Genomic DNA, 72,089 nt, shown 5'->3' on the forward strand with positions numbered 1-72,089 from the left:
AGCTGGATTCCTGAGAGCCTCCCCTATTCCCATGATGTCCTCATCTATCATGGTATCTTCCTGCCTGCCCTCCCACTCTATCCCTGTTCAAGTTTGACCTTCCCATTTCCCTATGTTCTCATCCCCCACTCCTCGCCCTCTGCCACTCCCCTACACCCAGTCCACTCATGTAGATCTCATCCACTTCTCCTTTGCAGGGTCCTACATGTGTCCCTCCTAGGGTCTTTCCCTGTTAGCTAGCCTCTCTGGAGTTGTGGATTGCAGTCTGGCCATGCCTTCCCTCATATCTAGTATCCACTTATGAGTGAGTACATACTATGTTTGTCCTTCTGAGTCTGGGTTACCTCACTCAAGATGATATTTTCTAGTTCCATCCATTTGCCTGCAAATTTCATGATATCATTGTTTTTTATTAATAGTACTCTATTGTGTATATATGCCACATTTTCTTTATCCATTCTTCAGCTGAGGTGCATCTAGGTTGTTTCCAGGTTCTTGCTATTACAAATAATGCTTATGAACATAGTTGAGCACGTGTCCTTGTGGTAAGATTGAGTATCCCTTGGGTATGCCCAAGAGTGGTATAGCTGGGTCTTGAGGAAGACAAGGATGACCCCACCTTGGTCTGCTGGCAGTGGTCCAGAGGGTGTCTGGACTGGTCTACTTTGGTGACTGGTCTAGTGAGTAACTTAAATGTCATCATAGAGCCTTAGTCCAGTGACTGATGGAGGTAGATGCAGAGATCCATGGCCAGGCACCAGGCTGAGCTCCGGGAATCCAATTGAATGAGAGAGAGGAGGGATTCCGCAGGTGGGGGATATTGAGATCATGGTGGGAGGATATGCTGAGATGACCAGCCACACTGGTGGGAGCCCATGAATTGTGGGTTGGTGGCTGTGGAGCCCCCATGGGACTGGACTAGGCCTTTTGGATATGGAAGATGGTTGTTTGGATCAAACTGTTTGAGGGGCACACAGGCAGGGAGATTGGGATCTGTCCCTGGTGTATGGGCAGGCTTCTGAGAATCTGGTGCCTGTGGTGTGATGCCTTGCAAGCCTTGGTGCAGTGGGAAGGGGCTTGGACTTACCTAGGCTCAGTGTGCCAGGCTCTGCTGACTCCCCATGGGAGACCTTGATTTGGGGGATGTGGAGATGCCGGGTGGCTTGGGAGAGAGGGCTTGGGGTGGGAGGAGGGAGGAGGGGGGATCTGTGGGTGGTATATGGAGTGAGTATAAAATTTCTTAATAAAGAAAAATGAAAAAAAGAAATGAAGCCAGGTGGTGGTGGTGTATGCCTTTAATCCTAGCACTCGGGAGGCAGAGCTAGGTGGATCTCTGTGAGTTCGAGGCCAGCCTGGTCTACAGAGTGAGATCCAGGAAAGGTGCAAAGCTACACAGAGAAACCCTGTCTCGAAAAACCAAAAAAAAAAAAAAAAAAAAAGAAAAAAGAAATGAGCTGGAGGTGATTGCTTATGTATTGTGTCAAAAAAATATAAACAAATAAAATATGTCCACAGTTTGCCCATGCCCTGAGACTTTGTGTGGGGGGTGGGGCTTAATTTAAGGGTGACAGATAAATCTGTTGAAGAAAACTTAGGAATCCTGGTGTTAAGGCTATTGAATAGGAATTGATGGTTGCTTTGATCTATATAGACAGGATCTTAGAGGAGGAACAATGAAAATGTTGGAGTTTGGTCAAAAAGAAGCATGTTCAATATTAGGAACATGGAAGATGTTGCTGAAGATATTAGTGCCACTAAAGGAAGCCACAAAAAAAATATACCCCTTGTGGAATATTATTTTAACTAGACAAAGATGTGTTACATTTCTGCTGCCTTTTTTAATGATGTAAAGATGTGTTACATTTATTTATGCTGCATTTGTTTAATTATATAAAGATGTGTTGTGTTTGTTTCACCTTGCCTGTCTAAGGCACCTGATTGTTCTAATAAAAAGTGGAATGGCCAATAGCTAGATAAGAGAGGGATAGGCAGAGTTGGTGGGCAGAGAGAAAAAGTAGGAGGAGAAATCTAGAAAAGAGAGAAGAATGAAGAAAATTGTGGGAGAAAGAGAAGAAAATACCCAGAAGCCAGGCATACACCAGCCAGAATACAAGAAACAGTGAAAGAAAGAAAGAAAGAAAGAAAAAAAGAAAGAAAGAAAGAAAGAAAGAAAGAAAGAAAGAAAGAAAAGGACAGAAGGATGGAAGGAAGGTGAAAAACTCCAAAGCAAAATGTAGATGAAGAGAAACAGATTAAAATAAGTGCTGAGCTAAGGCTGAGCATTCGAAGCTAATAATAAGTCTCTGTGTCATGATTTGTGAGCTACTTCATGGCCCAAAAGAAAAAGACTGGTACATACACTCTGAGAACATCTCAGGAACTAGTTGAACGCCAAGACCATAAAGATGTAAACTTATTTGAAACATTTTTCTTTTAAGCAGAGAGTATCATAGACCTTGCACAGAAACACCTGGGGAAAGTATTTTTTTGTACTCAGCCATTCAGGCACTCAAAGACAACTACCATGTTTTTCCAAATGACCTTGGCTACTACTCAAGATGGTCACATGTAACCTAAATGATCCTGGTTTTCAAGATATGCAGAATTCAATAGCATTGTAGAAATGAAAGCCTATGCCCAGATTCTAAGGGAAAGGCTTACAGATGAGGCAGTTTGGCAGTGTTGGGCTCCTTTTAAGCAACTCCTAAGAGGGTGACTGAGCTATGAATATGATGCTTAAACTGCAATAGAGATTCAAAAGCAAGGTGGAGTTACCAGAAGCATGAAATATCTGCCCAGAAATCCACAGGAAGAGAACAGAACCATTCCAATAGAAAAGCCTTTTTACGCTACGGACTATATGGGTATTGCTGCCCAAGTTCTTAATATTTCACATTGTATCACTATATGCCGTGGATGCCAGGAACAATGCTACAGAATTTACTGTTTTCCCTACTGAGCTCCAGTCTTGTCTTAGTTCCAGATCTCATTTTTTGTGCCTTCATTCCCCATTTTTGAAATGAGATTGTATAAAATGTTCTAGAATTGTATATTTCTAGCATCTATTTTTATTTATTTATTTTTATTTATTTTTATTTTAGTATTATTTTCTTTGTGTGCATTAGCAACTATATTCATTACTTTTCCAGATAAACTATTTAAATAGTCCAATAACCCCTAAGAAATAGAATCAGTCATTAAAATCTCCCGACCAAAAAAAGCCCAGGACCAGATGGTTTCAGTTCAGAATTCTAGCAGACCTTCATAGAAGAGTTAATACCAATACTCTTTAAATTGTTCCACACAATAGAAACAGAAGTAACATTACCAAACTCCTTCTATGAGGCTACTATTACCCTGATTCCCAAGCCAAACAAAGATGCAACAGGGCTTGGGGATTTACCTCAGTGGTAGAGCACTTGCCTAGCAAGCACAAGGCCCTGGGTTCATTCCTCAGCTCCAGAAAAAACAAACAAACAAAACAAAAAACCCAAAAACCAAAGATGCAACAAAAAAAGAGAAGTACAGACCAATCTCTGTCATGAACATTAATGCAAAAATACTCAATAAAATACTGGCAAACAGACTCCAAGAACATATCAAAACAACTATCTACCATGATCAAGTAGACTTCATCCCAGGGATGCAAGAGTGGTTCAACATACCAAAGTCTGTCAATGTAATACACCATATAAACAAACTTAAAGAAAAAAAAAAACCACATGATCATCTCACTAGATGCTGAAAAGGCATTTGACAAAATCCAACACCCCTTCATGATAAAGGTCTTGGAAAGATCAGGAATATAGGGAACATACCTAAACATAATAAAGGCAATTTACAGCAAGCCAACAGCCAACATCAAAGTAAATGGAGAGAAACTCATAGCAATTCCACTAAAATCAGGAACAAGGCAAGGCTGTCCACTCTCCCCATTTTTATTCAATATAGTACTTGAAGTTCTAGCCAGAACAATAAGACAACATAAGGAGATCAAGGGGATACAAACTGGAAAGGAAGAAGTCAAGCTTTCACTATTTGCAGATGACATGATAGTATACATAAGTGACCCCAAAAATTTGACCAAGGAATTCATACTGCTTATAAACACCTTCAACAATGTAGCTGGATACAAGATTAACTAAAAAAAAAACAAAAACCAGTAGCCCTCCTATATACAATAGACAAACAGGCTGAGAAGGAAATCAGAGATACATCACCCTTTACAATAGCCACAAATGATATCAAATACCTTGGAGTAACTCTGACTGAGCAAGCAAAGGACCTGTATGACAAGAACTTTAAGTCGCTGAAAAAAGAAATTGAAGGGATTGGGGATTTAGCTCAGTGGCAGAGCACTTGCTTAGCAAGCACAAGGCCCTGGGTTCGGTCCTCAGCTCTGGCAGAAAAAAAAAAAGAAAAGAAAAGAAAAAAGAGAAAGAAATTGAAGAAGATATCAGAAAATGGAAAGATCTCCCATGCTCATGGATAGGCAGGATTCACATAGTAAAAATGTCAATCTTACCAAAAGCAATCTACAGATTCAATGCAATCCCCATCAAAATTCCAACGCAATTCTTCACAGACCTGGAAAGAACAATACTCAACTTCATATGGAAAAACAAAAAACCCAGGATAGCCAAAAGAACCCTGTATAATAAAACAACCTCTAGAGGAATCATGATCCCTGACTTCAAGCTCTACTATAGAGCTACAGTAATAAAAACAGCTTGGTACTGGCATAAAAACCAACATGTGGACAAATGGAATCAAAGTGAAGATCCTGACATTAATCCGCACACCTATGAATATATAATTTTTGACAAAGAAGCCAAACCCTGACCTGAGTATGCAGCCACTCCTCCCAACAAGTTGTATGGGATTTTGACCTAACTGCAAGTGTCCTAAGGGCCTCAGCGAGGGGCCAGAGTATATAGGCTGGGAAGACTAGGAAAAGGGGGTCCCTTCTGCATAGTCACATGGGGAATCTATCATCTGTGCTGAATGCAGACCTTCCAGTGCAACTGCTATAAGATGACACAAGTTCCTGCTCATTACCCCTCTCCAATGCTCTGTAAGTAAGCCTAATAAACTCATTGGATCCTCAGGGAAAACCTTGTGGAATTGAACCTTGATTTCTCGTTGGGACCTTATAAAGATGGGATAGATCCCCATTTCCTCCCTTCCTCTCCCACCACCTTGTGCTAGGGAGAAAATTCTCAGAGCGTAACAAGTTACCAGAATGTGATTAGAAATGTATTTTCCCCATATATGCTCAAATCATGGATGTTTAGAAGGCCATTTCATTCTTCATACATAAGCAATGCAGTAGTGTAGGACGAAGTGTTAAATGGTCTTATTTACAAAAACCCAGAGCTAGACCTTGAGGTAAAAAGCTGAGAGATCAGAAAAGCAGAAAGAAGCCCGCCACATCCTTACCAGTTGGAGATCCTCTGCCAAAGAGAGCTACTTCCTGTATACCCATGCCTATATGCCTTTCTGTTCTGCATCTTACTTCCTCTCTCTGCCCAACTACATTACTTCCTGTCTGTCTGTACAGACCTCCAGACCTCTATGGTTAGTGCTGGGATTAAAGGCCTGTGTCTCCATGCCTGGCTGTGAACCCCAATGTGGCCTTGAATTTACAGAGGTCCAGATGGATCTTGGCCTCCTGAATGCTAGGATTAAAGATGTGTGCTATCATTGCCTGAATTCTGTGTTTAATATAGTGACTGGCTTTTTCCTCTGATCCTCGGATAAGCTTTGTTAGGGTGCACAATATTTTGGGGGACACAACATATCACCACACAGTAGTAGTTGTCTCGTTGAGAGGGTCAGACTCACTGCCTTCAGTGTGCATTGGGAGGATTATTAACTGCTAGTTCACGCAGTTTCAAATTTCATTTTAAATGTCAATTCTAGCCTTATGCAAGTCATACAAGCTCACTGAACCTCAGCTTCCTCACAAATAGAAGTGTTAACAGTTACCTCAAAGCTTGTGGAAGATTAATATAATGTAAGCATGGTGCCTAGCACATGGTCTATACTCAGTGAAATACAAATAATGGTATGAACTAACATGCTCAGAAAAAAAAAAGTGACACCTGTGCTCTGGATTCTATAAGGCTGATTGATTAGAACTCTCATAAATATTAAAAGATGGAATTTCAGATTAGAGCCATCTTTGACTTCATTCATAGCGACTCATTGCTCAACTCTGTCTTTGTGACTATTACGTAAATCCTTTTGGAATGTACAAACAAACTCCTAAGTTTCACTGAACTAAAAGAATGTCATAAGACAGGATATGAAGCATAAAATAGGAATTTCCCCCTTTGCTATAATTTGCCTAACTGATTGATGTGTCTACCAATGTACTTTTTTGTTTGTTTGTTTGTTTTTTGGTTTTTTGAGACAGGGTTTCTCTGTGTAGCTTTGTACCTTTCCTGGAACTCACTCTGTAGCCCAGGCTGGCCTCGAACTCACAGAGATCCACCTGGCTCTGCCTCCCGAGTGCTGGGATTAAAGGCATGTGCCACCACCGCCTGGCTCTACCAATGTACTTTAAAGGTGATTTGATTTATGTCTATTTTTGTTCTGCTATTATAAAACCTCATAGAACAAGATATTTTTAGGTAATCTGAATCTGTGTTCCTGGGTGATGGTCACTCATATTTGGCTCCAAAATAAACGATGTCTTTTCCCTTTGAGGTAAGATTTGAGTTTTTGCATTAACAGCTTTTGCCAGCAATGTTTTAGGCTCCAAAGTTGATTCATTTTCACTAGAAGAGTTATTCAAATAAGCACCAGGTACCAACCTTGTCTCCTCATATTTGTTAGCATTCAGACCCACCCCTTGGGGACCTGGCCAATATGTAGGCAGTACCTTGGCCCACTCAAGATCCTGACCACATCATGTGCTCATTGCTATGGTAGTCCCCTCATAAAAGGGCAGGACATCCCCCCACTCCCATCCTGCACTCTGCTTTCCCATCTCTTTTTCTTTTCTTCTCCCTCTTCTCTCCGCTACACTCTTCTCTCCCTTTCCCCCAACAAAATCCTCTACAGGAGCTCTGTCCGCATGGTGTGAGTGACTTTCTGCTCTGCCCGTTGGTTCCACCCAGCTGCCACTGCGCCATAGCAAAGCTGAAAGAAACATATACCCCATTCATGTATTGGAAAGAACTGTGTTGGCTCAGCCAGAAAATACAAATAAGAGTTGATCACTTAGAATTTTGAGCTCCATCATGTTCCCATAGACATGTCGGGCAAGCCTGAGATACAGTGGGTCTGACTTTGGAGTGAGGGCTGAGGGAACTAACCTGGGCTATATGTAACCTTATCTCAAAAGACAAATGAACAAAACCCCCACAAAACAAAATAATAAAACCACTCCCACCCCCACACACTGCGTACGTTTCTTTCCTGCTTGCCTGTCCTGTTGTATTTGCTCAGACTCCAATAAAAACTCTCCTGTCCATGAAACTTAGAACCTACAAAGGAGTCCCAATGGGATCACATAAAAGAGAAAACTAAGGAAGTGTGGGGAAGGGAGAAGAGTGCCACAGCAAAGTCTGGGTGGAGCATTTTACCCACTGAGTGTCAAAAATTTCAACACAATTAATATTTGTTTATGGCTGTTCTCCCTTCAATTATAAACCAGAAGTATTTTAAGATACTCCCAGAAACTCCATTTATCACAAAAACATATGACCAAATTCATTTATGTAAACTCATGGCTTCTGGTTTTATCTTAACAGATTGTAATTCCTTCTAAGGTGACTCAGTAATCATTCTATAATTGCAGTCATTGAAAAGAGGAATTTTAATCAATGTACACAAAGGCCACTAACTAGATTATGATTACTGTAAGATGTAATGTCTTGAAAAAACTCTCAGTGAATAGAAAAGTTGGCAACCATTGAACACAGCTTTCACTAAATTGGCTACATATTCTGTTTTCCATAGTCAAATACTATAAAATTAATGATACTAATCATTAGATGCCAGATCTTAGGGGAAAGTATGTGAGGGGCATTGAACCTATTTTCGGGGTTAAAGATGAATATTTGAGTCTTGAAGATTAGCAGATTTAGCTAAATCAAAAGGAGGGAAAAGTGTATTGGAAAGGTGGAGGCACCATTATAGGTCTTGGGAAGTTTGGCCTGAACACCTGAAGGAATGAGAAGGTAGCAACTGCTGAGCTCTTTTAAACAAGGGAAAGGTATGTGAATCTTCCCAGCTTGCTGAGGCCATCACCATCACAGGGCAGGAGGCCAAAGGTGAGCTAAGAGAACACCTAGGCTCTCAGTCAACAAAATAAGCAGAACAATACTGCTGATAGCTAGGACTGTGCAAATGCTAGTGAGGCTGTTAAGAGTCTTCATTGGAAGGACAAAAGAGGGTCACACAACCTGAGATGCTGTTCACCATTTGATTCTGCTCCAGCTGCAAGCAGTTGTGGGAGTGCTAGATTGTATGGGAGGAGCAAGGTTGACTGGAAGTTGGGACTTTTTGAAAAGTGAATGATGCTAGGGCACAACCCCACCCACACTCCCATGGTGGAGTTGCTTTTGAGTGGTTAATGCTCCTGCTCCTGTAATACTTATTTGTCTGCCAGGGTGGGTTTGGTGGATTCCTTTCTCTGGTCTATTGGTGCTGTATCTGAGGTCAGTAAGTATGTCTTTGTATTCTCTGGAGAAACCAAACAATGAGGGTGTGTACATCCTGTGGAGAGGCAATAAACAAGAGACCAACACAATCAGATTTGCTCTTCTTTCTGTATACAAAGCCACAGAGCAAAATTAACAGGCAAAGTCTGATTGGGTATGAGTAATAAAGAATCAAAAATAAAGTTGAGTTGAAGGTATCACAAAGGAAAAGAAGGCATGGTTTAGTAGAAAAAGATTCAAGTTTAATGTAGAAATCCTTCTAAGTATGGCAGAATATTTGTTTATTTTTCTTAAAGGTATTCTACTTGTTGTTAGCTATAAAGCTGTTAGCCACAGCTATGCAATTTTGTAAAGTTCTTTCATTTGGGTTGAACTGCAACAATTCCATTTTGGTTTCTACAAACAAAATAACTTCTTTGTCCAGATTCCTGCCCTGTGGACTGACAGTAATGGCCAGACAGGAAAGATGTTTATCATCATCTAACATTCTTTAATTGACTACTCACTGGTTACCCCCAGCAACAGCCAAATGTGGAAAATTTTTCAGTCCACACCATGCTCCCCTTCCTCTAGAACTTTAAGTGCCCCTGTCATGCTAGTGTTAACTCTTCTAAGAAATCTCTTATAAAAGAGCCACCAAAATCCATGTTCCCCTCGAGCCTCAAAGCCAAAATCTTTTTCACCTGTCATACATTTTAGGTCCTCCTGGTCTCTCTTCAACTTCATCCATGAAAAGCACTCTTCTTACCTTCTTTACCTAGACACTTGGTCATAGTTTCAGAAGTTTTAGTCTTTAGTCTCTTGGTCCTAATGCTTTAAACTCTGTGGCTACATCATCATGGCATGAGTATATGGCAGTTACAGTCTGCTTACCATATGAGAGCAAAGACAAGTCAAACCAAGAGAGAGAGAGAGAGAGAGAGAGAGAGAGAGAGAGAGAGAGAGAGAGAGAGAGAGGGAGAGGACAGAGAGAGAGAGGACAGAGAGAGAGAGAAAGAAGAAGGGGGAGGAGGAGGAGGAAGACGAAGAAGAAGAGGAGGAGAAAGAGGAAGAGGAAGAAGAAGAGGAAGAGGAAGAAGAAGGAAGAAAGAGGCCATGGTCCCAGAACTATCTTCAAGGACATGTCCCTAGTGACTTTAATTCCTTCCCTACCTCCTAAGAATTTCATTGCTTTCTAATAGTGACAAAGGCTAACACTAAACCTTTGACTTATAGATCTTTGGAACAATTTCTAAAATGTAGCACTATTCAAGGGTAGGGGATATTTAACATAGGAAAACAAGAATTGTTTCAATAGAAATTGAGATTATTACTTCATATCAGTCAGCAAACAAATATGAAACCAATGAAAAGCCAAAGTGATTGATCTTGATTGCTGTTTACTATTATGCATTAATAATTAACCATGGCTTATTTACATTTACTAACTGAGGCATTTTTATTATAACAAAACATATTTGTTTGTACATAGTTCCTTGCTTACATGGGAGAAGTGGTAGATATCTGAGAAACGGGATTTCTGAGTCACAGAATATGTGAATATTTAATTTTATACTATGGTTTAGGTTTTGAATGTCCTTTAAAACCTCATCTGTTGAATGCTCAGTCCCCAATCTCTCAGTGTTCTGATATAAGACTTTTGTGAACTGGTTGAATCATGAAGGAACTGATGCCATGAACCTATTAATCCATTGATGAACTCATAATAAGATGACTGAAAAGCTGGTACAAATTTTAGGGGTCGGGGCTTAGTTGAAGAAGTAGGTCATTGGGGATGTTGTCTAGAAGGGTGAAATATGTCCTTGGACACTTCTTTTCACTTTCTCTGTTTCCTGGTTGCTGTAAGGTAAGCAATTTTGCTGAACCACATGCTCTTTGTCATTGTAAATGTCTTATCAAATTTATCAACACAATTAACCATTGTCATAGTTACTGTTCTATTGCTGTGAAGAGACTCCATGACCAAAGCATCTCTTATAAGAAAGCATTCAATTGGAGAGTTGCTTATAGTTCAGAGGTTTAGTCCACTGTCAGCATGGCAGGAAGCATGACAGCACACAGGCAGACATGGTGCAAAAGAGGTAGTTGAGAGTTCTACATCAGGATCTGCAGGCAGCAGGAAGAAAAGTGATACTGGGCCAGGCTTGAGCATTTGAAACTTCAAAGCCTACCTCCAGTGACATATTTCCTCCAATATGGCCACATCTACTCGCACAAGGCCACATTTCCTAATAGTGACACTCCCTTATAACCAAACATTCAAATGTATGAGCCTATGAGGGCTGTTCTTATTCCAACCACCACACAAATCATAGCAGTATTTTATAAATTATCAAGTATAGATTTAAAAATATTCACTGGCTTTCCTCTTCTACCTTATACCATTGTGTTGGTCAGTTTCCCATCACTGTGACAATATACTGAAGGAAAAATTTATTTTCATTCATGATTTCAGAGATAGTTGACTTTAGTAGTTTGAATAAGAATGGCTTCCATAGGCTTATATATTTGAGTGTTTGGTCACAAAAGGAGTGTCACTATTAGGAAGTATGGCTTTGTTGGAGTAGGTATGGTCATATTGAAGGACATGTGTCACTGGGAGTGGACTTTGAGGTTTCAGATGCTCAAGCCTGGCCAAGTGTTACTATCTCATCCTGCTGCCTGCCAATCTGGATGTAAGAACTCTCAGCTCCTTCTCTAGCACTATTTCTGCCTGTATGCCATGTCCCACCATGATGATAATGGACTAAACCTCTGAGCCACCCCAATTAAATTTTGTTTTCCTTTATAAGAGAGGTCGCGATCATGGTGTCTCTTCACAGCAATATGACGCTGACTAAACAGTACAAATATGCTCCCCATATTTCATGTGTTAAAGTCATAATCCCAGAAGTTATATACTAATGGAATTTGGGAGTGAAACCTTTGGAATAACTTGGATTATGGCTGCATTCATAACTTTATAAGAGATCTATCATCTTGCTTTCCTTCAAACTGTAATGTTGCCCATAGTGCTATGATGCAGGATAAGCATGATTTCAAATGCTGCACAGATGCTGATGCCATGCTCTTTAATGTGAGGAAAACAAGCAAGTATCTTTTCTTTATAATTTTACCGTATAAAGTATTTTGTTATAGAACTTGAAAATGGACAAGACAAATAGTGCACTGATTTTTTTTTTTTGTGTGCTACTAATCTTGCATTAGTGTTGTGCATACTTGGAAATGCTCAAATCTGGGTTTCTTGCAGTATGGTGTAGACTGCTTGGGAATATTGCATTGTATAAGAACCATTAGGCCTTACTTGTTTAAAAAATCTCCCAAATGCTAATAAGTCGTAGGATGCCAGAAGTGGAAGGTATCTTCACAGTCAGGCTGTTGATAGCTCATAATTGGTACAGGGGGAAACCAAGTCTAAGATTGCTTAACTTGTGAGGTAGTCAGAATTGAGCTCCCACCTTCTAGCTTGGTCTTCTTAGCCCTCAAAGTTTGGTGGTACCTGCTCATATATTCAATTTTATTTTTCATATGTGCTAGAACATGAATAAGGTTGTTGTTGGGAGGCACTTTTTCATGGGTCTGTTGAGTTTCTGTATGTATGAGAACTTTTTGCTCTTTGTCACCTATTCTATAGTCTTGCATCTTATGCTGGCATCTGTGAAACTTCAACTACACTGCTACTTGAAAGTAGGGAGCAAAATCTCAGATAATTCATGGCTCCTCCCAGTTGCAAGCAGTGCTTTCAGAAGTTGTTAGCAAATATTTTGGGATAGTTGTGTTCTGTTTAAATTATTTTTAGAGACATTAAGGAAAAAGAAAACAGAAAAACAAAGATAGAAAAAATGGCACGCAGGTTATAACCTTGTCAGAACCTGTAATTAAAGTAAAGGTCATTGTAAAATATTCCCATGCATTAGGGTTGGGTAGGAATGTGTGATAAATTTGAATGACTGTTTGAATAGGAAAACTTTCCCATTTTCCTTTAATTCAAGATCTACTAATTTTGCAGAGAATGATAGAAGAAAATTAGTAGAAGGTGAATATATACTATAAAGATAAAGATAGAAATGTAATTGAGGGGAGTATTTTTCACATCTCTTCTAAACCCAAATGGATTAAGGTAATAGTAATGGAAATATCACCTAAAAGAACCTTTGACTGAAAGCAAAAGAGTTAATGGGATTTGCCCATGGGCCAGATAGTAGAGCTAGAAAAAGTGGTATAGACCATGTGAAACACCCCATTTTGCATATGACACATTCAGATCTAGTAAGAGGAAGGGTGTCAAGTTCATAGATGGCAATGATGGTAATAAAATACAAATCTTCTTAGCATTGTATAATATTTCTCATTATTTTTGTTTATGTACTTTTTCTTATTTGTAACTCAATGTTAGGGTCACTGGAAGGAAAATATCCATTTATTCCACTTTTAAGGTCCTACTATGTGATTGTCTGTTGACTATCTGCCATACTGAGTCTAGATACCAAGGTGTGGCAACTTATTGAAAAACTGAATCCTTAGGTTCACTGAATTTTAAATAATTACAATTTTGTTTAAAGATCAACTTTTGGGTAATGGCCACTACAAGTGACTAATTATAGTGACTGTAACAACTGCAATACAATTAGGAATGGTAAGAGGAATTATAAGCTTGACTGTATCTGAATTTCAGTTATTTATTTTTGATATACAATCAGCAGCAATACTACTAGTATACATGCTATAAAACTCCCTCAGTTATTCAGCAAGCAGTTATACACACATATAATGTGCATAAGTGGAGTGGAAGTGCTTAAAACACCATCCATCCACAAGGTTAAAAAGACTACGTCTATGGAAGACTACAGAAAACATCACTGGGAAGGAGTGAGCCTCAGATATCGCGAGACCTGCTACTGTAGCAACTGTCACGAGAGCTCCAAGTTCCATGCGAGTTTCAAATCCCACGAGAGGTTGATTGTTGAGATTCTGGGTATCCCACAAGCAGAGAGGTGTTACCTGTGGCAGGTCAGTTCCGAATTATGCCTTCGGATCTCAGGCCAAAGCAGGGGAGAAATAGATCCAAGAACCGCGCTTTCCTCCGTAGAGCACATTGGAAGATGGCAGTTGCTGATAGCCGGTACAGAAGAGAGAATCCTGCCCTCAGGGTGTATCCAGGAGTTCCAAGTTCTGGCCAGGGGGTCAACATGGCGGCTGGCCCTCAGTTTGGCTTCTGCTCTGCAGTACGTCAGTGTCTGCAAAATATGTGGGCCCAGAGGCACTTGGGCCTGTTTTTGCTTTTACTCTGGACTCTGGCGATCCTGTTCTATCTTGTGAGCACTGGTGAGTGTTGATTCTAGGCTAGATAAGGTGTGACCGGAGCTTGGGAAGTGTGAGGGAGGTGAGAACAAGTGTGGGGCAGAGTGATGGGTGGTGCCTGGGAAGGAATTAGGGCAAAAAGGGGGTTATTGGGGTGCAAGTTGGCAGGAGTAATGGGATCAAAGGTGTCAGCGTGAGACAGAAGGCCAGGGGAATTAATAGAGACTAAGGGGGTTATTGAGACAGGGATAGACGAGATGAGGCAGGAATGGGGCTGAAGTGGGGACAGTGATAGCAGGGGCATGTAAGGTTGGGCTGGGGTGCTGGAGTGGGGATTCAGGGGTGAGGCAGGGATGGAGGTGATTAAAATGTGTGAGGTGATTGAGGGTTTGAGACCAATGTTGAAATGTGTGAGGGAATTTTTGAGAGTGTAAGGTAGGATTGTGGTGGAAGGTAAGGAGGATTGAGGGAGAGGCCCATATTGAGGGTTGACGTAGGATTGAGGGTCTGAGGTAGGAACTGAGGGGATTGAAATGTGTTTAAGTCTTCATCACAACACCTTCACCTCGGGATACCTTGCTCAGCCTTGATACAGGGGTGAAGAGCTTACTTAGTTAGTAGTGCCTTGACTTTATATGTCATGTGTTGTTAACTCCCATGGAAGGCCTTACCCTTTCTGAGGAGTAGACAGGAGTAGGGGGAGGTAGAAAAGAGGTAGGGGGAGGGGACAGGAGGAGAGGAGGGAGGGGAAATTGTGGTTGGTCTGTAAAATAAATTAAAAAAAACCTTGACCTCACACACTACCTTTTATAAAATGCCCGTTCTTTTTTAGGGCTAAATAGTATTTCACATATGGATTTTATACATATGTATATACACACATTTTATATTTGTGTGTGTGTGTGTGTGTGTGTGTGTGTGTGTGTGTAAAGTGTACCAAATTTGTGTTGTTTCTTACCTTTCTGTTACAAATAATGCTTCTATGAGCCTATATGTATAAATTATTGTGTGGCTATATTAATAACTTAGAATGGAATTTAAGATCATGTAGGAACTACATATTGAATTTTCTGAGGAAGCCATAGATACATTTATCATGACTGAATCATTTATGTCTCTGTCAGCAGTGTTGAACATTTGCTGTTCCATTCCCTTTGTGATGATAGCATCCTGATAGCCATAAAGTGGGTATCTTGCTTGGATTTTGACTTGCATTTCTCCAATGACTAATAATGCTGAACATCTTTTCATGTGTTTGTTGACCTTTGTTTAACTTTGGGAAAAATGTTCTTTTAAAAAGATGCCCATTTTAAATGTATTTTTAAATTTTAATACATTTTAAGAATTTTTTGTGTTCTATATGTTGGATCATTGTCCAAGAATATGATTTGCAAGTATTTCCTCCAGTTCTACAGATTGTCTTTTCACTTTTTTCATAATGTCCCATAATGTCTTTGTTTTATTTGAAATAGCCTTGCTACCTAGCCCAGGCCTGGTTAGCCCAGGTTATGCTGAAACTTGTCAAGATCCTTCTGCTTCTGCCTCTCACAGGCTAGGATTACAGGCATGGGATACCATGTCCAACATAATGTTCTTTGATGTATAAAATACTTAAATTTCTATGAATTCCAATTTATGTTTTTTCTTTGGTTGTTTGGTCCTTCAGTGTCATATCTAAGTAGCCATTGCCAAATCCAAGGTCATGGATATTGTTTCTGTTTTTCTTCTAAGAATTTTAAAGTTTTAGTTCTCAAGTTTGGATGTTGACCCATTTGTACTAATTTTTATATATGGTTTATGTGAAGATTAAGTTCACTTACTTTACCGTTTGCGTGCAACTAAATAAATGTTCCAATATCTCAAAAAGTTTTTAAAATTTTATTTAATTTTGTGTGTGTGTGTGTGTGTGTGTGTGTGTGTATCTGTGTATGTGCATGTTTGTATTGGGGTGTCTTAGAATCCAGAAGAGAATATCAGATATCCTGGAGCTAGAGTTAACAGACAGGTATGAGCATCCCAACATGGGTACGGAAAACTGAACTCTGGTCCTCTGAAATAGTAAACTGTGCTCTTACTACTGAGCACCTCACTAGGCCCTGTTGTTGTTATTGGGAGTGTATATGTGTATGTGAGTGAATGGATGTTTGTGCATACCATAGTCTGTATATAGAGGTCAGAAGATAACTTCAGAGAGTCAAGTCAGTTCTTTTCTTCCTGCCTTTATACCTCACCTTTCAAGGATCAAACTCAGGTTGTCAGGATTGTTTCGCAAGTGCTTTTACCAGTAGCCCATCTTGCTAGCACCAGATCAGATTGTTTATTTTGGCTACCCAATTGGCTAATGATAGCAAAGGGTATGAGAGTACAATAAAAGTGGCATTTAGCTGTACTATTAGTAGTAGTATAGTTCAGGGTTCTACTAGAAAGTAATAGCCCAGTGGTACAATGTGTGAGGCCCTGGGATTAATTAGGAGCACCAAAAAAAAAAAAAAAAAATCACCAAACAAAACAAACAACAAAATAAGAATTTATCAAAAATACTTTTTAAATATTAGCAAATATATAGCTCTAATAATAACAGTACAAGCAGGTGATAATCATTGTAATGTTCTTTAAAATAAAAATAAATTAAGAACAACAGAAATGTTTTCCTAGATAATAATTCAGCTATATAAAGGAATTCTGAGGCATAAAGAGACTATTGAGAAATATGTTTTCTTATATGGAATAGAATTGTGCAAATGAAACTAAAATTGGATTCTGTGTAATAGAATGAAAGAGGGGTAAAGAAGTGCTTTCTGTATCTTTGTGTGAGGACATCAGCATACGTGTTAAGACTTCATTATGTAGGTTCTGATTTAGTTGGGATACATACTGTTTCCATTTTTTCTCTTATTGTTTCTAATTTTTCCATTGATAAACCTTTAAACACTAAGCTCTTTTTTAGGCAAATTTTTTATTTAAGTCATTGTCCAGAAGGCCAATGGAATGTGTGAGCCTGTATGTTAAATATTTGTGCATTTGAATACTTTGTCTGTTTTGTAGCAGAATCGCTGTCTGATTATCAGTGCTATTTACACTGTTACAAGATTAAGATGCAACATCTGTTATATTTACATAATTAGTTTAAGCAAAGGTTAGTTACTATTAAGGCTTCATTGAAACTGACTTCTTTACACTTCTCAGATTCTGTGTCTCCAAGAGAGAAGTTGCAAAATCACAGTAAAGCTCCAGAACATGGATCCAACTGGGAATTTCTGTTGAACTTTTTCTTTCCAACAAGTAAGTTGTTGATTTATGTATGTATGTATGTATGTATGTATGTATGTATGTATGTATGTATTTATTAACTTAATGTCCTTGTTTTAAAGAGTAGTTAAGTACTCAGGAACCAGACTGTTTTCTCAACATTGGAGTGGAACAGACCTGAATTGAGCTCTGGCTCTGCCCTTTGCCTTAGGCAAGACAGTCTCTCTGGATATCAGGAAAAATACTCCAGGAATTGTGAGGATGACCTGGGACAGTAATTGCAAAGTGAATGTGGCAGATTAAGGCTTAAGTTTGTAATTTTTCATAAAATACTTTTCCTTAAAGCTTTTATAATTTAACCAAGGCATGACCTAATTTAGTCACTGACCCAGTGTTGTAAAATTGATGTCTTCTGTGTCATTAAGCAGTGGCACTGTTGTTATGGAATAAACCAGATGTTTTCCCATCAGTGTTAATGATAAAATTCCATGTTTCAAGTCACATCATATTGTGATCTGTATATGGTGCTTTTATTTTTTTATCAAGCACATGATAACCCTTGAGAATTATTAACCACAAATAAATGTTTTATTTTGTGCAGCGTGTGATCCCCTTTGAAAGTCAAGTTTCTCATAAATTGACACATAAAGATTTTACTAAAACATATGTAGAATTTATTTTAAGAAAATCTGATATACTTATCCAAACACAAAATTGAATCCGATGTTTAATTCCAGATCACACCATTCAACTCTACGGTGGGAAAATCTATGTATGCTTCTCTAGTGATTTCATCAAATATAAAATAGCTATTGTAACACCTGCTACCTGTGAGAATAGAAAAATAAATTAAAGCTACTGCCGTAGGCAAGTTGAATGAGCAAGAAAATAAACCTGGGAAGGTGTTATGTTGGATAGGCTAAAAGAAGAGCTTACTGAGTACAACAGTAAGTGACAGTTTAAGCTTTAGAGCTTTGACAACAGAAACAAACTGTCAAATACTTGTCTACTTGTCTAGGTTGATTATAATAATACAAAAAGTGAAGTGACCTTTACAATGGTCCAAATGAGACTTATTTATTAATTTTAATTTTCCTAACCTAACATAAGAAATCAAAATCAATTGTGAAAAAACTTTTTCCTCAAATGAAATTGTTTCTTCTTCCTTCCTTCATTTTCTCCTCCTTCCCTCCCTTACTTATTTTTGTTATTTTTTTTAAGATTTTATTTATTATGTATACAATCTTTTTTTTAAGATTTATTTATTTATTATGTATACAGTACTCTGCCTGAATGTATGTCTGCAGGCCAGAAGAGGTTCTCTCATTACAGATGGTTGTGAGCCACCATGTGGTTACTGGGAATTGAACTCAGGACCTCTGGAAGAACCACCAGTGCTCTTAACGGCTGAGTCATTCTCTCCAACCCCTCCTTTTATTATTTTTGACAGGAACTGACATAGCCAAGGATAACCCTCAAATTCTTTATGTAGCCTCCCTCCCTCCCTGCCTGCCTCCCTCCCTCCCTCCCTCTTTCTTTCTCTCTCTCTCTCTCTTTATTTCTCTCTAAGAAACATTAGATGTAGAATGATCTACATACTTGAAAACAGAGAATTAATATTTATCAATTGTACATGCTGTCTTTTTTGAAAAAAATAATTATGGAATACCTAATGGAAAGGATTTTGAGTATTTCCAACACAAATGATAAATATTTAAGATGCTACATATACCAGTTACTTCAGAATAACCATCACACACATACTATGTACATATATAAATATATATTTATATATTTATTGCAAGGTCACTGTGCCCCGTAAATGTATACAATTATGTGTCAGTTAAGGATAGTTTTTGTGATTCTGAAATGTTACTTTATATATATATATATATATATATATATATATATATATATATATATATATGGGTTTTTTAAATTAGCTTTTTAACAGTAGCATACAAAGGAATAGGTTCTAGTATAGTATTCTCATTCTTAGTATGTTTATTTTTTGATCTTCTTTTCCAGTCTTATTCCTCTGCTCACCTCTTGCTTCTCCTCTGCCTTCCCTCAGTTAACCACCTTTTGCTTCGTCATAAATATTCATGTTGTAACTATTTATTTTTATTATTTTTGATCATGTATCTATGTGTTGGATCCCCCCTGGAGCTAGAGATATAAGCAGCTGTAATAGTACATGCATGCTTTTAACCTCTAAGCTATCTCAAACTCCCATATATATTCAATTTACTTCTTTTCCTTCTTCTGCCCCCTTCCTTAAGACCTCCTTTTACCCCTGTCATAAATCTCCTGTCTAGTTTCATACTCATCACATATTCACACAGATATAAAAATCAAAAAAATATAAGATGCGTGTATGAGAAAGAACATGTAGCACTTGTTTTTTCTGAATTTGGGTTACTTAATAGAATAATTTCTAGTTCCCTCTATTTTTCTGTAAATGTCGTGATTTCAGAATTATAAAAAGTATTCTTATTCGCTATTTAATTCCTTCTGTATTATATTTGTGTCACTACCATTCCCCTCATAGCTTATAGTTATTTTTTTAAGTTATCTAACACATAAACATCATTTTTATTCTCATAAACAGAATTTGGAGTTTTTGAGGCATTTTAGATATGATAATGATGAATTTTAGACAATGGAATATATTACTTAACGTATCTCAGGCGACTTTTAAAACTATATTACCACACTGGGATTTAGTTCCATTCATAAGATGTCTGCCTAACATGCACAAAGCTGTGAATTTGAGCTCTAGCACTGCATGGAGACCGGATATGGTGGTGTACATCTACAACCCTAGCAGTCAGGAGATTGAGACAGGAGGATCTGGAGTTCAAGACCATCTGTGGCGGGAAAGAAAATTTGATATATAAGTCACCTTGGGTACTGGAGTCCTGGTCTCAAAAAGATACCTTATTAGCAATTTATGTATTTCTTCAGTTTTAACTATTAGTATTTAACTGTTAGAATTAACTAAGTGTACTATTAAGTAACTGGTAAGTTAAACTTGTATTTTCTCATTTTAACTCTAGAATTCATCATTATTTATATTTTAATGTACTGTGTTAAATGTTTTTCTTTTTCTCTTGCTTTGTATTTATTTGATTATGAAAAGTGTTTATTAATCATGCTAACTATTCTTTCTTGGATTCCTATCTTTGAAAGCATGCATCATAAGGGAGAATCAGAAGGTAGTAGCTTGTAATAACCAGCCATATCTTAGCAAGACTGAATGTTTAAGATTCAAGTGCTGCTTTTCATCATCTGGGACCAAAATGAGGTGCTATGCCCCACTAAGAGACAGTAAGTAGATCATGTCTCATTCATTTATTTGCTTTAAATACTGAAAAAAAATAAATAGAAAAACACTGAAATAAATAGATTGCAAAGTTTTAAGAACATTTTTAGATTTTCCAGCTTAACATTTCCTAGGTTAAAGACCAATGGTATCAGGAGAAATTCTGAGATTGTTCCTAGCAGTTTCTGTTTAGTCCTTAGATGATAACCAACTATTCAGAATTAGTCTAACCTGTTCAGTGCTTCTAAGCTGCTGTATGAGGTCTGACTCTGCCTGAGAGAAGGTACTAGAAAGGTGTAAAAAAGAGTATAGTACTTCTCTGTCTTGCTTATATATAACACAGATGCCTGACAGAAACTTGAAGAAGGGTTCATTTTAGTCACCATTTCAGAGGGTTCAGTCTACAGCTGCTTGGCTCTGTGTATTTCAGCAGAACATCATGGTAGTTAGAACATGTCATGGAGGGAGGAGAGTGAGCCATTTCATGACCAACTAGGAATCAGAGGTGGAGAATACAAGAGAACGCCATGACATGATGTAGTTGTTCTACTTGGTCCCTACCTCTGCTTTTCACTGCCTCCCAATGCCATTAGTAAACTGTAAGTCTCAAAAGTGATTAAAGCATTCATTAATTACAGGAGAGCCTTCACTAATCTGTCTCGAGATTTTCTTGCAGATACATTGAGAGGTGTGCTTCACTAAATCTTTTAGGCTTTTCTGAATCCAACAAAGTCAACTGCTAGTTAACATTTACTATTACAGGAAATAATCCCTTCTCACTCATGGTGAAGAGTCTTAGATGGTATTCCTATACCAAAAGCGAGATTAACAGGAGAAGAACATCACAAATTTATTTAATCATAGTTTTATGTGACACTTAGGCTTTTGAATTAAGAGCCGGTGATACAAGGTGACATTTAATATATTTAGATTCCATGAAGCACAGACACATGTAGAAATGATTGGACAAAGAGAGTATGATTTAAATGAGGACATCTGAGAAGGTCTGTCCAGATTCTTAATGTCCACTCTGTATAGCATTCCTTTCTGCCAGGTATTCGCCTCCAGGCCCTTTTGAAATAGAGATCCTGTGACCTAGTAAGTCAGGGGTTTCTTTCTTTTTGTTCTCTCCTTCTTCTCTTCTACCACTTTTGTTTGTTTGCTTGTTTTTGTTATTTGAAACATGGTCTCATGAAGCTCAGACTTGCCTCAAATTTGCTGTATAGTTGAGGATGTTCAGATTATAGTCATGTGCCACAGTACCCATCTGGTAATAGAATTTCTTTATCTCTAGCATTGAAAGGCAGGGGAAGATTAGAGTAATAGTTTTGAGCTTATGGCTGGCTTTGGGGAAAAGAACTTCTGCTTTCTATGACCTGTCTTGGGGTGAATAAATTCGAATTTCTCTGGCTTTTCCTCTGGGGGAGAGAAGAGTAGGAGATAGGAAGCCAGGTGAAAATCAGAAAGAAATTTGACTTCTTTTCTTTTTTTCTGAGACAGGAGTCTCCTGCATTCTAGTCTGGCTGAGAACTTTCTATATAGCAGGTGATGACCTCGAGTTTTCAGTGATAATATAGGCATGCACTACCACACCTAATTTATGTGGTGCTAAAGGTCAAACCTAGGGCTTTATGCATACATACTAAACAAGCAATCTACAAACTTCTGGCCTTCTAAGGCTGCATCTGAGGCCTTCTTCCTGGGTTATCATATCTGCTTAGTTGTAATAACACCACTTAGGCTTGCCTTAGCTTAATTTTTTGCTATTAGTTTCTCTTCCTGTGTCAAGTTATTCCCATTTACCTTGTGTTCAACAGCTTGGCATGTAGCAGTAGATGTGCATGTTTCCTGTTAGCTGTCTTTAGTAGCTTTTCTTTGTTCTGTTTCTTTTAGAATAATCCAAAGCAAAATTACCCTCTTAAGATTTTTCTTTCTTTCTGACGTTAAAGAAATAGCACCATCTTTTTTTTTCTCCTCCTTTCACTTGCTAGTGGGGACATACTATTTTTTGGTTCCACGATGAGTGTATTGGATGTGATAGAGCACTAAAAAATAATAACAGGATCCATGAAAGACAATATCTTAGGTTTATATGTGGCCCCTTTTCAACTTAGAGCTCTTTGTTGTACATCTAGTATTGATGAAAACTAAAGCCTGATCACAAATATAGTATTGAAGTTTTAATGTTGTCATGTTGTATTTAGAATTCATTCATCAGTTTATTGTTTCTATTATGTGTGAAGAAACATTTGGTTCTTTTAATGAAAAAAATTGATCCATGACTTACAATTCCCCAGTCATATTAGAAAGCATTTCCCAAGGCATATGAGGCTAAAGTATGCTTATTCACCTGCAGATTTTTGATTCTGTGTTTGAGTGCTTTATATTTTGGAAGTAAACACTGAAGAAGCCATTCTTTACCAAATTAACTGTTCATAGATTGATTTGTTCCTCAGATACTCTTAGGATGCAGAATTTATGGCCATAGAACAAGTACATTAAGGGCCATACAAAGAACCCAATATTATGAAACATAATCTGCCAATGAAAACAGCCTTATTATTTTGTTAAGGTATTGTTGGTGGGCACATTTTGAAAGTAGCTTTTAGTTGCACTTCAAGAAGTCCTACCTGAAGCATAACAAGGAGGTTCACCATTCACTTTATTAACTGATAGTTTTTTATAAATACTTTTATAAAATAGTTCAGATTTGCTTCTTTTGCCTAGGCATAAAAGTAACAAGATATAATTAAACCAACAGAGCCTACACAGATGCTCCGGGTATTTGGATTCGCTATGACCAGCATGGTAATCCTTGGATTTCTTCCTATGTATTGTTGCTCTCTTTGCCGGAGGAGGTAGGCAAACATAAACCTTTATTTGCTGATTGCTGACTATATGTGGATATTTGTGTGTTGACACATTCCTTGCATTGCTTTAAATATGAAGGGATAATGTTTGGATTCATTTTGGGGGGAAAAACCAAAAAATAAAATTAGAAATTTTTCTTTTAAAGACATAATATTTTTTTCATAAATATAAAATGTCCTGCTTAATAGGCTTTGTTTATTTTATCATCAAACAAATCCCAACTGGAAGGAAAAAGAAGTCTGCAAGCTGGAGATGTGTGGAGTTGGGGTAGCTATTAAGTGCAAATGAAAGGGATTTCTGGAAGTTGTAGGCTGCCAGGGGTCTTTTATCCTTGGTCTTAAAACATTGGTCTGTCTTTAACAGAAGTTATGTCAGATTTTTTCTTAGAGACTTATACAAAATACCAATGAAAAACTAGCACTTAATGTTTCCAAATTTGTTCATTTTTTTGTAGCTCCCCACCCACTGAAGCACACAGGTACACAACAGCCAGAATGAATATAAAAAGTGAGGCAGAGGATATAACTTAATGGCATAGTACTTCTTTTGCATGAGGCCCAAGGGTTCAGTTCCCAGAATTAGAAAAAAAATGTTAGAGAGTTGGGAGCATAGCATTTAGAGAAATCCCATCCATATTCAGATTCAAGTACAGGATCAGCACAGGCATGACTGAGAATAAGTGCATCTTTCAGTTTTCTGGGAAAAATTTTTGGTTGCAGATTAAGCATTTGTGATGATTTTACACCTTATTTTTTTTTCCATAGGGATCATCAAGGTTTCAGTTATCACTTTAGCAGACTGTGTGTGTGTGTTGTGGGGGGGTGTTTGTTGTACTGAGGATTGAACGTAAGACTGTGTGTGATAAGAAAGTGCTTCATTGCTAAGGGAAATGCTGTACCATAAAGCTGTGTCACCAGTCTTCACTTTTAATTTCCGGTTATAGTCTCATTGAGTTGTCCAGTCTGACTTTGAACTTACGATGTAGTTCAGGTTGGCCTTGTCCTTTTGATTTTTCTTCCTCAGCCTCTGCTTATCTGTGATGATAAGCCTGTATCACAAGGTATAACTTTAATAGATCGTTTTGAATTCTTCTGTTAAGTCATAACATTTTAACTATTCCCACTTGCATCCAAGCCAGTTCTTTTTCTCAGATTTCATTTAGCTTCAGATTTTGAGTGGATAATTTTCTCTGTGTGTAGTATATGCTCATGTGTATGAGGGTGCATGTGCCTGTGCTTGTGAGGAGGCCAGAGGATGCTAGATGTTCTGGTCTATCACTTTTTGCCTTATTCATTTGAGACAGACTGAGGTTACAGGTGTACAAGGTCAGTCTGGCATTTTTAAAAAATGTTACTACTAATAACCAAACCCAGATCCTGTGCTTGTATACAGGAACTCTTATTTGAGTGTATGGTTTCTATTCCATAGCCTCCTCAACTCTCTTTCTTTAAGTATAGTCATGTCATCTTTAAAAAAAAAATATTTATGTATTTGTGTGGGTATTTTGTCTGCATGCATGTCTGTTTCTCATACATGCTTGGTGCCCAAAGAGGCCAGAGGAGAACATCAAATCTCCTAGAACTGGAGATATATAGATGGTTGTAAGCCACCTTGTGTGTTACTTGGAATTAAACTCATGTACTCTGGAAGAGCAGCCAGTGCTCTTAACCACTGGGCAATCTTTCTAGTTCCTCATTAGCTTTTCTCATGTTTTTTTTTTTTCTTTTCTTTAGGTGATTGGGATTAGGCTTTTTATTTGTTTTGGTTTTTATTTCCTCTGTTCATCCCTTCAAAGCTTGCTTTCACATACACAAAAAACTTATGAATAAAAGTGAAAGCTTTGTTAGAATTTGATGACTAGAATTAGACCTTATAATTTAGAAAGTGTCTGGGTAATAGGATTAGTATGATTTCACTTGGATCTTCTATTACACATTTACATCCATTGGATTCTTTTCTTTAGAATGAAATCCAAAGATTATCCCCTGATGAGAACATATTTTATGTTTTATATAATATAAACTGTTTTAGAGACTCAGCCACTGTGAATACGAACTTGAAATACATATGTTCTGGTTTCCCATACTATTGTGCTACTATTTTGTATGAGGGGTATGCTCCTTTTGTCATTCAAAGCTGCCTACCATGGCCCCAGAACAAATGGCACTTTAACCTAGGTGTTTACCTCTGTTTCTTTGAGGACCATTGGTTGAGAGTAGATGAGACACTGTCAGTTTCTCCTGGAAAGCTAATTTTAGAATCAAAGAGCAGATAAGGAGATAAATGGAAGCCAAAGGTTTCAAAACTCTCCCTTTGAGGGGCAAGATACCTCATAAGAATAATCCTCTTACCTCACTTCCCATCTCCATTTCAAAGAATAAAGGACATAAGTTACTAAATTAGTCAAAATAAATGACTCCATAAGATGAAAATAAGTGTAGTAGTAGTAAAATCCATATATAGCTATTTAAAAAAGAAAATAAGGAGTGGAGAGAGGACTCAGCAATTAAAAATGTGTAGTGCTCTTCTTTCAAAGGCAAGCTTACAACCATCTGCGATTCTAGCTCTGGAAATGTCTGACACCTCTGGCTATATTCCCCTCTCACACACATACATCTACACACAGTTCATTTTTAAAGTTACATCTTTGAAAAGGAAAAGAAGCCAGGCACAATTGTTTGTGTAAATCACAGGAATTAAAAACAAAGTACAGATCTGCATTAACATGATCTGTGCCTCTGTTGAAAGAATCCTTTTGCCATTTCAGCATTGGGAGGCAGCCTTGTGCTCTTCTTACGGCGTTCTGTCTTATACATGAGCCATTAGAGTGTTCCTTATGGGGGAAAACTGTTATAATGACTCTCTTGGTCTTCAGTTGCAAACCAAAACAAACAAGATTTGATATTCTCTTGCCTGTTTAGTTTGGACACTATCTTTTATTTGTATGTCACCTAAAGAGCTAGCAACTGGCAATAATTGGAGCAATGAAAAATGAGAACAGGTGGGAGAAATGAAAACAGTGTTGGTGAAGATTATCATCACTCCCCAGAATCAAATAGATGTACTTCATTCTTTTGATGCTTCATGATTTCTGCAGTGGAGCATATTTATTCAGTACTGGCTTCACTGTGTAATGTGGAGTGTACAGAGATGTTGAAGACATATACCCAATTTTTAAATAAAAATTACATATTTATTTATATTTCTGAGTATGTGTCTGTGTGAGTGTATACACATGTATGTTTGTGTGTGTGTGCATGCATGAACATACGCACACGTGCGCACAAACACACACACACACACACACACACACACACACACACACACATACGTGTGTGTGTGCATGAAGTCCAGAAGATAGTATCAGAAGCCCTCTGCTTTGACTCTCTTTCTACTTCCTTAATGTAGAGCATTATCTCTTAACCTGGGGTTCATGTTTTCTTGGCTAGCCTGGAAGCCAACAAGCCCCACAAATCCTCCTGTCTCTGCCCACCTCAAAGCTGGTGTTAGGCGTGTTTCAGAGGACACATGGCTTGTTGTGTGGAGGTGGAGATAGGAACTCCAGTTCTCAGTATTTCAGACAAAACACAAAGGGAATTAAAGTAAGTAGAGATAGCAGGGCAGTCTCTGTGGAGGGGTGCCATTTGAACTGGGTTTTGAAGGGAAGGCAAGATTTGAATTAGATGGGGGAGAGGCCTTTCCACAGAATTCCTTACATCAGGAAGGAGAACTCCTTATAGTGTATGCCCTTTAACAGCTTCTTGTTTCTAAGCAGAGGAGACTGAACTTTGTCTTTGGAATAATTAGTACTGAGTTTCCAGTTTGCTTCTGTTAGATTTGAGGTCAGATTTGATATAATCCAAATACACAGAAACTTGAACCTGCTTTATTAGTTGCATAAATGCAAAAGGGAAGAGAGTACATAAGTGAAAAGCTTTCCAAGAATTTGCTACTAAATAGCTTAATTAAACTTGTATATAAGATGTATTTTGAAATTCACTACACTCTCAAGGTTGTGTAATATCTCTTTTTAGCCTCATTAATAGGGATCAGAAGCTTCATTAGGTTTAAGTGCCACCAGTAAGCTTAAGACTAACTTATATGAAGAAGGAGGAAAAGATCTGGTGGATGGAGACAGCAAGAAGCATAGGAGAGCTCTAAGGGTGGGGGTGGGGTAGGGTGAGGAAAACTTGAATCACTACCATTAGATTAAGTTTATCAAGCTCATTGATTAAGTTTATAAAGCTCATTGATTTTCTCGGGTTGGGGATTTAGCTCAGTGGTAGCCTAGCAAGCCCTAGGCCCTGGGTTCGATCCTCAGCTCCAAAAAAAAAAAAAAAATGATTTTCTCAAATAACCAATTCTTTGTTTAATTTTTTGTTGTTATTGTTGTTTGTTCCTATTTTATTGATTTCAGCCCAAGTTTGATTATTTCTTGTCATGTGCTCTTTTTGGATGCAGTTTCTAATTTTTATTCTAGAACTTTCAGGTGTGCCATTAATTTGTTAATATGAGGTCTATCCAAAGATTTTTTTTTACATAATCACTCAGGGCTATGAAATTGCCTTCATTGTGTCCCATAGGTTTGGGTATGTTGTGTTTTCATAATCATTCAATTCTAAATGTTTCTAATTTCCTTCTCAATTTGTCTTGACCCATTTTTTCATTCAGTAGTTTTAATGAGTTTGTATACTTTCTGTTTCTAATGTTGATATCCATCTTTAATCCATGGTGTTCAGACTGAATGTTGGGTAGTATTTTAGATTTCTTCTCTCTGAGACCTTTTTTGTGTGTCTTAGTATGTTGTTTTCATTAGCTTTTTATTAGTTGTAATAAAACACCATAACCAACAGCAGCTTGGGGGAAAAAGAGTTTATTTGGCTTACATGTCCAGGTCACAGTTCATCACTGATAGAAGTCAGGGAAGCAACTTAGGAAGAAATGTGGAGTCAAGAACTGAAGCAGAGGCCATGGAAGAATATGCTTACTGGGGTAGCCAGAGTTTCTTGTGTCCTGCCCAGCTCCCCCTCCCGTGTTCCAGACAAATCCATTATCCATGGTTCCACAGCCGCTCAGACCCAAGTAAACACACAGAGGCTTGTATTATTTACAAACGGTATGGCCTATGACATCAGCTGCTTGCCAGCTAGCTCTTTCAGCTTAAATCAACCCATTTCTATTAATCTGTATGTTGCCACGTGGCTGTGGTATTACCCGATTGCTGGCATCTTGCTGTCCCTTAGGTGGCGGCTGGTGTCTCTCTCCCTCTGCTTTTCTTCCTCTTGTCTCTCTCTTGGATTTCCCTCTTGGCTATAACCTGACTCACCATAGGCCAGAGCAGCTTCTTTATTAACCAATCATAGCAACACATATTCACAGCATACAGAAAGACCATCCCACAGCACTTTCCCTTTTCTGTCTAATAGAAAAGGAAGTATTTAACTTTAGCATAGTAAAATTACATATAACAGAACAGTTACAATATCTATCTAGTCTATTTGTATTGATAAAATTAAAGAAAATATTCTATCATCTGTCCTATCTTTATGAGTCTAAAGTTTCATATCTAATTTATCTTTTTATTATAACCAAGGAAAATTATAACTATCTAGTCTTCAACTATGTCAAAGACCCCAGAAGGATATAATATTACCTAAGTAAACAGGAAGTGCATTGTAAGCAACTTCCAGCGTTCTAGAAATCACAGAGACATCTAGCTGCCTGGAGAGTCACCCAAAGTTCCTCTGCAATGTTTGGGCATCCGTCTTTAGCCTATAGGGCTACAGGTTTTTAGTCATTTCTCCCTGTGTCCTGTAGAATATCTGGCAGTCTTCTCTGCAAAACAGGAACCTGAAGGACCATCTCACCTTGTTTTGGCGAAATTCAGTGCTCCTTTTTACATGTGTCCTGCACTTCCAGTTTATACAACATTTTTTGTCAAGCAGTCCAGGCAAGAACAGTTTCTTGCCCAAATGGCTAACTTTTGCCATAAGGAAAGCAAACTCCATATGGAATTTCTTCAATGTCCATCATCTTTGAAGTAAATTGGTGGTGCCAGGAGTAGATGTGTCTCATTGTCCAGAAAGTTTAAATTTTTAAAACATTTTAAGTGCCATATTCAGTAATTCTTTGTAGTATTTGAAGATTACCTACCTAATTGACATATATTTAGATAAAACTTAACTAACATGGCTATAAGTTTGATTATCATGCATGACTAGTTATTAATCTGTTTCTTAATTATACATTACAATTTCAAATGAGCTGTGCAAACATAATACCTTAAATAAGAGTAAAAATATACATACAGTATAACAAAATTAGCTTTAAATTTCTATCAATAAACTAAAATTTATAGCAATGTAAAACTTTTTAAACAAATTGTTGCTCTTTAAAAGTAGATTCAATAATCTACCCTTTTATTCTATCATATCCATAATATCCCCTTTCCTTTTTTAGAAAGAAATTATATTTATAATCAACCCTCTTTAAATAAAAATAAACATTTATAAACAATATTTTGGGAATTTGGGAGTAGCTTTTTATACTACTTCCTGCTGCTTGGGTATGCTGGCAATCTTATGGGGATCCTGAGAAAATTAAGAGTTATGGTCAAGTTCTGGGGAGACTGGCTCTGACCTTTGTTAATAGGTACTGTCTGTTAAGGCTCAGGAGGCCTCACTTAATCAAATCTGATCCATCTTAACCTGGAACAATTCCATAGCCTCTTGCTTCCTGTGGAAACAAAAGGAGAGCCTCCTTTCCAAAGCAACGTATCCTTAGATCCAAATTTTGAAGTCAAGATACCCTTAAAATATATATATGTTTAACTCAGCAGCCTTTATACTCAAATGTATCTCTCCAGTTAAAAATCCCAAAGACAATATAATCCAGACTCTGTGTTATTTTCATCTTTATGTGGCTTAATTTTTATATTATTTTTACCACCTCTTTAAAGATTTTATTTTTGAAAACTATTTCTTTATATAATTGTCTTGTATTTATTTTCTTCTTTCTTCCAAGCCTATGTACATTTTCACACACATTGTAAACTGTTTAGAGGTTTATTCAATCTGAATCTGTCTTGTGAATCTGTTGCTTTAAACTGCAGTGTGGCTAGGATGAAAGCAGCCTTGGCTGCTGACTCTGTCCATCTCAGCTTTCCACAATGGTGGAGGTACCTTTGCTGCCAGCTCTGGGATCCATGCTCATCACTGAGTCTGGGCAGCATGTAGCCCAGAAACCTTTTTTTTTTGTCTGTACTAGTAAAAGCTAAATCCACTATGCAAGTGTCCTGCACAGCTTGGAGACACCTCTATGTACTGCAGTAGGAATCCTACATGCTGTAGGTTAAGTCCATATACCTTGAACCTCCCATACTGTAGCTCACAGCTTGCCTGAGAGACACAATTAGAAAGCTATTTTTAGCTGTTTTAGAATCTTTTTTTAAAAAGATTTCTCAGGTTTGGGGTGGAAATTCTTGCTACCACGTTTAGTGCCAAATGTAGCCAGAAGTTTCTTGGGTCTCGCCATAGCTTCAAGTCTCTCCAGTCATGCCCGGTCCCAAGGCTTATAAAATAATCATTCAGAGGCTTAATGTTAATTACCAGTTGTGTGGCCTATGGCAGGCTTCTTGCTAGCTAGCTCTTATAACTTAACCTCTTTCTATTAATCTATAAGTTGCCACATGGCCGTGTCATTACCAGTCTGCTGGCATCTTGCTGCTCTTGGCGGTTGTGGACATCTCTCTTCCTCTCCTTTCTTTTCTTTTTTTTTTTTTTCTTAGTAAAATCTTTTATTTGGTTTATGTGTAAAGTGTAAAAAATTCATAAGCTGGAATATTTGATGATACAGGAGCAAGGAGAAGCCAGTTCAAACAGCAACATCCATTTAAAATAAATCAGATAGTCAAATTTCTAAAATGCCATCATCTTGGAATTATCTCGGCATCCATTGTATCTCAGTTGCAAAAGATTTGGAAAGACTGGCTGAAGAGGCATGTTCTGGGTTCTGTGACCTCAGCAAGAGCTCTCCCCATCCAGCTCCTTAGAAAGTATTCACGGCTCTCCTCCGGTTAATGTCTCTCTTAATTTGGCACACAGAGCAAACAGGACAGAAGAGGGTGGCCATATAGTCATCACAAAGAGATCCAGGAATGCCATATCGGGTTCGGTAGAGGGTCCTCTTCACCACAGTTGTCCCACACAAACAGCATTCATTCATGTCAGCTGCCACTTGACACCCAAGGCGTGTAAAGCAGAACGTCCAACAGAGGCAGACTCCGAAGTCGCTGAAGCAAATGCACAGGCTGGTCTGCCAGTTGGAGTTTTGGAGAGCATGAACAAATCCGGCTTGAGTCATGATGACTGTTGGTGCCTGGGCCATCTTCAGTGTGAGGTCTCAAAAGCCCCAGTAGTTGAAAAGGGTTGGAGCAGGAAGTGTCTTGTCTCTTCCTCTCCTTTCTTCTCTCTGTGTATCTGCTTGGATTTCCCACCTGCCTCTCAGCTGCCTTGCCATAGGCCAATGCAGCTTTATTTATCAACCAATCAGAGCGACACATATTCATAGTATACAGAAAGACATCCACAGTATACTGACTTACTTGTGACTCACTCAGCTTGCTTTTTTATACCACCCAGGACCACCTGCCCAGCGGTAGTACTACCCACAGTGGACTAGGTCATCCCACATCAATCATTAATCAAGAAAATTTCCCATAGCTTGTCTACAGGAAATCTAATGGAGGCATTTTCTTAATTAAAGATAATCCAGATGATCTTAGCTATGTTATGGTGACAAAACAAAAATAAAAATCAATACACAACTAACTAGCACAGATGTGTAAGTATATTGCCCAAATGACCTTGACAAGTATTAAAGTACTTCAGCTTTCCTAAAAGATGTTTTCCTGATCAGGTGTTCAACAGACATATTTGGACTACCTCTTAAGCGAGAGTGCAGTACTGTGCAATGTTTTAGGCAATTTAGAATGTCATGTTTCAACCCAAGGTCAAAGGCTGACATGGTTTTCCCTTAATGAGTCTCAAGAAAGCCGTTCTACCATTATCTTTTCATATGATGCTTTAAGTCTTAGAGTGCAATTATGATGCTTTCATTTCTTTAAGGTTATTTTTATTTATGTGTATTGTGTAGCATGAATCTTAAAAGTTCTTATTAATAAAATCAAAACCAGGGCCAGGTATTAGGGTGAATGCTGGAAGATCAGAGAAGCAGAACAAGCCACAGCCACCTCACCTCACCAGTTCCTCATCTGATCCTGTTTCCTCAGACTAGAAGCCTCTGTGTTCTCATCCAAATGGATCTCAGCTAAACTGTGCTGCTCAAAAGCCTAAAAGCTTAACCAGCTCTAGTTCCTGGTTTTTATGCTTTATATACCTTTCTGCTTTCTGCTATCACTTCCTGGGATTAAAGGCATGAGTCACCATGTCTGGCTATTTCCAGTGTGGCTTTGAACTCACAGAGATCCGGATGGATCTCTGCCTTTGGAATGCTAGGGTTAAAGGCATATGCTACCACTGTCTAACCTCTATGTTTAATATTATAGCTCTTCTGTTCTGATGTCCAGATAAGTTTATTGGGGTACACAATATATCAACCACATATGTGTCCATGTAAGTTTATGTTACAAGTACCCAGATACTGACAGAGGCTAGAAGGGGTGTTAGATTCCCTGGAACTTGTGTTACAAGTGCTGGTAACTGAACTAAGGTCTTTTGGAAGAACAGGACACACTATTAACCACTGGGATACCTCCTTAGCCTCTGCTTCCCCTTCTTATAATTGGTTTGTTACTAGGAAAATGTGACATGAGGTCTAAAGTATATTATGAGAAAAGGAGCCCATCCTCAATGGCATCTGACCTTGCTAATGCCAGCAGCTTCCTTTGTTAGTTAGAATTTATTAGCGGAACAGAACCAATAGCATATGTGTTACAAATAGAGTTTGCTTAATTTTCTTACATGTTTCAGTCTGGAGAGTTGAATGGCTTTCTGCATGCTGGAGTAGCTGAGAACCTAATAGTTGCTCAGTCTGAGTGGCTTAGAGGACAAATGGCAATTCTTTTATTTTCTCTTCATAATCTTGTAGTAAGACCTTATCTCTATCATCTTTGTGTTTCCCTGTAGCAAGATTCCTGGAAGACAACCTCCCAAATCATGACATGGAGACTTATTATTAATTATGAATGCTTGGCCTTAGCTTAGGCTTGTTTCTTAGCTAGCTTTTTTTTTAAAATTTAAAATAACTCATTTCTGTTAATCTATGTGCTGCCCTGAGGCTCTTTTACCTCATTTATGTACTGTCCATCCAGCTTGCTTGCTTCTTCTGTGTCTGACTGGCTGGTCCCTGGCTGGCTGGGTCCCCTTTCCTTTCTCCATTCCAGCTCCATCAATCTCTCTTCTTCCTAGCTATTGGCAGTTCAGCTTTTTATTAGACCAGTTAAGTGCTTTAGGTGGGCAAGGTGGAAACAGCAACACATCTTTACATAGTTAAATAAATGCAGGGTAAACAAATGCAGCACTTCTTTACATAGTTAAAAATTATTCTGCAACACAAAGAAATGCAACACATCTTTACATAGTTAAACAAATATTCTATTCCACAAATATTCTGTCCCCTGCTTAGTTCTTTAGAAACTGAAAGCCCTATAAACAATAAATAATATTTCTTGATATAAATCAGCTAATATTTATAACATAATGCTCCATCCTAATGGAATTGCATGCCCAGAAGGGAGAAAGGAGGAGGTTAACACAGATGTAGAAAAACTTTACTTTAGATTTTCCTGGGTCTGAATTTGAATCCTGGCTCATTAAGTAATTTGGCAACCTCAGGCCAGTTACTTTTCTTATTGTTGTTGTTGTCTGTTCAATTTATTTATCTGAAAAATGGAAATAATAGAACCAGTGCCTGTGTTTCTCATTGAGAAAATTAATGAGGTCTTAGATACAGATACTATTAAACGGACTGTGCAGGTTTACTTATGTATTTATGGATGTGTATATATATATCTACACATGTAACAGTAATGATTAAAAGAATTTGAGAGGGGGAGTGTACACGGGAAAGGTTGGAGGAAGGAAAGGGAAAGGAGAAATACTATAATTACATTTTAATTAAAAATAAAAGTATGCTCATGTAGATCTTATCCATTTCTCTGTCGTTGGGCAATCCCTGTGTCTTTCTTAGGGTCTTCTTTACTAGGTAGCCTCCCTGGAGTTGTGAATTTCAGTCTGGTTATCCTTTGTTTTACATCTAGTGTCCACTTATGAATGAATACATACCATAAGTTTTTCTCTGCCGAGTCAAGGGTCGGGGTAAAGAGAGCTTAGGGAAGCGGGAGGCCCCAGCTGGATCAAGAACAGAGTGGGAGAACAAGGAAAGAGATACCATGATAAATGAAGACCCCATGGGAATAGGAAGAAGCAGAGTGCTAGAGAGTTCAGAAATCCACAAAGATACCTCCATAATAGACTACTGGCAATGGTCGAGAGAAAGCCCGAGCTGACCTAATCTGGTGATCAGATGGCCGAACACCCTAACTGTCATGATAGAACTCTCATCCATTGGCTTGGAAGCAGATGCAGAGATCCACAGCCAGGCCCCAGGTGGAGTTCTAGGAGTCCAATCAGCGAGAGAGTGAGGGATTATATAAGCAAGAGATATTGAGACCGTGATTGGAAAAATCACAGGGACAAACAGCCATACTAGTGGAAACACATGAACTGTGAACCAATAGTTGAGGAGCCCCCATGGAACTGTATTAGGACCTCTGGATAAGTGAGACAGTTGATTATCTTGAACTATTTAGGAGGCCCCCAGGCAGTGGCAGCAGCACCTGTCCTTGGTGCATGAGCTGGCTTTTTGGAACCTAGGACCTCTGCTGAGACATTTTGTTCAGCCTTGGTGTAGGGAGGAGGGAACTGGACCTGCCTCAACTGAATCTACCAGGCTGAGCTGAATCCTCAGGGGAGACCTTGCCTTGGAGGAAGTGGGAATGGGGGGTGGATTGGGGGAGAAGGCTGGGGGGTGGGAGGAGGGAGGACAGGGGAATCCGTGACTGATATGTAAAATTAAATTAATTATAAAATAAAAATACTGAAAAATAAATAAAAGCAAATTTATAAATAATTAAATAAGGCCATTCATGCACATGAAGTCATTAGTGACACAATCTGTAACATGCCTGAGGTTAGCATGTACTAGCTAGTGCTTCAGTATGGTGAGACCTGGTATAAGTCCTAGTTTAATCATTTCAAAATAGGAAATGTAGCACTTTCTATGACTTTTGTGGGAATTAAGTAAGATAAACTCTATGAGGTACCTGGGCAAGATTTTGGCACATAATGTCCTTATGGGTGCTCCTCTACTTGATCACTGCACAAGGGAGTATGGGATTAACTAACAAATGACAGCAAAAGTAAGTGAATATTGTAAATAGTAATGCAATATAAACCATTACTGTTGATTTTGAAGGTCAGACAACAGGGGATTCTTTCTGGAGTAGGAGTGAAAGGAAAGGTGTCCTAGACCATAAAATGTATAAATTGGTTGTTGAGAAGGTACCATTTATGCTACAGAGCAGTTGCAATGCCTGTTCTGATTGTGTGGGTTCCTATGATCACAAGGACTATTGATAGAATGATATTAATGTTTATAGTGATAAATTTGAAGGAGCCAAATGCAGTACATTTTTCAGAATGAGGTAAAAACAAATCAGACAGGAAAGTTTAGTAATCTGGGTGAATAGTGTTGCTATCTCAACACTGTTGAAAAGTAAAGCTTCATTCCAGGTCTGACTCGTCAACTTAATTCCTTTCCTGCTTAGTTTTGAACTAGTAAACAGAAATCATCAAATTATGAGCTAGTGTGTGAAAGAATGTTAAGTGATTCAGTTACTTCTTACAGAAGCACTAACTTAACTCCCATACTAGAAACAGCATCTTGGTACACTGGCCTTTAGCAGCTTCCACAGCAAAAACTAATTTTAAAAGTGAAATATTTCTATATCAAGTTTTTTAATGTGTTCCAAAACTAGTAAACTTTCCTGACTTTTGATTGTCCCTTAGCTGTTTCTCTTGCTATGGGCTTCTAGTGGTTTGAAATTCTTTTGTTCAGTAGATATATAGAATATTTCACACAAATAATTAACCTTGCCAATACAGTATGCCTTACTAAATGTCTTAGCTATATTGCAGTTTTTTTATATTAATCATCAGATACTTAGTCTACATGTCATTCCTAACATTTTTCATTTGAAAGAAATTAAGTATCAAGTGAGCTCTTTGAAAAGGACTCTTGCTTCAAGACTACTTTTAGGGCAGTCAGAGCCCCTGAAGTCCTACAAACCTTGTCTTTAAAGAGCCCCAGGCCATCAAAAACAGAAAAGCAAGATGTGTTAGGAACATAGTACCTGACCACTCATCACCCTAAGGATTTATTGGTGCATACTGTGTAAATGGAAGCTGAGCTTGACACCTGGTGCTCTTCACTAGGGATAAAGTCAGTGTCCTGTCACTTCAAGCACAGTATCCTGAACTTGTAAAAGTATGGTGCAGTGACATCGTGAATAACAGCCTGTGCCCAACACTTGTGCCTTGGAGTGTTTATTGAAACTTTGTAGAACTGACATCCTTGAGTTATGCCTACATTTTAGAGAGTTTCTCTGTAGGAGAGTGACAGAATTTCTGTTTCACAATTCTCCAAGATAACTTAGCTACTTTCTATGCTTTGAACTATTAAGCCTCTGAACTGCCTATGCTATTGGAAGTACTTGTGGGAAAATTTTATTGTCCATAGTGACATTATCATACTAAAGTCTGAATAACAGCTGAAAATAGCCTCATATTTTCTTATGTCCCCCCAGATGCCACTGAGTATTATAAAGTTGGTGGGTAAAAACAATTTAAGGAGCCTTCCCAACATCTCAGGTTGCAGGCAACTTTGTTGGTTTTCTTTTGAGGTCTAACACACTGTATTTTACATTATTAAAACATAATTTAAGTTAGTCACTATGCTAATGATATATAAAACATTCTTTTGCATTGGTTTTATATCTCCATTAAAAGCATAATGGCCACATCACAGTTGTGTGTGTTGTCTGTAAAGCTCAAAATGTTAATGTTTGGTTAAGGATGCAATAAGTAATATATACAAAAAAGAAAAGTAAAGCTTCATTTCAATTTTTCAAATTATAGCAGATGGTTTAATCCTTTAAGAAGGAAGATGAACAGAGTGTTGAAGGTTTTGAAGAAACAAAAAACTAAACTGAAGAGGAAGCCTAGAGCAAGGAAAGCACCAAAAGAAGAGAGAAGAGATAGAAAGGAGCAGGAGTCCAGAGGTAATTGACAGGATATAGATTGTTACTACTAACTTTATATGTCAATCATTAGCCCATTTGACTGACACTTACTTTTGCACACAGAAAAAGTTTTTCAGAAAGTTTGTCACCTGAAACTGTTTCACAGCTAGGGATATCTTGATGACAATAAAATAGTGAAGAAAAGGACCCAGTTGTCTGGGTTCTGCATTATTTGCTAATTGTTCATCTATTCCGAGTGAATAAAGAAGTGGATCCTTCCTGTTTTGACTCTAAGGCTACGTGCTACTTGATAAATAATCATGGCCACAGTTACTAATGTGTCTCAAGTATAACACTTATCCAAGGAAAGGTTGAAATATCTTAAAGCCTTTAAGTGAGGCTCTGTGAGTTCATGGTGTATGATTATGAGGTCCCTCTTTAAACCACTTATCATATTGCTTTATGCATATTTGATGAGCAGGTAGTGTAACAAACAGCTAAAAGTGCGAGATATCCATATTTCTATCATATGCCTAAAGTATGTGTTGACCAACATACCCAGTTTATAGTTTGAAAATTTTGTTGCTACTATTTGCTTTCATGATAGGATGTTATAATGTGTGTGTGTGTGTGTGTGTGTGTGTGTGTGTGTGTGTGTGTGATTTTAAGTTGCTTAACTCTACTTATTTTTCTTTCACAGCATTACTTTCTAATTGAGAATGCAGACCTGCCAGAAGGGAGACTTTCCTAAGTCATCCAAATCCTATTAACTTTAGAAAGACAAATTTTTTGTCATAGTTTCAAATCAAATTAAAGTTGTATTTTGTGCATCAAATCAAAATCTGGATTCTTTTTGTTAAAAAAAAGACTCTTCTGGGACCAGGAAAATGGCTCAGTGGTTCAAGTGCTTATTGTACAAGCACAAGGACCTGGGTTAGAAAAGATTGGGTTGGCTGCACATGCTAACTTCAGTACTATTGGGGATGGAAACTTGGAGACCAGGATCACTAAAGCCTGCTGGCTATCAGTCTAGCTCCAAGTTCAGTGAGAGACCCTATCTCAAGGGAATAAGGCCAAGAGTGATTGAACACATGAAAATCCTTTGCTGGCCTCTGCATGTGTATAGGATTGTATTCATCTACACCCCCTGTGGTCATATGCATGTAATTGGCTCCCATAAGCTCATAAGGAATGGCACTACTAGGAGGTGTGGTTTTGTTTGAGTAGGTATGATATTGTTAGAGGAAGTGTGTCACTGTGGAGGCAGGCTTTGAGATCTCCCATGTTCAAGACACCTCTCATTGTCACAGTCCTGTTGCCTTCTGATCAAGATGTAGCCAGTACTATGTGTACCTGCATGCTGCCATGCTCCCCAACATGATGATGAACTAAACCTCTGAAACTGTAAGCCACCACCTCAATTCAATGTTTTCCTTAGAATAGTTGCTGTGTTCATGTTGTCCCTTCACAGCAATAGAAGCCATAACTAAGACACCCCCAAAACATACACCATCGTACATTCACACATACACAAAATAAAAATTTGAAAGATTGTGGTGATGTTTTATTTGTGCACCCCAATAAAGCTTATCTGAGGATCAGAGGAAAAAGCCAGCTACTATATTAAACATAGAGGTCAGGCAATGGTAGCACACACCTTAATCCTAGCATTTGAGAGGCAGAGATTTATCTGGATCTCTGGGAGTTCAAGGTTACACTGGAACAGAGCCAGGCATGGTGGCACATGCCTTTAATTCCCAGCACTAGTTAACCATAGAGGTCTGTAGATCTGTACAGAGATAGGACACTAAATTCTATGCTGCATGGTGGCCATGAATGCTTGGGACAGAGTTTAAGTATTGTAGTTAGAGTTTTCCTGCCTGGCCCAGTCAGGACAAATCTCTCTTACCAGCCAGTCCCATAGTCGTTCAGACCCCACCAAGAAAGCACACAGAAACTTATATTGCTTATAAACTGTATGGCCGTGGCAGGCTGCTTGTTATCTACTTCTTCTATCTTAAATTAACCCATTTTTGTTAATCTATACTTTGCCACATGGCTCGTGGCTTACCAGTGTCTTTACATGTTGCTTCTCATGGCGGCGGCTGGCAGTGTCTCTCTCTAGCCTTCTACTTCCCAGAATTCTCTTCTCTCTTGTTCCGCCTATACTTCCTGCCTGGCCACTGGCCAATCAGAACTTTATTTACACAGAGCGATATCCACAGCACTTCCCCTTTTCTTTTTTTTTTTTTTTAAGGAAGGTTTTAACTTTTACATAGTACAATTACATATAACAAAACAATTATCAAGCAAGAATTACCGTTATAATATTAAAGAAGATATACTTTCTATCTTATATTTGTGAGTCTAAGGTTTTATATCTAACTTATCTTTTATCATAATTGAGGAAATTATAACTATCTAGTCTTCAACCACATCAAAGACCTCAGAAGGATATAATATTACCTGAGAACCGGGAGAAGGATGTAAACATTTTTTAGGAGTCTTGCAAGAGTAGACAGAGACAGCTGGCAGCCTGGACAGTCACCTAATGTTCCTTTGTAAAGTTGGGGCATCTGTTTTCAGCCCACAGGGCTAGAGTCTCTGGGTCACTTCTCTCAGTGTCCTGTAGAATGTCTGGCAGTTTCCTTTGTGAAGCAGGAACCTGAAGGACCATTTTGTCAAGCAAAGTTCAGTGGTCACCTTTCTATGGATCCTGCACGTCCAGTCGATCAAGCAATCCAGGCAAGAACAGTTTCTTGCCCAAATGGCTATTTTTGCCAAGGTGAAGATAAACTCCATATGAAGTGTCTTCAATGCCCATCCTCCTCTCTGAAGTAAATTGGTGCTGCCAGGAGCAGACATGTCTCACTGTCCAGAAAGTCTAAATTTTAAAAATATTTTAAATGCCATATTCTGTAGACCTTTGAAGTGTTTGAGGATTACCTGTCTATCTGAAATATCTCTCTGTATACCTAGAAGACTTAACTAACATGGCTGCAAGTATGATTATCCTAGATGACTAATTATTAATCTATTTTTAATTATCCATTATAATTTTAAATGAGCTGTACAAACATAATACCTTAAACAAGAGTAGAAATATACACACAGTATAACAAAATTAACTTTAAGTTTGTATCAACAGACTAAAATCTATACCAATGCAAAACATTTTAAACAAGTTGTTGCTCTTTAGAAGTAAGTTCCCTAATCTACCCTTTCATCCTATTATATCTATATCATATCCCCCTTTCTTCTTTAGAAAGAGATCTCATTTATAATCAACCTGCTTTAAAGAAAAATATTGATTTTTCTCTGTCCCACAACAGAGGGCTCTTCTGATTTGGGACACAAGAATCTAACCTTTTCTTTCAGCAATATGTCTGGGTTTAGAGAAGGAATGAGCCAATTCCATCTCCAAAGCCAGCTTGATAATTTTGGGAATGTGGGCGTAGTTTCTCTTACTACTTCCTGCTGGAGGGGGGCGCTGTATCTTATGGGGACACAAAGAAAATTTTAGGATTATGGAGTAGTCCATTAGGGTGAACCTCTGAGGCAGTTGCCTTGAAACCATTCTGGATGTCAGATCATCTGGGTCATGGTGTCATTGGAGACCTTTCAGGTGGTCTTGGCTGATCAAACCTGATGTATCTTAATCTGGAACAAATCCACAGCCTCTGGTTTTCTGTGGAAACAAAAGTAGAGACTCCTTTCCAAAGCAACATATCCTTATATCCAAATTTTGAAGTCAAGGTACCTTTAAAATTTACATACTTGTTTAACTCAACAGCTTTTACAATCAAATCTTTTTCTGCAGTTAAAAATCCCAAAGACAACATAAACTAGATTCTCTGTGTAATATCCATCTTTGTAAGACTGAAACGCTGCTGTGGCTGTTGGCTCTGCCCACCTCTGCTTCCCAACATGGCGGTGGTACAGTTTACCGCCAGCTCTGGGTCTGGAGCCATGTGTACCATCAACTATCAGAAGCAGTTCTATCAAAGCAGCGCATAGCCCAGAAACTTTTTTTTTTTAAACTAGCAAAGGCTAAATCTACCACGCAGCAGAGTAAAGTGTCGCTTATAGATTCCTCATTCCTGCCATACTGTAGGTCAGGCGCACACGCCAGGAACCCGCCATAGTAGCTCATACCAGCAGGCTGCTGCTAACTTGAGAGAGACAACTAGGAAGTTCTTTTTAGCTCTGTTTTAGAATTTTTTTTCTCAGGTTTTAGGTGGAAATTCTTGCCAACACGTTGGGCACCATTTGTAGTTAGAGTTTTCCTGCCTGGCCCAGTCAGGACAAATCTCTCTTACCAGCCAGTCCCATAGTCGTTCAGACCCCACCAAGAAAGCACACAGAAACTTATATTGCTTATAAACTGTATGGCCGTGGCAGGCTGCTTGTTATCTACTTCTTCTATCTTAAATTAACCCATTTTTGTTAATCTATACTTTGCCACATGGCTCGTGGCTTACCAGTGTCTTTACATGTTGCTTCTCATGGCGGCGGCTGGCAGTGTCTCTCTCTAGCCTTCTATTTCCCAGAATTCTCTTCTCTCTTGTTCCGCCTATACTTCCTGCCTGGCCACTGGCCAATCAGAACTTTATTTACACAGAGCAATATCCACAGCAAAGTATGAAAAAAAACTTGAATTATTTACAAAAGTTATATAGGGCCCAAAGGAAACCTTCATGTATTTCTTACAAAGGCTGTCTTCAACAGTAAATAGAATGATACCAAATTCAGAAGCTAGACAAATAATAGTTGAATCTCTAGCTTTTGAGAATGCTAATGTATCATGCAAAAGGGTTATAAGGCTGTTAAAGGCAAGGTCAGCACCCTTAGAGGAATGGATCCAAGAAACAACTAATATTGAATCTCATGACCATGATGATACTTGGATAGGAGAGGCAATTTCCAGAGGTTTGAAGAAAATAATGTTAGATGCTTTAATTGCAGTAAACAAGGTCACCTAAAAAGGGACTGTAACAGGGCATTTCAGGAAACAATGTTTCTTCAAGGAACAATGGCAACAGAACACACTTCCTTTCTGAATTATGCAGAAGGTGTGGTAAAGGCAAACATTAGATTAACAAATATAGATCAACAAGGAACAGACGAAGTAATCTTTTGCTTTTGCTGTTGGGAAACTCCATGAGGGGCCTCTTGCAGGCCCCTATGGCAAATTCAGTTCAGTCCTTTCCTGCCATCATAGAACAAACCCCTTCCCAGAGAAATTATGTAACCTAAAGCCTATTGTACAAAAACACTGCTTGGGGTGATAGAACAGCTATAGCACAGAGAACAAAAAATTCAGGAGAAACAATAAAGCAATTTTTTTGGCAAACTTCTATAAATGAACAAAGACCAAAATTTAAAAAATATGAATAAATTACATTCTCATTGAGAGTGTTGTAGACACAGTTTCAGACATAACAACAATTACACCAGAATATTGCCATCAAAATTGGCCACTTCGGGAGGTAAATGTTTAGCTGTTAAGGGATTGGAACATTATCTCAAATGAAACAGCACAAGATGGGTCAAATGTATAGGGCCAGAAGGACATAGAGGAAAATTAAAGCCATATGTGGCTAATAGTGCTATAAATTTATGGGGCCATGATTTATTATAATAATGGAATACCCAGATTAACGTTCCCCCAAACTTCGGGCCTTGAAAGACCTGGTATAAGAGAAATTAAATGCTCAGCATATTGAAGAATCAACTAGCCCTTGGTTGATCCTGTATTTGTTATTAAAAAGAAATCTGATAAGTGGAGAATGGTAACAGACCTAAGAATAATTAACAAGGTAATTCAGCCAATGGGCTCTCTACAATCTAGAATTCCTTTGCCTATTCTGTTACCAAAAGGATGGTCTATTGTAGTTATCACTTTAAAAGACTATTTCTTTTCAATACTCTTATAAGAAAAAGACTGAGAAAGATTTGCATTCATTATGCCTACTTACAATAATTCTCAGCCAGTTAAGAGATAGCAATGGAGAGATCTCCCACAGGGAATGTTAAATAATCCAATCCTGTGCCAATATTTTGTATGATGGCCATTGGAAATAATATGTAAGCAATTTCCTAAATCTATAATTTAACATTACATGGATGATATTTTACAAAATTATTCAAATGCAGATAATTTAGAATTATCAGCTGAAGCAGAGAGGTAATTGGCTTTGGGGAAAAAGAAAGTATAAGAAGGACATGGGGATTATGTGGATCCAAAACTTGATTGCATTTTGGTTATTTTACCCTCTAAGCATTCTCCTACAGGAATTTTAAAGCAGAGGAAAGATATTATATTGAAATGGATATTTCTACCAAATAAACCAAGTAAAAAATTAAAAGCTTACATGGAAAAGATCTCTGAGTTGATTTTAAAAGGAAAATTGAGACTTTGTCAATTTGCAGGAATAGACCCAGCAGAAATTGTTATACCTTTAACTACTGATGAAATTAGCAAATTATGGGCAGAAAGTGAACCTTGGCAAAGAGCTTGCAGCAATTTTTTGGGAGAGAATAACAAGAAATTTCCCCAAAGCGATAGAATTAAACCTATAAAGAGAGCTAACTGGTTCCTGCATTGCGTTGTACAGGAAACACAAATATCTGGAGCCCCTACATTTTATACAGATATAAACAAACAAGGAAAGGCAGGTTACAAATCAGAAAACTTAAGTAAAGTGTTTCAAAGTCCTTATAATTCAGTTAAAAAATCGGAATTGTATGCTATTCTGATGGTATTAATGGATTTTTCCAAAACTCTCAACATAGTTACTGACTCTCAGTATGCTGAAAGAGTGGTTTTAAATATTGAAACAGCAGAATTTATCCCTGATGAGTCAGAATTAACTTCGTTATTTATTAAGTTATAAGACAATCAGTAATAGTAATCATCCCTTATATGTAACTCATATCCAATCCCATATGTGTCTGTCAGGCCCTCTATTACAAGGTAATGATGAGATCGAAAAAATATTGATAGGAAATGTGCTTGAGTCCTCAGAATTTCTTAAAAAAAACCATTATGTCAATAGTAAGGGTTTAAAAAGGATTTTTCTATAACTTGGCAACAAGCCAAGGAAATTATAAGAAAATATCCTACTTGTTCTTTTTACAATAAATCTCCACTACCAGCAGGATGTGCCCAAAGGGTACTCAGAGGAATGAAATCTGGCAGATGGATGTGTTTCATTTTGCAGAATTTGGAAAACTGAAATATGTACACCACACTATTGATACCTATTTAGGATTTCAATGGGCAACTGCTCTGAGTTCTGAAAAGGCTGATTCTGTAATCACTCATTTGCTAGAAAGGCATTATGGTCATCATGCGTATACCTGTAACAGTTAAAACTGGCAATGTTTCAGCATATGTCTCTAGTAAAATGAAACACATTTTGGCTTATTACAATATAAAGTATACTACAGGTATACACATAAGCCTACAGGCCAAGCAGTCATAGAAAGATCAAATTGAACTCTAAGGATATGCTAAATAAACAGAAAGGGGTAACAAAAACCCCTAGAAATAGATTAAATAATGCTCTGTTAACTTTGAATTTTCTCAATGCTAATGATAAAAGAACAACAGTTGTGGAGAGACACTGGATAATAGAAAAAAAATACAGAATTAAATCAGCCTACATACTTTAAGGATGTGCTGACCTTAGAATGGAAACCAGGATATGTTTTATGTTGGGGATAAGGTTTTGCTTCTGTTTCTACAGGAGAAGAAAAGCTATGGATACCATCAAAATTGATAAACGTTAGATTTGATCAAGAGAGACTTCTTAATTAGAAGAGGTGATAGTTCATCAACTAGCATGACCATTCAATTTAGATTAACTTATACAACTAACAAATGCTTTTCATTTAATCAGATATAACTTGCCAAAAGGGAACTTCCCCAATGTTAGTCTTGGGGAAGAGTTTTTGTTTTTGTCTTTCAGGAGAATGAAGGTTCAGTAATCTGAAGAACACTGAACAAATGGGACATCTGAAGAAAAAGGACAAATAATCCAGAAAAAAATGTCCCAAGAAAAAGAGTAAATTGGCCTATTGGGATATCATAAAATTTCATAAGTCTTCCCAAATGTTTGTTTCTGCTCTTCTCTATAGACACTTAACACAAATGGTCTTTATGTAGTCTCAGTTCAATTAAAAATCAAAGCTGTTATTCCTTGTTCTCCCTTTCTGTTCTTGATCCAGCTGGGATCTCCTGCTCCCCTAAGCTCTCTTTCCCTTGAACCTTGCCCTTCATTACCCCCATTCATGTCCAGGTGCTTTTGAGTTGGAGAATGGCTTTCTCCTTCTCTAAACACAAGCATGCTTGTTAAAAGGAAAATGCAAAATCTCTGTATCATGTCAGAAGAGACATCTGATATGGAACAGAAGAAAACCAAAATTAAGGAACTTTCCTATTGCCATCATCTCATAATTCTTTGGTTCTATTTTGACTTTTTAAAACTTTGCTTAAGGTATGAATTTTTATCAAAATTTATAAGATATAATATATATAAAACTTTTGTCATGATATTAATGGTCATATAGAGTACTAACTTACTCTAGATAAAAGAATTCATCTAGTTGCCTGTACATGTTTTTGTGTTGGAGTCTCTATCAGTTTTCTGCAAGGAATCATGACTAGGCCTAATAGCAAATTTGAAGTCTCCAGAAAGATGATAGGTGACTTGACAATTCATTGAGCTAAATGAATTTTAATGTTTGAGCAATAATGATATACTTTTCATTTCTCCATCTATCGCTTACAAGGTTTGATCACATTCAAGAAATGATTTGGTATTGCATTAGGCACAGGGTTGGATATAGCAGTCTGAACCACCTTGTTCCACTTCCAATATTCTGAGAGGCTCTTTGGCTTTTAATTTTTGATAACCCTGACTTGCTCAACTTTTCATTTCTGGTCTAGCATTTTTGTTTTGATCATGAATGAACTCCATGAATTGTGGTAATCTTTTATTTGTGCTGTAACAAATAAAGCTTGCCTGGGCATCAGAAGACAAAACCAGGCACTATATTAAACATAGAGATCAGACAATGTTAGCCCACACATTTAATCCTAGCATTCAGCTGGCAGAGATTCATCTGGATCTCTGTGAGCTCAAGGCCACTCTGGGAACAGAGCCAGGTGTGGTGGCACACGCCTTTAATCCCAGTACTAGTTAACCATAGAAGTCTGGAGGTCTGTATAGACAGACAGGAAGTGATAGAGCTGGGCAGAAAGAGGAAGTGATGCAGCTGGGTGGAGAGAGGAGGGAAGATGTCAGGGCACAGAAGGTATATAATGTGTGAGTATACAGGAAGTAGTTCTCTTGAGGCTGAGGATTTCATAGAGGTAAGATACAGTAATAGCACATTCATTTAGCTCATGTTGTTACTGTATCTATTCCAAGTGAAAAGACATTAGCTAAATGAGAAGTGATGCTGAGCTTAACCTGATTATTGCAACTATATTACACTGAGAATTAACAGTCTCCCTAACTGTACAAATTGAGACTTGAAAACAAAAATAACCAAATGGTCAGAAACAAAGATCTTCCATTTGTGTCAGGACAAGTGAGACTTTACTAGAAAATCTTGGTAAATGTAGTATTAAGCTCATCATTATGAAGCAAATATACTCTAAATATCATAATCAACTAATGATACTGCAAGAATAATAGAAAAAGATCTGTTATCTATAACCACTTCATCTATATCAATCTGGTTGTCTATTGGCAATTAACAATTGTAGGGGTATCATTTTTTTTTCAGTGGTGTAGCCACTGATATGTTTCTCTTGACGAGTAAATAACCTCATGCCCATGCTGGCAAAAGAAATTAATTAAACTTGGTGATCCACAACAAACATAATACATGAAAGTAGGAGGTAGATTTATTGACAAATGCTCTAGACACAAGGAGGGGGATGAGAGAAAAGAGGGATATGAATATGACTAAAATTCGTTATATAAATGTATGAACAATCAGACTGCAACTCACAGAACCATGGAGGCTATATATATAGCAGACCCTAGGATGACTGTGGCTTGTAAGTTTTGGTTTTACTCAATTACTGAACAAGCCTCAATGAAACATTTCACTATTAAGATAATTTATACTGTATCAAGCTGATAATAGAAAAATGAATAAATAAATAATAAAAACGTATGAAACATTCATTATATAAATGTATGTCAAATAAGACAAAAATTAATTAGACATTTTCTAGGTGTACAAAGATATTTTGATGCTAGAATGTATAAAGTATGTTGATTGTGATGGTTTGGAAGAAAACGGCCCCCAAAGGGAGTGGTGCAATTAGGAGGTATGGCTTTGTTATAGTGGGTGTGGCCTTGTTGGAAGTATGTCACAGTGGGGTTGGCTTTGAGGTCTCATTCATGCTCAAGGCACACCCAGTGTCTGAGTTCACTTCCTGTTGCCTTTGGATCAAAGTGTAGAATTCTCCAGCACCATGTTTGCCTTCATATTGCCATACTCCAGCTACCATGCTTCTTGCCATGATGATTGGTAGCATTCAGGCATTAGGCTGGCCTGCCCCCAGGTTCCCCAACTGCAGCCATTAAGAGCACTCCCTGTGCACATGCACTTGTTAGTATGCAGGCATTTACACTGGCCTGTTCAAGGTCTGACAGAATATATCATCATCTATGGCCACTCCCTGTGCGTCTGCACTAAATCCCTTTATAAAAGGTAACCTCCCTTTTCCTGTTCTTTTCCTCTGCTGATTCTCTTCCCAGAGGCCTAGTTATGCCCCTCTTCCTTCCCTTCCCTCAATAAACCTCCCAAGTGAGTTCTTTTGTAAGGTGTGACTTTCCTTCCCACCGCTGCTAAACTACAACAATGATGATGGACTAAACCTCTGAAACTGTAAGCTGCCACCTCAAGGAAATGTTTTCCTTTGTAAGATGTACCATAGTCATAGTGCCTCTACAGCAAAGAATGCCTAACTAAGACATTGATTGATGGAGAAAAATGGTGTGATTTTTTTCAAAAAACACAGAAGTCTGGGAAATAGCAAGTCTGTGAATTAAATCTTTTTCAAAGTTTTGAATTTCTTGTTAACTTTTTTCTCTGTGTTTTTGAGTTTCTCCTTCCAGTTATTAAGCATCCCTTTCCTAGGTCCTCAATTATTTCCCTTACTTCCTCCATCTGTTTGTTTGAATCCTTTATATGATTATTAATCTTTTAAATAATAGTATTCTATGAATACTTTCTATGACATTTCTGCTATCTCAGTGCCTTTGGTTCCTATTATTGAGGAGCGGTGTGTTTCAGCAGGGGTTGCAGTGGATTCTTATCTCAGATATTTGGCTTTTCTTAGTTGAGTTCTGTACATCTGTGTTTTGTATATTTTGGACAAACATATCTTCTGACTTTTGTTTTTTCCCCTTACCCAATCTTTTTGTGTGTTTTATTTTTACGTGAGAACTTTGGTGAGTTATCTTCACTTAGAATTATATTCCCCATTTCTATTTAGGGTAAAGCCAGCTGCAGTTCTCATAAATGATTTACCACTAGTCCTGTTGTTGCCTTGTGTTCCCAAGATTGTGGTGTTAGATACTGATTGGAGAAAATGTGGCTTATAGAGGCTTTTTAGTTTTTAATTTTTATTTTATGGGTATGAGTATTTGTCTACATATACGTATACATAACTTGTGCATGCCTAGCGCCTGTGGAGGCTGGGATTGGACATCCAAGCCCTTGGAACTAGAGTTGTGAACTGTCATGTTACTGGTGGGAACTCAGCTCATGTCTTCAGCAAGAACAGTAAATGCTCTTAATTTCTGAAACAATTGTTCAGTCTCCGTTTGTAGATTAGAATTACTTTTTTTTTTTTAGACCAAAGAGTACCAAGATTTAAGTAGTAAGCTGAAGAAAGAATGGGGAAAGAAGGAAAGAAAAGGAAAAGTGAAAACATGAAGACAAATATGTGGATTATAGATATTAGAGGTATTAGAGAAATGACTGTAGATGTAGAAATGCAGGTATAAAAAATTTAGCTAGAGGCTTTTCTGTGTCCTGTCTGGTCCTGCAGTCACTTATAAAATAATCACTCAGAGGCATATATTAATTATAAATGTTTGGCCAATGGTTCAGGCTTTTAACAAACTAGCTCTTACAAATAAAATTAACCCATTTCTATTTATCTATATATTGCCACATGGCCATGGCATTACCAGTCTGTTGGCATATTGCTCCTTGAGCCGTGGGCTGGCATCTCTTATCACTCTGCCTTTCTTCTCCTTCTATCTCTCTTGGATTTTTTGCCTGGATATAACCTGTCATGCCATAGGCCAAGGCAACTTCTTTATTAACCAATGGTAGCAACACATATTCACAGCATACAGAAAGACAATCCCACAGCAAGGAAAGGAGGGAACACTCATAGAAGACTTTTCTGGTAAGATACATGTGAAAACACAACTTAAAAATCCAAGATAAAATAGTAAATATTTTAATAAATAATGATAATAAAGAATGAAAGCAAAACATAATAAAATAGAAAATAACATGAAACAGAAGGCATTATGCCAATTGAATTTATTCATCATTATTATATGATTTTTCTCCTCTTGAACTGTCATATACTTCAGTAACTCAGACAAGTAAAGTCAGTGTGTTCTTCTACCTGAGAAGGGTTTCTATGAACTAACTTGTGCTTTCTGCTGTACTTCCTTGGTCTGAGTCCAGACCAGGTAAGGACTGAACATTCAGTACAAGGCTTTCTGTGACTAAGGCTCAGAATGACTGTGGAATTCCTGTCTGTGTGTCCTTAGGATACTGCACTGCATTCTATAGAAGACTTCTGGCTTCTCCTGGTAATGATGGTGGAGGAGGGTAATTTTTTCTCACTGATACCTCTCATTTCAGCTTCAGGTTCTCAAGCCATACTTCTGCTACTCCAGTGGTTATCCCACTTGACTCTGTTTAATATAAAGAAATTATACGGGGTTGGGGATTTAGCTCAGTGGTAGAGTGCTTGCCTAGCCCTGGGTTTGGTCCTCAGCTCCAGAAAAAAATAAAAGGAAAAAAATTGTATTAAACTAAAAATAGAAACTTCCTTAAACATACCAAAGTAACTAAATTAAAAACAAACAATGGAAGAACTTTTGAAGTATTCCCTGTAAGGTCAATAGCAAGGCAATGATGCATATATCATTTTTAGCAGAATGCTAGAGGGTGTAGCCAAATATATTTTATAAGAAACTGGAGTTGGAGAGCTTCTCTCCAGGTGCCACCAAACCCCTGCAGTCCCACAACCCACATATGAAATAATCACTGGGATGCTTATATTACTTATAAACTGTATGGCCGTGGCAGGCTTCTTGTTATATATTTCTTCTATCTTAAATTAACACATTTTTATTAATATATACTTTGCCACGTGGCTTGTGGCTTACTAGTACCTTACATCTTTCTTGTCATGGCAGTGGCTGGCACTGTCTCCCTGCCCCAGCCACCCACCTCCCAGAATTCTCTTTTCTCTTGTCCCGCCTATACTTCCTGTCTGGCCACTGGACAAACAGAATTTTATTTACACAGAGAAATATCCACAGCACTTCCCCTTTTCTTTTTTGTAAAAAGGAAGGTTTTAACTTTTACATAGTAAAATTACATATAACAAAACAATTATCAGGCAAGAATTAGAGTTACAATATTAAAGAGGATATCCTATCTGTCTGATATTTGTGAGTATAAGGTTTTATATCTAAGTTATCTTTTATCATAACAGAGGAAATTATAACTATCTAGTCTTTAACCACATCAAAGACCTCAGAAGGATATAATATTACCTGAGAATCAGGAGAAGGATGCAGGCAACTTTCAGGAGTCTTGGAGCATAGACAGAGACAGCTGGCAGCATGGACAGTCACCTAATGTTCCTTTGTAAAGTTAGGGCATCTGTCTTTAGCCCACAGGGCTAGAGTCTCTCAGTTATTTTTCTCTGTGTCCTGTAGAATGTCTGGCAGTTTCTTCTGTGAAGCAGGAACCTGAAGGACCATTTTGCCAAGCAAAGTTCAGTGGTCACCTTTCTATGGGTCCTTCTTGTCCAGTTGATCAAGCAGTCCATGCAAGAACAGTTTCTTGCCCAAATGGCTATTTTTGTCAAGGTGAAGATAAACTCCATATGAAGTGTCTTCGATGCCATCTTCCTCTCTGAAGTAAATTGGTGCTGTCAGGAGCAAATATGTCTCACTGTCCAGAAAGTCTAAATTTTAAAAATATTTTAAATTCCATATTCTGTAGACCTTTGAATTGTTTGAAGATTACTTGTCTATCTAAAATATATCTATGTATACCTAGAAAACTTAACATGACTATAAGTTTGACTATCACAGAAGACTAATTGATCTGTATTTCTTAATTATCCATTACAATCTAAAAGAGTTACATAAACATAATAACTCAAATGAGAGTAGAAATATATATACAGTATAACAAAATTAACTTTAAGTTTGTATCAATAGACTAAAATCTATACCAATGTAAAACATTTTAAGCAAGTTGTTGCTCTTTAAAAGTAAGTTCATTAATCTCCACTTTCATTCTATTATATCTATATCATATCCCCTTTTCTTCTTTAGAAAGAGATCACATAATCAACCTGATTTAAATAAAAATATTGGTTTTTCTCTGTCCCACACCAGAGGGCTCTTTTGATTTGGGACACAAGAATCTTTTAACCTTCTCTTTTAGCAATATGCCTGGGTTTAGAGAAGGAGTGAGCCATTTCCATCTCCAAAGCCAGCTTGATATATTTGGGAAATTGGGCATAGTTTCTCTTACTATTTCCTGCTGGAGGGGGGTGCTGTGTCTTATGGGGACACAAAGAAAATTTTAGGGTTATGGAGTAGTCCATGACGGTATATCATTTGAGCCAATTGCCTTGAAACTGTTTTGGATGTTGGATCATCTGGGCCATGGTGTAATTAGAGACCATTTAGGGGGTCTTGGCTGATCAAACCTGATGTATCTTAATCTGGAACAAATCCATAGCCTCTGGCTTTCTGTGGAAACAAAAGCAGAGACTCTTTTCCAAAACAACATATCCTTATATCCAAAATTTGAAGTCAAGGTACCTTTAAAATTTACATATTTGTTTAACTCAACAGCTTTTATGATCAAATCTTTTTCTGCAGTTAAAACTCCCAAAGATAACACAATCCAGATACTCTTTGTAATATCCATCTTTACGTGGCTTATTTTTTATACTACCTTTATTGTCTCTTCAAATACTTTATTTTTTAAAACTATCTATTTTTTATATAACTGTATATATTACTTTTTCTCCCTCTTTGAAGCCTATGTACATTTTTACACACATTGTAAAGCATTTATAGTCTTGTCCCATCTGAATTTGTCTTATTGTGAATCAGTTGCTTTAAACAGCAGCATTTCTAATACTGAAACACTGTCAGCTGCCACCATGACAAGGGAGATGTGAGGTATCAGTTAGCCACGATCCACGAGGCAACTTATAGACTAACAGAAATGGGTTAATTTAAGATAAAATAAGTAGATAACAAGATGCCTGCCATGGCTATACAGTTTGTAAACAATATAAGTTTCTGTGTGTTTACTTGGTTGGGTTTGAGTGTCTATGGGCCTGGCGGGTGAGAGAGATTTGTCTTGATTGTGGGCCAGGCAGGAAAACTCTAGCTACAAGAAACAAATGGAAGATAATATCTGTGATAGAATATTTTGCACATTCATTTTTATGGTGTTTATATGAACCTACCCAGGTAAAAAAAAATACTCCCCGACTTAAGTAGAATCAAAATTAATGATTTTCGTGTCTGTATTAGTTACTTGTCTTACTATTATAACAAACTACCTGACAAAGCAACTTAAGAAAAGTTGAGTTTATTTTGACTTGTAGTCCATCATAGAAACAAAGATATATGTCAGGAACACTAGGTATTTGGTCCCATGTATTCATTGTCAGAAAGCAAAAAGTGCTAAATGCTTATGCTCAGATCACCTTTTCCTTTTTATTCAGCCCAGGACTGTAACTCATGGAATGCTGCTGCCCATATTTAGCATGGTTCTTCCCACCCTCAATTAACCTAGTCTAGAAAGCCTTTTTTACAGACATATGACAGATTTATTATTTACATGGTAATTCTCAAAAGTTGGCATGATTAATCATCATAGTATTGTAGTATAATATGTAACATGTGATCTGGACCAGAGGTGAGTGCCTGGGTCATAGTCAGAGAGGCAACTGCACCTGGGTCCCACTACTGGACACAGGCCACCCCGGGAGGACCTGACCAACTTGGCCCCAGTTTCCTGCCAATCAGTGGGCCCTGCGGAAGGCTCCCCTTTTCCAAGACTGCAGGCAGACACCAGAGTCTCCACACCCTGCCCCCACACCCATTTGCCCAAGACCCCAGCCACTTTCTGAGACTCAGAGACCAACCCCTAGCTTCCCTCTGCCCTGGAACTCCCATCTGGACCAGAGACCAGAGGCACTCCCATCTGGACAAAATAAGGAGACCCCAGAGACTTCCCGGGACTCAGAGTCCAGCACCCCAGCTCCTATCTGGCCAGCACTCTCATCTGGACCAGAGCTACCATCTGGCCCAGAGCTTCCATCTGGACCAGAGAGAGGCTCCCTAAATCTATCAACTCTCTCTGGACCAAGAACACTGATAAGACCAAGAACGAACCCAAGAGGAGATGGGTAGACGTCAAGGCAGAAGTACATACAACAAAATAAAGAGCAATACAGCATCACCAGAACCTAGCCCTTCTCTAACAGCTAGACCTGAACATCACAGAATGGAAGAAACAGAAGAAAACAACCTTATAAGCAACATCATGAAGAGGCTAGAGCCTTATATAGAAGAAATCAAAAATAAAGTAGAAGAACAGACAAACAAAAAAATGGGAAGAACGCTATAAAAAACTAGAGGAAAGGACAATTAAAGCAGAAGAAAACAGTAAGTCCCTGAAAGAAAATCATGAAAAAGCAAGGGAGACAATCCAAGACCTGAAGAGGGAAATAGAAAAAATGAAGAAGACACTAGCAGAAGGAATGTTGGAAATAGAAAATCTGAGTAAACAAACAGGAACTTCAGAGGCAAGTATAACCAACAGAATGCAAGAGATGGAAGAGAGGATCTCTGGTGTTGAAGATTCGGTAGAAGAAATAGATTCATCAGTCAAAGAAAGCACTAAAACCAACAAAGACATGACCCAAAATGTCCAAGAAATTTGGGACACCATGAAAAGACCAAACATACAAATAATAGGTATAGAGGAAGGAGAAGAATACCAACTCAAAGGCACAGAAATATATATTTAACAAGATCATAGAAGAAAACTTTCCCAACTTAAAGAAGGAAATGCCTATGAAGATACAAGAAGCCTATAGAACACCAAACAGAGTAACCCCCCCCAAAAAAAGTCCCCTTGCCACATAATAATAAAACAACTAAACCTACAGAATAAAGAAAGAATATTAGGAGCAGCAAAGGAAAAAGGCCTGGAAGGAGGGGACTGGACTTGCCTGTACTGAATCCACCAGGTTTAAATGAATCCCCAGGGGTGCCTTGATCCTGGAGGACTTGGGAATTGAGGGGAGGGGCTGGGGGGAGGGTGGGGGGGGGGGCGGGAGGGGGGAGGACAGGGGAACCCATGGCTGATGTATAAAATTTAAAACACATAATAATAAAAATGTAGGAATAAAAATAATATGTAACATGTAACTGTTGAGAGAAAACTGGATGTAGAGTTTGTAGTTATTCTCTGCATTATCTTTTCAACTTCCTGTGGATAAATACTTCAAAATAAACAAAATGTAAAGATAAAAAAGGTACAGTATTCTTTGAAGTGATGTGAGGTAAAAAATGAGTGAATTTGTGTCCAGTTCTTAGCCATAAGTCTATTTCATAGCAGTTTTTTGCTAGTCAGTGCTCTGGACAAAGGTCATTGCCAGTCATTGTAGAGGCCCAGAATGGAGGAGTTTCCCTGTGAGGGAATTTTCCATGCTAAACAGATGGTTACCCTAGTTCTGCCTAAGAATTCTTTCTTCTTTCACTGTCCTTGAGCATGTCCTTTCCTTTCAAGCTAGGTTGTGTATTAATTTTTTTGAGTATTAACATTTTATCAATAATTCCAAATATTTTCAGCATAAATTTTGGACTGATATTACTTCAAATTGCTCCCTTGCCAGAATTCTTCTTTTCAATATTTAAAAATAATGAATTGTTTAATGAATGGAATAATACACATGCATAGAGAGAAAATAGCAGATTGTAAAACTATTTAACTTGTGATTAGTTTATGTAAAAATGAATCTCATATTAATATCCTTAAAATTGTGAGATAGCTAACTAAACTTCTACAATTGTCTTAAATGTCTCTGGGAATGAATAATTATGGAAGTCATGGGAAACAAATCTTAGCATAAGAAGAACAGATGGAAAAGAGAAGTATGGAAGGTTGGAAAAAGAAAAATCATATTAGAAGAGATAACATGGGAAATGTTCCCACAATAATGGGAAGGTATGAATGAAACACTTAATACCCCATAATTCTTGCAATCTAGAGAAAGAAAATCATCCAATACTATTACTCAGAGTTCTGAATCCAGATTGCATTATCTTATTGAACATGGAACTAAGTCATTAGAACAAGCTTACTAAGGAGGTTTTAAGAAATGCATACTTCAGCCAGGACAAGAATAGAATAAATAAACTATAATGTGTTTGAGGGTAAACGTCTCTAAAGGGGTCTTCTACATCTTGTTTCTTTTCTTCTTCTTCTTCTTCTTCTTCTTCTTCTTCTTCTTCTTCTTCTTCTTCTTCTTCTTCTTCTTCTTCTTCTTCTCCTCCTCCTCCTCCTCCTCCTCCTCCTTCTCCTCTTTCTCCTTCTCCTCCTCCTTCTCCTCCTCCTCCTCTTCCTCCTCCTTCTCCTCTTCCTCCTTCTCCTCCTTCTCCTCCTCCTCCTCTTCCTCCTCCTTCTCCTCCTCCTTCTCCTCCTCCTCCTTCTCCTCCTTCTCCTCCTCCTCCTCCTTCTTCTTCATCTTCATCTTCTTTTTTTGGAGCTGAGGATCGAACCTAGGGCCTTAAACTTGCTAGGCAAGTGCTCTACCACTGAGCTAAATCCCCAACCCCCTTTTGTTCTTTTTTTTTCATTTTTCTTTATTGAGAAATTTTCTACTCCACATACTCTCCACAGACTCGCCCTCCTCTCACCCCCAGCCCTCTTTTCCAAGACACCCTGCATGCACACATCCCCCAAAACAAGGTTTCCCATAGGGAGTCAGTAGAGCCTGGCACACTGAACCTAGGAAGGTCCAAGCCCTTTCCCACTGCACCAAGGCTGTGCAAGGTATCACACCACAGGCACCAGATTCCAGAAACCTGCCCATAGACGAGGGATAGATGTAGCATGAATCTTAAAGGTTCTTGTTAATAAAACTCAAACCTGGGGCCAGTTATTGGGGTGATTGCTGGAAGATCAGAGATACAGAACAAGCCACAGTTTCCTCACCTCGCCAGTCCCTCAGCTGGTCTCGTTTCCTCAGACTGCAAGCTTCTGTGTCCTCATCCCAAAGGCTCTCAGCTGAACTGTGCTGCTCCAAAGCCTGAATACTTCTCCAGTTAAACACTTAACTAACTACATGCTTTTTCTTCCTTTAGTTCCTAGTCCTCACGCCTTATATACCTTTCTCTTTCTGCCCCCACTCCCTGGGATTAAAGGTTGGGTTTCTGGGATTAAAGGCATGGGTCACCTTGCTTAGCTGTTTGTAAAGTGGCCTTGAACTCAGAGGTCCACCTAGCTATGCCTCCCAAGTGCTGGGATTAAAGGTGTGTACCACCACCGCCCAACTTCTGTTATGGCTTACTCTTCCCATTTTCTAGCCACCATTTTTGGCTTTGTTCTAGTGGCTGTCTGTTCTATGACCCCAGATATGTTTATTTCGGGGAACACACAATATTTCAGGGAACACAATACCCACCACAGATAGATGGTGATCCTCCTGCCTGGATGCCCCCCCCCAACAGTTCGAGTCAAACAATCATCTTCCGTATCCCGAGGGCCTAGTCCAGTCCCATGGGGAATACATAGCCACCAGTCCACAGTTCATGGGCTTCCATTAGTGTGGCCAGTCATCTTTGCACATCCTCCCATCATGATCTTGACGTGCCTCTCCTGCAGTATGTCTCCTCTCTCTCATCAATTGGATTCCCAGAGCTCAGCCTGGTGCCTGGCCATGGATCTCTTTATCTTCCACCAATCACTGGACAAATGCTCTATGATGACAGCTAGGTTATTTGCTAGGCTGGTCACCAGAGTAGACCAGTCCAGGCACCCTCTGGACCACTGCCAGAAGAACAAGGTGGGGTCAACCTTGTGGATTCCCGAGAGCTTCCCCAGCACTCTGCCTCTTCCTATTCCCATGATGTCCTCATCTATCATGGTATCTTCCTCCCTGCCCTCCCACTCTATCTCTGTTATACCTTGACCCCCCCATTTCCCTATGTTCTCATCTCCCACTCCTTGTCCTCTGTCATGCCCCCACACCCAGTCCACTCATATAGATCTCATCCACTTCTCCTTCACAGGGTCATCCATATGTCTGTCCTAGGGTCTTTCTCTGTTAGCTAGCCTCTCTGAGCTGTGGGTTGCAGTCTGACCATCTGTTCCCTCACATTTAGTATTCACTTATGAGTGAGTGCATACTATGTTTGTCCTTCTGAGTCTGGGTTACCTCACTTAACATGATACTTTCTAGTTCCATCCATTTGCCTGCACATTTCATGATGTCAATTTTAGTGCTGAGTAGTACTCCATTGTGTATATGTGCCATATTTTCTTCATCCATTCTTCAGTTGAGGGGCATCTAGGTTGTTTCCAGGTCCTTGCTGTTACGAATAATGCTGATATGAACATAGTTGAGCATGTGTCCTTGTGGTAAGTTTGAGTATTCCTTGGGTATATGCCCAAGAGTGATGTAACTGGGTCTTGAAGAAGACTTATTCCCAATTATATGAGAAACCACCATATTGATTTTGAGAGTGGCTGTACAAGTTTGAATTCCCACCAACAGTGGAGGAGTGTTCCCTTTCCTCTACATCCTCTCCCTAATATAAGCTGTCTTCAGTGTTTTTGATCTTAGTCATTCTGCCAGGTGTAAGATGGTATCTCAGATTCATTTTGATTTGCATTTCCCTGATGACTAAGGATGTTGAGCAGTTCCTTAAATGTCTTTCAGCCATTTGAGATTCTTCTGTTGAGAATTCTATGTTAACTTCTGTAGCCCATTTTTTAATTGGATTGTTCTGTATTTTGATGGCTAGCTTTTTGAGTTCTTTATATATTTTGAAGATCAGCCCTCTGTCAGATGTAGGGTTGGTGAAGATATTTTCCCATTCTATAGGCTGTCTTTGGTCTTATTGACCATGTCCTTTGCTCTACAAAAGCTTTTCAGTTTCAGGAGGTCCCATTTATTAATTGTTGCTTTCAGTGTCTGTGTTCCTGGTCTTATAGTTAGGAAGTGGTCTCCTGTGCCAATTCATTCCAGACTACTTCCTACTTTCTCCTCTATCAAGTTCAGTGTAACTGGATTTATGTTAAGGTCTTTGATCCACTTGGACTTGAGTTTTGTGCATGGCGACAGATATGGATCTATTTGCAGTCTTTTGCATGTTGACATCCAGTTATGCCAGTACCATTTGTTGAAGATGCTTCCTTTTTTTCATGGTACAGTTTTGGCTTCTTTGTTGAAAATTGTATGTTCATAGGTGTGTGTATTAACGTCAGGGTCTTCAATTTGATTCCATTGGTCCACATGTCAGTTTTTATGCCAGTACCAAGCTGTTTCTCTTACTATAGCTCTATAGTAGAGCTTGAGGTCAGGGATCATGATGCCTCCAGAGGTTGCTTTATTATACAGGATTATTTTAGCTCTCCTAGGTTTTTTGTATTTCCATATAAAGTGAAGTATTGCCCTTTCCAAGTCTGCAAAGAATTGTGTTGGGATTTTGATGGGGATTGCATTGAATCTGTAGATAACTTTTGGTAAGATTGCCATTTTACTATGTTGACTCTACGTATCCATGAGCATGGGAGATCTTTCTATTTTCTGATATCTTCTTCAAGTTCTTTCTTTTGAGACTTAAAGTTCTTATCATACAGGTCTTTCCCTTGCTTAGTTAGGATTACCTCAAGGTATTTTATATTATTTGTGGCTATTGTAAATGGTGATGTTTCTCTGATTTCTTTCTCAGCCCCTTTTTCATTTGTACATAGGAAGGCTACTGAATTTTTTAAAGTTAATTTTGTACCCTGCCACCATACTGAAGGAGTTTATCAACTGTAGGAGTTCCCTGGTAGAATTTTTTTGTGTCACTTATGTATACTATCATATCGTCAGCAAATGAAAGTTTGACTTCTTCCTTTCCAATTTGTATTCCCTTGATCTCCTTTTGTTGTCTTATTGCTCTAGCTAGAACTTCAAGTACTATATTGAATAAGTATGGGGAGAGTGGACAGCCTTGTCTTGTTCCTGATTTTAGTGGAATTGTTTTGAGTTTCTCTCCATTTAATTTGAATTTGGCTGTTGGCTTGCTTTAAATTGCCTTTATTATGTTTAGGTATGTTCCTTGTATTCCTGTTCTCTCTAGAACCTTTATCATGAAGGGATGTTGGAGTGTTCATGAGAGAGATTGGTCTGTAATCCTCTTTCTTTGTTGCATTTTCATGTGGTTTGGGTATCAGGGTAACTGTGGTCTCATAAAAAGAATTTGGTAATGTTCCATCTGTTTAGTGTAGAACAATTTGAAGAGTATTGGTATTAGCTCTTCATTGAAAATCCAGTAGAATACTGTGCTGAAACCATATGATCCTGGGATTTTTTTTTTTTTTGGTTGGGAGAGTTTTAGTGACCATTTCTATTTCCTTAGAGGTTATTGGTTTATTTGAATAGTTTATCTGGTCTTGATTTAACTTTGGTATGGGGTATCTATCCAGAAAATCATTCATTTCTTTCAGATTTTCCAATTTTGTGGAGTACAGGTTTTTGAAGTATGACCTGATGATTCTCTGGATTTCCTCATTGTTGTTATGTCCCCCTTTTCATTTCTGATTTTGTTAATTTGGATGCTCTCTCTCTGCTTTTTGGTTAATTTGAATAAGGGATTATCTATCTTGTTGATTTTCTCAAAGAACCAACTCTTTGTTTTATTGATTCTTTGTATTGTTCTCTTTGTTTCTATTTTATTGATTTCAGCCCTCAATTTGATTGTTTCCTGGCATCTGTTTCTCCTGGGTGAGTTTGTTTCTTTTTGTTCTAGAACTTTTAGTTGTGCTGTTAAGTCACTAGTGTGAGATTTCTCCAACTTTTTTATGTGGGCATTTAGAGCTATGAATTTTCCTCTTAGCACTGCTTTTATGGTGTCCCATAAGTTTGGGTATGTTGTACATTCGTTTATATTGAATTCTTGGAAATCTTTAATTTCTTTCTTTATTTCTTCCTTGACCCACTGATGATTCAATTGGGCATTATTCAGTTTCCATGAGATTGTAGGCTTTCTGTATTTTTTGTTGTTGTTGAAATCTAACTTTATGTCTATGTATAACCTGAAAACTTAGCATGACTATAAGTTTGACTATCATAGAAGACTAATTGTTCCATTACAATTTAAATGAGTTGTATAAACATAATATCTTAAACAAAAGTAAAAAATACACATACAATATAACAAAATTAACTTTAAATTTGTATCAATAAACTAAAATCCATAGCAGCAATGTAAAATATGTTTAAACAAGCTGTTCTTTAAAAGTAGTTTCAATAATCTATCCCTTTATCTTACCATTTTCTATACTATACCCTTTTCTTCTTTAGAGAGAAATTACATATATAATCAACCTGCTTTAAATAAAAATATTGGTTTTTCTCTGTCCCATACCAGAGGGCTCTTCTCATATGGGACAAAAGAATCTCTCAACCTTTTTTCCCCCAATATACTTGGGTTTAGAGAAGGAGTGAGCCATTTCCATCTCCAAAGCTAGCTTGATATATTTGGGAATTTGGGCATAGCTTTTCATACTACTTCCTGCTGGATGGGGGCGCTGTATCTTATGAGGACACAAAGAAAATTTTAGGATTATGGAGTAATCGTGAGAGTATATTTTCTGAGCCAGTTGAATTGAAACAGTTATGGATGTTGGATCATCTGGGCCATGGTGTCATTGGAGACTTTTCTGGGGTTCTTGGCTGGTCAAACCTGATGTATATTAATCTGGAGCAAATCCATAGCCTCTGGCTTTCTGTGGAAACAAAAGCAGAGCCTCCTTTCCAAAGCAACATATCCTTACATCCAAATTTTGAAGTCAAGTTACCTTTAAAATATACATATTGTCTTAACTCGACAGCTTTCCAATCAAATGTCTTTCTGCAGTTAAGAATATCAAAGACAACATAATCCAGATTCTCTGTGTGATATCCATCTTTTTGTAGCTCATATTTTTATATTAATTTGTCTCTTTAAAGACTTTTATTTTAAAAAAAACCATCTATTTCTTTATATAACTGTATATATTACTTTTTTTCCTCTTTCAAGCCTACATAAAGTTTTATACACATTGCAAACCATTTAAAGTCTTGTTCCATCTTAATTTGTCTTATTGTGAATCTATTGTGTTAAACTGCAGTATTCTAAGACTGAAAAGGTGCTGTGACTGCTGGTTCCACCCACCTCAGCTTTTCAACATGGCGGTGGTACAGCTCTGGGAGCCATCAACACTTAGAAACAGTGGATCTGTGCTTTTATCAAAGCAGCGTGTAGCCCAGAAACCTCTCTTTTTTTCTTTTAACTAGCAAAAACTATATCTAACACACAGCATAGTGTACAGCTTGGAGACACCTCTGTGTAATATAGCATAGGTCAAGCCTGCATGCCACAAACCCACCATAGAGTAGCTTAAACCCATAGGCTGCTGCTAACTTCAGAGAGACAATTAGGAAGCTGTTTTTAGCTCCATTTTAGAATCTTTTTTTCTCAAGTTTTAAGTGAAAATTCTTGCCAACCAGTTGGGTGCCATTTGTAGCTAGAGTGTTTCTCTCAAGCTCCTGCCAAGCCCTGGCAGTCCCACAGCCCACTTATAAAATAAACACACAGACTCTTATATTATTTAAACTGTTTGGTCTAATGGCTCAGGCTTCTAGCTATCTAGTTCTTACATTTCTATAAATCTATACCTTGCCACATGGCTCATGGCTTGCCAGTATCTTACATGTTGGCAGCTGGCAGTGTCTCCTTACTCAGTCTTCCTGTTCCCAGAATTCTTGTCTCTGCTTGTCCCACCTACACTTCCCACCTTGCTACTGGCCCATCAGCATTTTATTTATACAGAGCGATATCCACAGCAATACAGTCTATTTGGTGTTCTGTAACCTTGTATCTTTATAGGCATTTCATTCTTTAGGTTGGGAAAGTTTTCTTCTATGATTTTGTTGAATATATTTTCTGTGCCTTGAGTTGGTATTCTTCTACTTCTATCCCTATTATTCTTAGGTTTGGTCTTCTCATGGTGTCCCAAATTTCCTGGACATTTTGGGTCATGACTATGTTGGCTTTAGTGTTAAAAATCTTTAACTGATGAGCCATGCGGTGGTGGCGCACGCCTTTAATCCCAGCACTCAGGAGGCAGAGGCAGGTGGATCTTTGTGAGTTCGAGGCCAGCCTGTTCTACAGAGTGAGATCCAGGAAAGGCACAAAGCTACACAGAGAAACCCTGTCTCAAAAAAAAAAATCTTTGACTGATGAATCTATTTCCTCTACTGTATCTTCAATGCCAGAGGTCTGCTCTTCCATCTCTTGCATTCTGGTTGGTTGTAAAATTCCATATAGTTCCTGTTTGTTTACTCAGATTTTCCACTTCCAGCATTCCCTCAGTTTGTCTCTTCTTTATTGTCTTGATTTCAGTTTTCAAATGTTGAACTGTTTCCATTACTTGTTTAATTGCTTTCTCTTGGCTTTCATGGGATTGACTGATTTCTTCCCATTTTTTTGTTTGACTTTTCCTCAACTTCTTTAAGGGAATTTTTCATTTCCTCTTTAAGGATCTCTATCATCTTTTTAAGGTCATTTTTATGGTCGATTTCTTCTGTTTCTTCTGTATTGGGATGTTCAGGTCTTGCTAATGTAGGTTCTGATGGAGCCATATTGGTTTTTATGTTGTTTATTGTATTTTTGTGCTGGCATCTACCCATCTCTTTCTCCATTTGATGCAAGAGGTGTCTGTGTCTGAGGGAGCCTCTCTTGGTCTGATTAATACTCTTGATCCAGTGGAGCTCTTGGTCTAGTTGATGCTGAGGGACTCTGTCTCAGAGAGCAACTCTTAGTCCAACTGACACTAGTGGGCTCTGTCTCAGGGAGTAGATGCAGTCTTACCATGTGGTAAATGGTGGTTGTCTGATCTGTCTGCATGCGGTCTGCCTTCCAACTAACTGGCCTGAAACTTGGACTATTAGTCCAGTTGGGTGCTGGCAGGCTCTGCTTCAAGGAATAGTTGCAGACTCGGAGGCTGAGTGGGATTTGTGCAACAGTGACTCTTAAGGAGAGAGTTTAGCAATAGTTTGTACCTTGACAGAGCAATTTCATTCCTAGAAAATTAGCCAGAACATACCTCTTCACAAATACTGAAGCAACATATGCACTGAGATTATTTAGTGCAGCAGTGTTTGTAGTAAGAAAATATTGCAAACAATCTAAATGACCATTTATAGGGAAATGGTGATGGGGTGATATGTGGCCTTACACACAGTAAGGATGGTGCTGATGAGAGTAGTCCCCTGGCTATATTGATAGATGAAAAATGCAAGATAAAGGAGTTTTAGCAGCATGTTATCCTTTTGTATAAGAAAAAGTAGATGAGATTATATACTTATTTAAAAAAAAGATACAGGAAGAATAAACTAAAATAGAAGAAAAATGATGAAATGAAGGAGGTGGGTAGGAAGAGTATATGGGAATAGGAATGAATTTCTAACTTTCCTGAGTATCTCTTCAATTATAGCATTTGATGTTCTAGCTTGCTTCTGGTTCATTCCCACTTGTAGCATCCATCCCTCTAGGACTTGTAAAGAAGAATTACTGCTGTTTGCTAGGGATCCTCCTACTTGATCCATCATGATGGAACATCATGAACAAAATGAAGTTTTTGCTTCTAGGACTTTCAGCCTACCAGAAACGTTCTTTGCTTTACTGATTCTTTTGATTTGGCTTTCAGCCTCATTTTCTGCACAACTTAACCACAAATATACCTCTGGAAGAAAACTGGCTTCAAGGGTTAGGCTTGGTTCTGTGTGGGTCTAATCTCTTTGGAACATTTGTCCCTTGATATCCTGCTACCTGCCTTGTCAGTTTCAGATTTTTATTTTGTTGAACTCCTTGAAGTGACCAATGTTTTTGTGCTAGCCTCTCTTGTCTCATACTTTATATATCATAAATATCCTAAAAGAAAAGAAATGTCACAAAATAAGATTTGCCTTTCCAGGTCTCAAGTGTTAGGTACCTTAGTAGTACTCTGATTATGCCACAAAAGACAGTTATGAAAACTTCCAATTTCTAGTTTTTCATGCTAGAGTATTCCTCTGAGTCAAGCTACTTGTTAATTTAGGTTGAATTTGTATGTGTGTCTTCCCTTTACCTCTGTCCATTTATTAAAAGGGTATAGAAACAGTTAAGCCACAGTAGCAGTGGATAAACATAATACCTGAATGCTGTGGGATGTCTTTCTATATGCTGTGAATATGTGTTGCTCCCACTGGCTAATAAATAAAGCTGCATTGGCCTATGGCAGGGCAAGATGGAGCCAGGTGGGAAAATCCAAGAGAGACAGTGAGAGGAGAGAGGAGAGTGGGAGGAGACACCAACCAGCCATCCAAGGAGCAACATGTAATGGGGCACAGGTAAAGCCACAGAACACATGGTGATACATAGATAATAGTAATGGGTTGAGTTAAGTTATACGAGCTAGCTAGCAAGAAGCCTGAGCCATAAGCCATATATTTTGTAATTAATATTAAGCTTCCAAATTATTATTTTATAAGCACTGAAGGACCGTGGGGCCAGATAGGACTGGAGAAACTTCTGGCTACATCCAGATATAACACATAATAACTCAGATTTATTTGAAGAAATAACTGATTTCAGAGGAAAAAACCAAACAAACATAAGATAAACTTGTATGTTTTGCTATACCAGAAAGTAAGAAGTTGATCAAAGCATGATATGAACAATTCATCATAGACAGGCGTAATGTGAACATCAAAAATTATATTACATTAGTTTAAGAAAATAAATCATGAATCCATAGTGCTGTGCAAAATTTAATAGAAGAATACTAGCTATTCAATGTTGAAGGAATAATATCCTAGGAAGGTGCTGTATTGTAACTTTCTAAGTAATAGCTGACTCATCTAAAGGTGAGGGCATGCTAATATGATTGAGTAAAATGTTTCTGGACACAGGTTTCCAAGAATCCTAACTGAGCTTACACTAAAAACAGAAAGTCCTTTCTGGCCTTTGAGTGCTAATTTTTTGACCCGAAATCCACTAGATGGCAGTAGAGGCACATTTTTTGAAGGTGTTTCTTTTTGTGTGTGTGTGTGTGTGTGTGTGTGTGTGTGTGTGTGTGTGTGTGTGTGTGTGTGTGTGTGTGTGTGTGTGTGTGTGTGTGTGTGTGTATGTGTGTGTGTTTAAAATAAAATGACCTTATTTTCTGAGTTGAAAAGAAAATTTAAATGAAACAAAGGATTGATTTTACTCTCTGAACAGATTTTGGTGAACAGTTATGCAACCATATGACCACACAACTGCAACTTAGTCATATTGGTCTATGAATTGCTTTTACTGAAATAAGTATCATTTTGATCAATTTGGTATATCCTAAAGTACACCTAAAATGTACTTCTGAGCACTTTTCTACTGAAAAAAATCCACAGCTTCTACCACACCTTAAGATGTCTGTCATGATGCTAACTTGTACATTTGAGAACTCATGGAAGTGGCAAATTGGAGTTCCTTGTACCTTTTCCTGTAATGCATTCTTGAAAGTAGTTGAGATGAGTGAACCACCTTGGCAACAAGGAGTTGTTAAGTGGATCAAAATAATAACAAATGGCTATGAAATTACAGTTCTGCAATCTCTCTTTTAATCTTCCTCCAAGTGCACACACACACACACACACACACACACACACACACACACACACACACTGAGATATAAGAAAAGGAACTTAGCTGGATATTCATGGTTGCCCAAAGCGATTCCATACCAAACAGAATCAGTGGTTTGTCTGTGTTTAATTTTTTACTCTCCAAAGGAAACAGTTTATTGTTTAGTTCATTAAATACATGAGTCATATAAAAGTTTCTCTTTTTAAATATTTGTCTAAAGAACAAATTTTTTTAAAAAATAAAGCATGTTGTGAAATAGAAAATAAGGAAGAAAAAGAAGTACTCCATTCTCTGGCAGTGGCAGGAGTCTTCAAGGAAAGCCTCAGCTCATATAAACAAATGTTTTATGAGAATAAAGAAAAATGAGTTATGATGGTTAATTTTATGTGTTGTGGGGGCATAGGGATGCTTGAATAGCTGCTGAAATGTCATTATGGGTGTGTCTATGAAGATCTCCCAGGAGGAGATTAGCATTTAAACCAGTAGACTAAGTTCAGACTGAGTTCATAGCCAAAACAAACCAGTGCCTATATGCCCAGAATAGAACTGTATGTCTGTGCACCATTTGTGTACCCAGTGCCCATGGAAACCAAAAGGGAGCTTCAGATCTCTTGTAATTGGATTTACAGAAGGTTGTTAGCCTTTGTGTGGGTGCTGGGAACCAAATCTGTGTCCTCTGCTAGAACAGCAAGTGTTCTTAACTGCTGAGCCATCTCTCTAATTCACTAAACAGAAAGATACCTCTGTTTACTATAGAACTGGGAACAACTTAGCAGGTAGCTGTTATCAATTTTCCTATTGACTTGCTTGTATAGAAAGATCTTCTAAGCATCTTGATCTTGTTATCTGGGAATCAGGGAGTTTAAAAAGCATGACTTACATTAGAACCAAAGAAAGGAGAAACATCTCATTCAAGATGTGTTGTCACTGTGGTTGGCTTGAAATATTGTTTATTCTCTCATCTTGACAAATACTAACATTTTCCTTATCAAGGACAATGGACTCCATGTAGTGAATACTGTGATTAGAACTGAGAGGCTGTACTCTGGTGATGAGGTGGCTGAATACCCTGTCATCATAGAACCCTCATCAAGTGACTGACAGAAGCAGATGCAGAGATCCATGGCCAGGTGCCAGGCCGAGCTCTAAGAGTCCAATCAATGAGAGAGTGGAGGGGTTCTATGAGCAAGGGACATTGAGACCATGATGGATAAAATACAGAGCAAACTAGCCAAACTAGTGGAAACACATGAACTGTGGACCAATAGCTGAGGAGCCCCCATGGTACTGGACTAGGCCCTCTGGATAGGTGAGACAGTTGTTTATCTTGAACTGTTTAGGGGGCCCCAAGGCAGTGGGATCAGAAGCTGGCCCTAGCGCATGAGCTGCCTTTTTGGAGTCTAGTGCCTATGGTGAGACACTTTGCACAGCCTTGGTGCAGGGAGGAGGGGCTTGGACCTGCCTCAGCTGAATGTACCAAGCTCTACTGACTCCCCATGGGATACCTTGCCTTAGAGGAGGTGGGAATGAGGGGGTGGGTTGTGGAGAAAGGCTGGAGGGTGGGAGGAGGGAGGACAGGGGAATATGTGGTTGGTGTGGAAAATGAAGAGAAAAATCTCTTAATAATAATAATAATACAAAGGAAAAAAAAAGAACTGAGAGGCTAAATAGCAAAATGGCTATGTCCTTAGAAAGGAACTTCTCTTGGGCTGGAGAGAGGGGCCAGAGGCTAAGAGCAATTGTTGATTTTGCAGGGGATGGAGGTTTAATTCCCAGCATCTACATGGTGGCTCCAACCATCTGTGACTTCTCTAGTCCCAGGGGATTCAAAGCTTTCTTCTGACCTTTGTGGGGACTAGCATTCAGACAAAACACTCATACACATAAAGTAATTAAATATATAAATCTAAAAGAAAATTTTAAAAAAGAAAACTTCCTCTGCATTCCCAATGAAAACTTGCTGTGCCATACTTTTCAGTTTTTTGTTTGTTTGTCTGTTTTGTTTTCTGGATCAGGGTTTCCTGTTTCTCAGTGTAACAGCCCTGGCTGTCTTGGAACTTGTTCTATAGACCAGAATGGCATCAAACTCACAGAGATATGCCTGCTTATGCCTCCCAAGTCCTGGGATTAAAGGTGTCTGCCAGCACTGCATGGCTTCAATTTTTTAAGTTAAACTTTTAAATGATTTTAATAGAAATATAATTATATCACTTTCTGTGGTGATATTGTGTTCCCCAAGATATTGTGCACCCTAATAAACTTATCTGGGGTCAGAGAACAGAACAGCCACTAGATACAGAGGCCAGAAAATGGTGGCACACACACCTTTAATCCTAGCATTCCAGAAGCAGAAATCCCTCTGGATCTCTGAGTTTAAAGCCACACTGGAAACAGCCAGGCATGGCGACTCACTCCTTTAATCCCAGGAAATGAGCCTTTAATTCAAGGAAGTGATGGCAGAAAGCAGAAAAGTATGTAAGGCGTGAGGAACAGGAACAAGGGCTGGTTAAGCTTTTAGGTTTTTGAGCAGCACAGTTCAGCTGAGAGGCTTCCAGTCTGAGGAAACAGAATCAGCTGAGGAATTGGCAAGGTGAGGTAGCTGTGACTTGTTCTGCTTCTCTGGTCTTCCAGCATTCACCCCAATACCTGGCTCCAGGTTTGTTTTTATTAATAAGAACTTTTAAGATTCATGCTACATCTGGCGCCCAACGTTCGTGGTACAAATTCACGAAAAAGCCACTTGCCTGTGGCCTTTCGGGCCCCCACTCAGACTTGGGCTACCCTCAGCCAGTTGTGGTAGAGCACGCTGCTAGGATTTGATGAAGGAGGGAGAAGCAGAAAGATCCCGAGTTTGAGGCTGGCCTAGGAGGCTTGCTAAAGAAAAGCCACTGCCAGCCAGGGCCCAGCCACAAACTGTGGCAGCGGGACCATGGAGGCAGTGACTGCTGCTCCGAGTTGCTGGCTTCTTCTTATCATGTTGGTGACTGCGGTGATGCTGCTACTTGGGACAAAGGGTTTACTGCTGCTTGTTCAGAGAAGAATTGCCAGGAACATCATGTTACAAGAAAGCATCGGCAAAGGTCAGTTTGGAAAAGTTTGACAAGACAAATGGTGGGGAGAAATTGCTGTGAAGAGTTTCTCTTGTAGGGAAGAACATTCATGGTTCCAAGAGACAGACATTTATTAGACTGTGATTGCTCCAAACCACAGAGGAGGCGCACACACACACACACACACACACACACACACACACACACACACAAAATGTCCGCAGGGAACCAAGATCTTGAAATCTTCAGAAGGATGATGGGACTCCACAAAGATGATTCTACATGGACTATGATAGAGCTGTTAAGCTGATTAACACCACCAAAAGATCGACTTTGGACTACAAACTGCTCAGGATAATTTTGAGATGGCTAGCTGAGATGATCCAGCCTGACAGGCTACTTCAACAAGGACTTGAAACAAGCACTGCACTTTCTCATTATGCAGCGACTGGACAAATGATACAGGACTTGACAATTAACCCAAAATTTTTCTTTTCAGGATTCCCTAAAGATTTCGTCACCCCCAGAAAGCAGTAAGTAATTTTAAGAAAAAGATGCTCACATTCCCAGGAAGTGGGATGGGCATTTAATGAGTCATGGATATTGTCATTGTTTATGATGGTTGGTTACAAGTTGTTAATTGTTAATGGTCAGGAAAAAAGCAGAACAAGGAGATTAGATTCAGAGTTTTTGTTTAAAAAAGAAGAAAAAGAAAAAAGAGAATATAGCTATGAGGTAGATAATTGAATCTACTCTGAGAAAAAAGATAAAGAAATAATAGGATAAATAGGTAGATCATTGAATCTGCTCTAAAAAGAAAAAGGGGAAGATATAAAAATGTCAAAAGGTAGATTATTTCTATTATGAAAAGAAAAATAGAGAGAATATGGATATGATAAGATTGAAAATCCTTTTAAAAAGAAACTACTTGTTTTAAATAAGATAAGTAATGAAATTTTTTTTTGTCTGAGTTTATCAAATGTTTCTGGACTGGACATTGTTAATATATATAATGGAATTTTTTTGTCAGAATCTGTCAAATGTTAATGGACTAGACATTGTTAATATAATTCTTGACTGTATATATTGTATATACTTATTGGATATAGTTTTTCTTGTATTAGTTGTAAGCGTTTTTAAATTTTAGACAAAAGGGGAAATGTGGTGGTATTGTGTTCCCCAAAATATTGTGCACCCTAATAAACTTATCTGGGGTCAGGGCACGAACAGCCATTAGATACAGAGGCCAGAAAATGGTGGCACACACACCTTTAATCCTAGCATTCCAGAGGCAGAAATCCCTCTGGATCTCTGAGAGTTTAAAGCCACACTGGAAACATCCAGGCATGATGACACACACCTTTAATCCCAAGAAGCCTTTAATCCCAGGGAGTGATGGCAGAAACCAGAAAGGTATATAAGTCATGAGGACCAGGAACTAGAGCTGGTTAAGTTTTTAGCACAGTTCAGCTGAGAGGCTTCCAGTCTGAGAAAACAGGATCAGCTGAGGAAATGGCAAGGTGAGGTGGATCTGACTTGTTCTGCTTCTCTGATCTTCCAGCATTCACTCCAATACCTGGCTTCAGGTTTTTTTTATTAATAAGAACTTTTAAGATTTGTGCTACAACTTTCGTTCCTCTCTCTGGTCCCTCCCCTGTCCCCCAAGCTGAAAGCCTTTTTCTTTCTTTCTTTTTTATTCTGTCAAATCATTTATTGATAATTTAACAATGAATGTGTTTATATGTATCTTTTGGGGCAGGCAGTGCTTGAAAATACAGGAATGAATACAGCTAATTGAGTGATGCAGGAGCAATGTTGTAAATTTATCCATTGGGGCTGTGCTCCCTACAATATGTTGACCTTTGCACTGTGTCTAGTTGTACTTTTCTGTGATAGTCTCCATTTATTTTAAAAGGAGGCTTTAGTACCAGACACTGGAAACCTCCTTTTGAATGGTTGGTTAGGTTACTCCAAGTGACTCCCAAAACAATATAGATTATCATTGTATGTCTTGGTTGCCTCTCAGGAGTTGAGGGTAGGCCCCTATTG

General features: G+C 38.3%; 2 protein-coding genes across 2 annotated transcripts; one reads left to right on the forward strand and one right to left on the reverse strand.

Moving 5' to 3' along the window:
* Nucleotides 1-13,696: 13,696 nt before the first annotated feature.
* Nucleotides 13,697-23,409, forward strand: Fmr1nb (FMR1 neighbor). The gene is made up of 4 exons (XM_036173877.1): nt 13,697-13,997; nt 17,178-17,255; nt 20,415-20,552; nt 23,309-23,409. Exons 1-4 carry the CDS (start codon nt 13,697-13,699, stop codon nt 23,407-23,409), a joined length of 618 nt encoding a protein of 205 aa, XP_036029770.1.
* An 8,055-nt stretch (nt 23,410-31,464) lies between these two features.
* Nucleotides 31,465-31,803, reverse strand: LOC118573598 (placenta-specific gene 8 protein-like). The gene has a single exon (XM_036173878.1). It carries the CDS (start codon nt 31,801-31,803, stop codon nt 31,465-31,467), a length of 339 nt encoding a protein of 112 aa, XP_036029771.1.
* Nucleotides 31,804-72,089: the final 40,286 nt, after the last annotated feature.

The sequence above is a fragment of the Onychomys torridus genome, chromosome X, assembly GCF_903995425.1.
Source record: "Onychomys torridus chromosome X, mOncTor1.1, whole genome shotgun sequence".
NCBI lineage: Eukaryota > Metazoa > Chordata > Mammalia > Rodentia > Cricetidae > Onychomys > Onychomys torridus.

What these genes read in the sequence shown, in the direction of transcription:
- LOC118573598 (XM_036173878.1), bottom strand. Translation starts at nt 31,803, where the DNA reads ATGGCCCAGGCACCAACAGTCATCATGACTCAAGCCGGATTTGTTCAT.
- Fmr1nb (XM_036173877.1), top strand. Translation starts at nt 13,697, where the DNA reads ATGCCTTCGGATCTCAGGCCAAAGCAGGGGAGAAATAGATCCAAGAAC. An exon ending in GAACTTTTTCTTTCCAACAA is followed by an intron (nt 17,256 to 20,414) that starts GTAAGTTGTTGA and finishes TATCTTTGAAAG; the next exon opens with CATGCATCATAAGGGAGAAT. An exon ending in CTATGCCCCACTAAGAGACA is followed by an intron (nt 20,553 to 23,308) that starts GTAAGTAGATCA and finishes TTAAACCAACAG; the next exon opens with AGCCTACACAGATGCTCCGG.